The following is a 72,089-nucleotide window of genomic DNA, read 5'->3' on the forward strand; positions in this document are numbered from 1 at the left end:
GTCATTGGCATGTGGCCTGGTACGGTTCAGGAGGGGGGAGCGCTCTCTCGTCCCCCCTCTTTTCCTGCAGCCTGCCAGGTTGCGTGCTCGAATAAGGGTCTGGTGTGGATTTTTGGGGGAACTCCACGCCATTTAAAAAAAAAAAATTTGGCGTTAAGTTCCCCTTAAAATCCATACCAGACCTGAAGGGTTTGGTATGGATTTTTTGGGGGAACCCCATGCCATTTTTTTTATTTTGGCGCCGAGTTCCCCTTAATATCCATACCAGACCTGAAGGGCTTGGTAATGGAATTTTGGGGGACTCCCACACATTTTTTTTTCAATGACTTTCAATGATTTTTATGTGAATTGTCAGGACCGACAATTCATTAATAGTCGGCACTAAGCGCTAGTACTATAAATTACTTTTTTTCCTTTAGAAATGTAATTGTGTCTGTTATAAACATGGGAAACATGAGCCCCTTTACAGGCATACTATAGTCAACCCCCAGGTATGAAATTTAAAGGAATATTACACTTTTATTGTTTCACTTTATGCATTATTGAAATCACGGCTCCCGAAAAAACTTCAGTTTTTTAACTTTTTGTTGCGTTGATATATGTCCCCTGGGGCAGGACCCAAGCCCCAAACACATTTTATGACAATGACTTGCATATTAACCTTTAAAATTAGCACTTTAGATTTCTCCCACAGACTTTTAAAGGGTGTTCCGTGGCTTTTCGAATTTGCCGCGAACACCCCAAATTGTTCACTGTTCGGCGAACAGGCGAACAGCCAATGTTCGAGCCGAACTCATATTCGACTCAAACAGATAGCCCATCCCTAGTAAACAACATATTATTTGTGTTACATGATAATTATGTTGAATGCACATATAATCTTATGGGAAGTTTCTTTTTGAAAAGGTCTGGTGACGAGTCTCCCTAAATATGTTAAACTGAAAGTTTTTTAAGGAAACACCACATGTGCAAAAACAAGGAGAATGTGCAGAATCCTACAGCAACCAATCAGATGTCACCTTTATTCATTTAAAGTCCAGGCATTTCTGATTGGAATACTGCATATGTTCTTAAGTCATTCTTTGCTTTTCTTGATTGATATCAGTGATCATGTCTCAATGGGGTGCTACATCCAAACTATCTAAATAAAACAAGGATATCCCCTAAGTGTACTTTACCCACTTCCCCCGGAAGATTTTACCCCCTTCCTGACCAGAGCGCTTTTTACAATTTGGCACTGAATGAATGAATGAATGAAATACTTGTATAGCGCACAATGCGAACTGAATCGCCTCTAGGCGCTGTGGCGAGCTTTGATCATCAGCTAGAAGAGGAAGGTCTTGAGTTTTTTCCTAAAAGCCAGGTGATTTTCTTCCAGGCGGATGTTGATTGGTAGAGCATTCCATAGCCGAGGACCTTGGACAGCGAATCTCTGATCCCCCTTGGATTTATACCGGGCTTTGGGCACAAGGAGGAGGTTTTTGTTGGCTGATTGAAGGCTGCGGTTTGGTGTGTAATGATTTATTTTCTCCATTAGGTATTGCGGAGCTTCTCTATGCTTCTCTATGCACGGCAAAGGGTCTTGAACGTGATCCGATTTTTTACGGTTAGCCAATGTAAGCTACTTAGCGAAGGAGAGATGGATTCCCAGGGTTTTTTTTCCTGTTATCAGCCTTTCTGCCATGTTTTGGATCAGTTGTAATCGCGCAAGTTGTGGTAATCCTATGTAAAGCGAGTTTGCGTAGTCCAGTCGTGAATTAATGATTGTTCCAACTACCACTGCTTTGTCATTCTTTGGTATAAAAGGGATGAGTCTGCGAAGCATGCGCAGCAGACGGTGAGATCCACTGACTACTGCTCCTATTTGCGCATCCATATACATTTGTGCGTCTAAAATAACCCCGAGACTCTTGGCTTTGGTCTTTGGGGAGATAGTCTGCCTAAAGACGGTTGGTGGAGACCAGGAGGTTTTGGTTACGGGATTATGATTTGGGTGTAAGATAAGAACCTCTGTCTTTGATTCATTCAGTTGGAGTGGTCATCCAGTCCTCTATTGATTTGAGGCAGCTTTCAAGTTGTTGTTGGTGATCTTTTTTTCCATTGATCCGGAAATAAAGTTGCGTGTTGTCAGCGTAAGAGTGGAAGCAGAGGTTTGAGCATCTGATGATTTGGAGGAGTGGGCAGATGTAAATGTTGAAGAGAACGGGTGACAAAGGAGAGCCTTGAAGGACTCCGCAGGTGACTGCCCGAGATTCGGAGAGGAATTTTCTTAGTTTCACTGTCTGTGACCGATTTCCTAGGAAGGACGCAAATCATTGGAGATCTATGTCTTGGACTCCGGCTACTTCTGTGAGGCGGACGAGTAGAGTATTGTGGTCTACTGTATCAAACGCTGCGATTCGGTCTAAGCCCCTGTACACACGGTCGGAGATTTCCACAACCAAATCCGTCAGATTTTGACCGTCGGATTTTGTCCATCGGATCTTGTCCGAAACTGTTGCATACACACGGTCGGACTAAGTTGTCGAAAAATCCGATCTTTCAGAACGTGATAACGTAATTTCGTTACGATGGGACTACGTTCAGGCTAGTAGCCAATAGATTTGATGTAGGAATTTGATCTGAGCATGCGTGGCACTTGGTCCAATCAAAATTCTCTACACATGATCGGAGTATGTCCGATCGAACTAGTTGGTCGGGAAATATTTCCAACATGTTGGAAAATTGGGTCCGACGGATATTCCGACAGAATCAGTCCGATGCATACCACACACAGTCGGATTATCCGACAACACGGTCCGATAGGACACATTCCGATGGATTCTCCGACCGTGTGTACAAGGGTCCCAAATCTTAAGAAGTGCTGTTTCTGTTCCATGACTCGGGCAGAAGCCTGATTGCAGCGGGTCCAGGAGTTTGAGAGTATCCAGGTGGAGTTGTAGCTGATGTACTACTGCTTTCTCCATGATCTTAGAAATGGTGTTGAGGCTTGTAATTGGCCTACGGTTGTTTGGGTCCTGGGGGTCCAGGTTTGGTTTCTTGAGTAGAGGTTTGACGATGCCTTGTTTGAGGATGCTGGGAACAATCCCTTTGTGGAATGATCAGTTTATGAGGTGGGTTATGGTTGGAGCCACGATGTCGGAGCATTCTTTCAGTAGTTTTGTGGGGATGATGTCAATTGGTGAGGTACTGTCACGCAGTTTATTAATGATGTTTTTTGCAGTGTCTGCGGTGATTGGGGATAGTGAAAATTTCGGCGGTTGCGGAATGTTGGTGCAGACATCCTCTTTATGTATTTGCTGGCTGAGGTCGGATGTTTTCTTCTGACAAATTGTTTCCCTGCTGGTTTTGACTTTATCGACGAAAAAATCTGACAGTTTGTCACAGTAATCCTGGGATTCACTTTCGGGGGGTTCCAGGCACACCGGATTCATTGATTGATTAACCAGTTTAAACAGTTCCTGTGGTTGGTTTGCAGCCGCTGTGATTGTATATGAGTAGTGATCCTTTTTGGCTTTGAAGACTGTGTCGCTTTAACTGACAATTGCGTGGTCGTTCAATTATGTACCCAAATTAAATTTGTAATCCTTTTTTCCCCACAAATAGAGCTTTCTGTTGGTGGTATTTGATCAGCTCTGTGGTTTTTATTTTTTGCGCTATAGACAAGAAAAAAAACAACAATTTTGAAAAAAAAATTTTTTGACTTTTTGCTATAATAAATATCACCCAAATCTTTTTTTAAAAAATAAATTTCTTTATCAGTTTAGGCCAATATATATTTTTCTACATATTTTTGGTAAAAAAAATTGCAAGAAGTGTATATTGATTGGTTTTCGCAAAAGTTATAGCTTCTGTAAACTATGGGAAAGATTTATGGAATTTTTTTTTTTTTTACTAGTAATGGCAGTGATCTGCTATTTTTAGTGGTATTGCAACGGACAGATCTGAGACTTTTGACACTTTTTTGGGACCATTGCCATTTATACAGCGATCAGTTTTATAAAAAAGCACTGATTACTGTGTAAATGTCACTGGCAGGGAAGGGGTTAACACTAGGGGGCGATCAAGGGGTTAATTGTGTGTTCCAACTGTATGGGGATAGGATTGACTAGGAGAAGAGACATAGCGTTAGGAACAAGCTGCTCCTCTCCTCTGACGGCACAGGGATTTGTGTGTTTACACACACAAATCCCTGTGCTGGCACTTCTACAAAGAACATAGGCAGAACTGTGTCTCCAAACTTTCCCGGTTTAAAGTAACTGGTCTTGACAGCATACATTGATGTTGCACAAAAAATAATCTGATGTTGATGTTGCATTTATAAGAATTTAAATAATGCCACATGCCGATACAGCTGGTATATACTAGTAAAACAAGAGCAGCCGCATGGAGACACATCCTGGCATCCAAACCCTCACATCCTCCCGATGGGAGCCCGGCATTATTCAAATTCTTTTTTTGTGCAACATCAGTGTATGCTGTCAAGACCAGCTACATTAAACAGTCAAATTTCGGAGACACAGTTCCACCTATGTTATTCATTTTTAAATATGTCCATTGGAATGTTTTTTTGTGACAACACTACAATATACATTTATGATTGACCTCCTCATACCACACCTGAAGAAAGAGACACTAATACTCTGGAACGCATAATATGGATTAGGAGAATCTCATTTGCAATCTTTGTGGTGACTCTGTATTTTGTACATGGCAACTGTTAATCATTCCAATATATTAAATTTTTATCTCTTACTTTGTAAAATAAATTATACTTTTTCAAATGAATTATGCCAGTGCCTTTAAAGTCCACTTAGGGGATATCCTTGTTTTCTTTGCTTTTCTTAAACCAGCCCAAATTATTACATATGATAAGTTTGTGCCATGTTTGAAAACTGAAATATACAGTTTACATAAAACTCGGAGACATCGTATGGCTGTCCTTTCAGTTTGGGACAGAGATGAAATATAGTCCTGCGGTCCTAATCCACAGTCAATGAATTATGCATCACCTTTCCTTTAGTTCATTGAAATGTAGTAGATCTATGAGCCTTTACAAAATCTTTTTTGCTAGCTACTTGGAAAAATACAATGCATGCAGATAGTTGTTAAATTGAGCTTTATTTATTAAAGTGTCTGAGGTTGTCTTTATTTCCCCATAGCGATCAGGTTCAAACAATTATTCCCCATCTGTCATTTTCCACTGCAGGGTTGAATCTGATAGGCATTGTCAGTGATGAATTAACTTCCCAATTTTAATATTATGAATTTGCACACTATGGGTTAGGGAGAGAAAGAGAGAAAAGAGAGAAAGAGAGAGAGAGCATGTAAGAAAAGGGAGCAGTGGGTGCATTGGGCAATTCTTCCTTGAAAAATCTAAACTATTGCTCCCTTCAATGGAAGCTTGTCAATACCTACCCTTCCTGTGGGCAGCAACTCCCGTTATCTTCTATATCTACAGCCTCTGCCAAAGTCTTTAGCACTCAAAATTTCTGGAAGCTATGGTTCCACCCACCAGCTTGTGAATCCTTTCATCGGCAGGAGTCCCCTGCCACATGCTTTGAATTCTTCAACCAGCCCCTAGGTCACTGTTGAGTTCTGTAGAGATCAGGGGATTGAACCACAGCGTGTAGTGGGAGACACAGGTATTTTACACTCCCAGAAGTGTCAAATGCTGAAGACTAATACCGCGTACACACGACTGGACTTTCCGGCAGAAAAGGTCAGACGGAATCATTCCGTCAGATATTATGTGTGTGGGCTTTATCTGACTTTTTTCTTCAAAAATTCTGATGGACCTAGAAATAGAACATGTTTCAAATCTGTCAGACGGAATCAATTTCTATCAGGAAAACCATTAGTCTGTATACTGGTCCGATGCAAGGGCAGCTATTGGCTACTGGCTATTGAAATTCCTTTTCTAGTCCTGTTATATGTCATAACGTTCAAAAGAACGGACTTTGGTCCGTTCGTGTGTTGGCAAGTCCATTCGGGTTGGATGTCCATCGGAGCTCTGTTGGAACTCCGCCAGAACTCTGTCAGGAAGATCGTCTAACCTTTTCTGCCGGAAAGACCGGTAGTGTGTACGTGGCATAAAGATTTTGGACTCACAACCCACTGGAGAGGTGACTTTTCACAGTCTTCAATTCTATGGAGCATTTGGTAAGATTTTTTGAGGAAAGTGACAGATTCACTTTTAAAATACTCTTTAAAAAATTCATAGGAAAAAGAAAACATAACTCCTGTAGGTAAGAACATACCTGCAGCAGCCTCTAAAACTTTGTTATGTGCAATTCCCAGGCTGTTCTGAGAGGCAAAGCTCTGACACTTTTGGGTAGTGTTGGAGCTTGTCGCTACCTCCACCACTCAGTCCTATTGACCTATCACTGTGACTATGTGTGAATGATAATTTACAGATGACATGAAGAATCTTTGCCATGACGGCAAGACTTTGCAGGCTGTTATAGGCAGCCTCTCTTGCAGCTTCTAGGTGCCCACACTTTATACCCACAGCAGTTTTCTTATTTCCTCATGACAGAGTCTGGTTAACAGTTGAAGCAGTAATGGAGTAACACCAGCATCAGTGTGCAAGCAGGAAAGCAAACAATGAGGAGATATTTTGTTTTGTAAATGTGCACAGTCTTACACAAGTTTTGCTAACCCTTGATAAGTCAAAAAAGTTAACACAACCTTTGCAGGGAACAAACTTAAAATACACAAAATATCTGTCTTTTTTAATGTTCAATTGTCATTTATTTACGTCATGTTTTTATGGAAAAACATTAAATATATATCATGCTTGCAATATATATATATATATATATACACACTACGTAAAGTAAAATATATATACAGTACGTAAAATAAGTATTGAACACTTCACCATTTTTCTAGGTAAATATATTTCTAAAGGTGCTATTAAAATGAAATATTCACCTCACCACATGTTGCTAACAACCCATGCAATCCATACATCTAAAGAAACCAAAACAAGTTATGTGTAATACAATGGAATGACACAGGGAAAAAGTATTTAACATATGAAGAGAGGGAGGTGAAACAAGGCATGGAAAGCCAAGACACCAGCTGAAATCTATCAGTAATTAGAAAGCAATCCTGCACCCTTGTCAGTGCATATATATATATATATATATATATATATATATATATATATATATACATATAAAATTGTCTCATTACCAAGGTGTCACACAAGAAGCATCTCATGATGGCTAAAAACAAAGAGCTCTCTCAAGATCTTTGCAACCTTATTGTTGCAAACTATACTGATGGCATTGGTTACAGAAGGATTTCTAAACTTCTGAATGTTCCAGTGAATGAAGTAGAAAGAACATAGTTCACCATAAACCAGCCATGACCAGGTGCTCCTCGCAAAGATTTCTGACGGAAGAGGGAAAAGAATTTGCAGAAGAGTTGTCCAAGAGTCAAGGACCACTTGTTGAGAGCTGCAGAAATACCTGGAATTAGCAGGTACAATTGTTTCAAAGAAAACAATAAGTAATGCACTGTATGCACGGTCACCACACAAGATATTGAAGAAAAAGCACGTTGAAGCTTGTTTAAAGTTTGCTGCACAACATTTATAAAATCCTGTCAACTACTGTGAGAATACAGTCTGGTCAGATGAGACCAAAATTGAACTCTTTGAATGCCATAATATACACCATGTTTGGAGGTCAAATAGCACTGCACATCACCCCAAAAACACCCCCATACCAACAGTGAGGTTTGGAGGTGGGGACAGCATACGGTACTGGCAAACTTCATATCATTAAAGGAAGGATGAATGGAAAAATGTATCAAGACATTCTTGATAAAAATCTGCTGCCATTTACCAGGATGATGAAAATTAAACAAGGGAGGACATTTCAGCAAGATGATGATTCCAAACACAAAGCCAAGGAAATGCTCAATTGGGTTTAACCACCTCAATACAGGATACTTACACCCCCTTCCTTCCCAGGCCATTTTTCAGCTTTCATCGCTGTCACACTTTGAATGACAATTGTGCGGTCATGCTACACTGTAACCATGTAAAATTGTTGTCATTTTCTTCACACAAATAGAACCTTCTTTTGATGGTATTTAATCACTACTGGGGTTTTTATTTTTTCCTAAAAAAAAAGACCAAAAAAAATGTTTCTCTTAGTTTCTGTTAGTACATTTTGTAAATAAGTAATTTTTCTCCTTCACTGATAGGCGCTGATGAGTCAGCACTGATGAGGTGGCACTTATGGGCACTGATGAGGCGGCACTTATGGGCACTAATTAGGTGGCACTAATGAGGAGGCACAAATATGCCACACTTATGGGCACTGATATGTGGCACAGATAGGCGGCACAGGTGGGCACAGATAGGTGGCACTGGTGTGCACAGATAGGTGGCACTGGTGTGCACAGATTGTGGGCACTGGTTGGCACTGATTGCTGGTAGTGGTGGGCAATCATTTCTGGCACTGGTGAGTACTTAATTGTAATCTGGGCACTGATGATCAGTGCCCTGATTACATACCTAGCTGTCCCCTATGAGGAGATGCCACTGATCGGCTCTCCTCTGCTCACACTGTCAGTGTGAGATGAGGAGCGCCGGTAAATGGCATCTCCATGTTTACATGTGACTGGCTGTGATTGGACACAGTCGATCCCATGGGTAAAAAGCCACGACCGAGGCTCTTTACATAGATCGAGGTCGCGCCGTGTCCTAGCAACATGGTGCAGCCATGATTGTCACACTGCGCACACCCGGGGGCTTGCGAGAGCGGTCGTTCTGGGAAGCCGTCATATGATGTCCACCCAGAAGGAGAGCCCCACTGCCCCACCATCATTTGACGGTGGGAGCCAAGTGGTTAAATAGAGAAAATAAAGCTGCTAGTATGGCCCAGCCAATCAGCTGACTTGAATCCAATAGAAAATCTATGGAAAGAACTAAAGATCTGAGTTCATAGAAGAGGCACACGGAACCTTCAAGATTTGAATGATTTGCGTGGAAGAATAGCCCAAAATCCCATCTAAGCAATGCATGTGACTAGTTTCTCCATACAGGAGGTGTCTTGAAGCTATCATTACTAACAGAGGATTTTGTACGAAGTATTAAATAGATTTCAGTTAGCGTGTTAAATACTTTTTCCCTGTGTCATTCCATTTTATTGCACATCACTTAATTTCTGAACTTATTTGTTTGGGTTTCTTTGTATGTATGGATTGCATGGGTTGTTATTGACATGTGGTGAAAATTTCATGTCTATATATCATCCAGGCTTGCTGTGATGGAGCCACGTGGGTGCTTTCTTCCACCAAACAGTGCCTCCTGCTCTCCAAACCATTCCGAGCAGACCGAGAGCTAATACCAGCCTTTACCCCAAGAATCGTACACAGACAAGATGTTGAGCTAAACTCCAAAGGAATGATTGTTTTTTAAAATTCAGACACATACTTTATACCCCACAGGAGGATATTCCCCTCTTGATCCTATTATCCTAACAAAACAAACTGTAAAAAGAAATATAGTTAACGTAGCTAACAATGATTTTAATTAATCACTTGCCGACCGCCTTCTGCATATATACTGTGGTTTGGCTGTGCAAACCGATTTGGCCATCCGCCGGCCATCCGCATTTGGCGTGAAGAGGTGTAAAGACAGGGGAGGAGAGAGAGATCAGCTGTTCCTAGTGATCAGGAACAGCGATCTCTCTACTCCCAATCAGTCCACCCCCCTAACAGTTAGAAACACCTCACTAGGGAACACTTAACTCCTTGTTTGCTGCCTAGTGTTAACCCCTTCCCTGTCAGTGCCATTTATACAGTGATCAGTGCATTTTTATAGCACTGATCCCTGTATTGGTGTAACTGGTCACCAAAAAGTGTCACTTAGGGTCAGATTTGTCCACCGCAATGTCACAGTAAAAAATCACTGATCCCCGCCATTACTAGTTAAACAATTAAAAAAATAAAAAGTTCATAAATCTTTCTCCTATTTTGTAGACGCTATAACTTTTGCACAAACCTGTCAATATACGCTTATTGAGATTTTTTTTTACAAAAAATATGTAGCAGAATACATATTGGCTTAAACTGATGAATAGATTCGTTTATTTTTATAAATTTTTTTGGATATGTATTATAGCACAAAGTAAAAAAATATTGTTATTTTTTTTCAAAATTGGCAGTATTTTTTTGTTTATAGTGCAAAAAATAAAAACTGCAGAGGTGATCAAAAACCACCAAAAGAATGCTCTATTTGTGGGGAAAAAAAGGACATTAATTTTGTTTTAGTAACATGTCGCACGACCACGCAATTGTCAGTTAAAGTGACAGTGCCGTATTGCAAAAAATGGCCTGTTCATTAAGGGGGTAAATCCTTCTGGGTCTGAAGTAGTTAAACAGTAAGTTAATAAAACATAAAGTTAATCAACAAACATATAACATCCCACAATAATTTGGTAACAAGTTGAAGTCTGGAGATTAGATTAATCTAATCTTTAAGAGATGATCAGACAGACAAAAACAATAGGGCAATAGGAAAAGCCTACTTAACAATAAACACATAACAAACCCCTCCCCACCTCAGACTCAGATCTGGCAACAGTCTATGAGACAAACTTCTACAAAATTCCAGCAGTCTGAAAAGGTGGAATTATTTTTTCTTCATAGACTTCTTAAAGTGGAGTTCCACACAAAAATGGAACTTCCTCTTTAAGCACTCCTCGCTCCCCTACATGCCACATTTGGCATGTAATTTTTTTTGGGGAGGGGGAGTGGGGGCTTCATTAGGAGGGGGACTTCCTGTCCTACTTCCCCCTTCTGCCCAGGGACCACCAAGGCGACTTCTCCTTTTGCCTTAGGTGACCTCTCCCTCTATCCCTCTAGGTGATCTCCTGGGACACGTGACAGGTCTCAGGAGATCGCCTGTCCACCTTCCGGGAGCGCAGCGCGACTCACAAATGCGTTGTGCATGCCTGGCCATGAAGCCTAAAGCTGTCACAGCCAGGTGCCCAGAGTGGCAATGGAGGCGCCGGTGGAGAGGAGGGAAAGAGGAGAGATGCTCCATTCAGCCACATCGCTGGACCGTGGAACAGGTAAGTGTCTGTTTATTATAAGTCAGTAACTACACTTTTTCCTGGCTTTTTAAACATAAAAAGCCTGGAACTCCACTTTAAGGTAAATTGTTGATAAATATTTCTAGCCCGAGCGGAGGGGCTTCTCCAACCCAGTCTGCAGGAGGGCTACCATATTCCCTCTGACCAGTAACCTGTATAAGCTTAATATTACCTCTTTCATCCACTGCAGAAGGGAAGTTAAATTGTTCTTATTCAGAGAAGTAATCCAAACCATGGTCTCAGCTTCTCAGCGCTCGCTCCATGGGCCATAATCAGTGGGTAGGAGGCTTGCCCCCTATTCCTCTCCAAAAGCCCTGGTCTCTGTTGTGTCTGTCATCCTTGCAATTAGGGTTCGACTCGAACATTGGGTGTTCACCCATTCACCAAAAAACAAACATTATGGGGCGTTCGCAGTAAATTTGACCACCATGGATCGCAGTGCATTGCTGTATGATGATTGGCCAAAGCATACACCTGACCTGAATTCTTTGGCCAATCACAGCACCCTCTTCTAAGAGAGCCATAATTGGCCAAAGGCAGGGTGCCTTTGGCCAATCGTGGCTCAGGGGAACTAAGTCCACATCCCACACTACATAAGGTTGCTTGTAGGGCGGCAGTGCGTAGTGTTGTTGGTGTAGACAGAGAGATGGCTTGTATTAGATTAAGTAGGCAGGTTTTTCAGTTAGTGGCAGTATATCTAATATATATATATATATATATATATATATATATATATATATATATATATATATATATATATATATCCTCTGCATCCAGTGTAGGCTATATCTACAGTGCATTCTGTGGTGTATTGTTTCTAATACATTTCAGGAGGTGTACACATCTAATACAGTGTGTGCAGTGTCTACTACACTTTTGGTGGTGTACACAGTATAACATACAGTGCAGCCGTAGTACAGTTGCTAATACAGTGCAGGCGATGTACACAGTATCTAATAAAGTGTGTACAGTTTCTACTACACTTCTAGTGGTGTAAATAGTATCTAATACAGTGTAGTGTGATGTTGCAAAATAAAAATATACATCATGTCCAGAAGGTCACCAAGGAGAGGCAGACACTCACAGGCCACACTAAAAGAGGGAGAATGGCCTCTGTGTCTACAATCAACAGTGCTGGTCATGGACATGGTACATCCTCTGCAGGTGGCCATGGGGCTATTCCACCGGCTCCTTGTTCACAGTCACTCCTTCCGTAGCCTCATCATCATACATGGAGGAGTCCCCAGAATTTTTCAACCACAGCATCGGGTACATGCTGCTGGAGGATGTGCAGTGATTTGAAGGCTCCAATGTTGGCTCCCAGGTTGAGGAAGGGAGTAACGTGAGCCTAGAGAGAGGGAGCGCCCAAGAAGGACAAGAAACTGGCAGTCATGTTCCTCCAGCTGCATCATACTGCCAAGTTTGCACAAGTGATGAGGAGCGAGGGGATGATGAGGTCACTGACTGTACTTGAGTGCCTGAGAGAGGAGAGGAGGAGAAGGCCCAACTCCAATGAGACAGGATGTCCTCTAGGGGGCAGCTTAAGGGCAGCCACCCTATTGCATCACACTTTAGAGCTCCGCAGGTGCAGGACGCTGCTGACTCCCCACTGACTTTTAAAAGATCCTTGATGTGGGCCTTTTTCGACAAGTGTGCAGCAGATCGCACCATTGCTGTTTGCAACCTATGTCTGAAGCATATCAAGCATGGCCAGGACAGCAGCTGCTTGGGCACCACATGCTTGACCAGATATGTGATGGCCGGCCATGCAGTGCGTTGGCAAGGGCACTTGAAAGACCCACATCAAAAAAGAAGGCATACTTCTCCTTGCTCCTCATCTGTGATCTCCAACCCCACTATACTTTAGACATGTGCAGAGTAAAATATTTCGTTTCGGAATTTCGTTTTCGTCTGAAAACTTAATTTATTTAGTTACTCCCGAAATTCGTTTTTATTTATTTCGTTTTTCGTTCAAAAATTGCATTCGTCCGAAAATCCACATGAATCACGGTCGAATCTGTCTTTGAAGGCTTATGGTGTCTGTCGAATGTATAAAGAAGATTCGACGGAGCTAGTATATAGCATACTTTAGAACCCTATTAAAGTCTATGGGACTCCAACGTTCAAAATCTAAAGTGCTCATTTTAAAGGCTAATTTGCAAGTTACTGTCCTAAAAAGTGTTTGGGGACCTGGGTCCTGCCCCAGGGGACATGGATCAATGCAAAAAAAAGTTTTAAAAACGGCCGTTTTTTCGGGAGCAGTGATTTTAATAATGATTAAAGTGAAACAATAAAAGTGTAATATTTCTTTAAATTTTGTAGGGGGGGGTTGTCTATAGTATGCCTGTGAAGGGGCGCATGTTTCCCGTGCTTAGAACTGTCCCTGCACAAAGTGTCATTTATGCAGGAAAAAAAGTCCTTTAAAATCACTCGCAGCTATTATGAATTGTCGGCTCCCGTAATACAGAGAACACTCATTGAAAGTCATTGATAAAAAAATAAATAAATAAATAAAAAAAAAAAGCGTGGGGGTCCCCCAAATTCAATTACCAGGCCCTTCAGGTCTGGTATGGATATTAAGGGGAACCCTGCCTCAAATTTAAGAAAAAATTTGACGTGGGGTTCCCCCTAAATATCCATAACCAGACCCTTCAGGTCTGGTATGGATATTAAGGGGAACCCCGCGTCAAATTTAAAAAAAAATTGACGTGGGGTTCCCCCTAAAAATCCATACCAGACCCTTTATCCGAGCACGCAACCTGGCAGGCCGCAGGAAAAGAGGGGGGGGACGAGAGAGCGCCCCCCCCTCCCTCCTGAACCGTACCAGGCCACATGCCCTCAACATTGGGAGGATGCTTTGGGGGTCTGTGACCCCTCAAAGCACCTTGTCCCCATGTTGATGAGGACAAGGGCCTCATCCCCACAACCCTGGCCGGTGGTTGTGGAGGTCTGCGGGCGGGGGGCTTATCAGAATCTGGAAGCCCCCTTTAACAAGGGGACCCCCAGATCCCGGCCCCCCCCCTGTTTGAAATGGTAAGGGGGTACAAAAGTACCCCTACCATTTCACAAAGAAAGTGTAAAAAATGGTTAAATAAAACAAACACACTTTTGAAAAATTCCTTTATTAAAAATAAAAAAATAAAAAAAAGATTCCATCGGCGGTAATCCACTCTTGCTATCCAGCGACGGACGGTCATCTCTCCAGCGATGTCTCATCTCATCCAGCGCAGCGATCCATCCTTCTTCTGTCTCCGTGGAGGAGACACTGCAAGGATTCCGGCGGCTGACGTTTCTTATATACGGAGGGCGGGGCCACCCGTCACCTGACCCCGCCCCCCTCTGACGCAAGGGGAAACCCGGGGTTCCCCGTGACGTATAGGTGACCCCGCCCCCCTCTGATGTAACGGAAACCTGCCTGTGTTACATCAGAGGGGTGCGGGGTCACCCATACGTCACAGGGAACCCCGGGTTTCCCTTTGCGTCAGAGGGGGGCGGGGTCAGGTGACGGGTGGGGTGACGGGTGGGGTGGGGTGACGGGTGGGGTGGGCCCCGCCCCCGCCCCCGCCCTCCGTATATAAGAAACGTCAGCCGCCGGAATGCCTGCAGTGTCTCCTACACGGAGACAGAAGAAGGATGGATTCGCTGCGCTGGATGAGATGAGACATCGCTGGAGAGATGACCGTCCGTCGCTGGATAGCAAGAGTGGATTACCGCCGCTGGAATCTTTTTTTTATTTTTTTATTTTTAATAAAGGAATTTTTCAAAAGTGTGTTTGTTTTATTTAACCATTTTTTACACTTTCTTTGTGAAATGGTAGGGGTACTTTTGTACCCCCTTACCATTTCAAACAGGGGGGGGCCGGGATCTGGGGGTCCTCTTGTTAAAGGGGGCTTCCAGATTCTGATACGCCCCCCGCCCGCAGACCTCCACAACCACCGGCCAGGGTTGTGGGGATGAGGCCCTTGTCCTCATCAACATGGGGACAAGGTGCTTTGAGGGGTCACAGACCCCCAAAGCATCCTCCCAATGTTGAGGGCATGTGGCCTGGTACGGTTCAGGAGGGAGGGGGGGCCGCTCTCTCGTCCCCCCCTCTTTTCCTGCAGCCTGCCAGGTTGCGTGCTCGGATAAAGGGTCTGGTATGGATTTTTAGGGGGAACCCCACGTCAATTTTTTTTTAAATTTGACGCGGGGTTCCCCTTAATATCCATACCAGACCTGAAGGGTCTGGTTATGGATATTTAGGGGGAACCCCACGTCAAATTTTTTCTTAAATTTGAGGCAGGGTTCCCCTTAATATCCATACCAGACCTGAAGGGCCTGGTAATTGAATTTAGGGGACCCCCACGCTTTTTTTTTAAATTAATTTATTTATTTTTTTATCCATGACTTTCAATGAGTGTTCTCTGTATTACGGGAGCCGACAATTCATAATAGCTGCGAGTGATTTTAAAGGACTTTTTTTCCTGCATAAATGACACTTTGTGCAGGGACAATTCTAAGCACGGGAAACATGCGCCCCTTCACAGGCATACTATAGACAACCCCCCCCCTACGAAATTTAAAGGAATATTACACTTTTATTGTTTCACTTTAATCATTATTAAAATCACTGCTCCCGAAAAAACGGCCGTTTTTAAAACTTTTTTTTGCATTGATCCATGTCCCCTGGGGCAGGACCCGGGTCCCCAAACACTTTTTAGGACAGTAAATTGCAGAATCTTTTCTCTCTGTCAAATCTTTTTTCTCTGTCGAATATTTTCTCTATATAATCTTGGACTAATAGAGGTAAGGTTAGGCACATTCGAACACAGGTTCTATAGACACAGATTGTTGTCAGAGTCATGTCGAATCTCCTATTCTATATCGAACTGTTGTAACAATGAAAACGAAAATAAAGCATTTATTTATGTCGGATCTTTCGTTTTTCGGATTTTGTGCTTTCGTTATCGTTTGTCAAAATGAAAACGAAAATAGCTGAAATTCGGACGAAAATGCATTCGGACGAAAACGAATGCACATGTCTACTATCCTTCCAGTCCTTTCAAAAACCTGCACTGCACTGCACTGCACTGAGAGGAATGAAGGTGTAGTGCCGGCTCCTGATGAGCATGCGCTATGTGTTTTTTTCCAATTTAAAGTTCCTAAAATCACAGTTGGGTTTTATGGTTAATTATGCCAAATTGTGATTTCAGTGCCAGTCTACCTGGATTGGGCAGGGTTTTTCTTCGCCACGGGTGTCCCTGTCACCACTGGCAAGTGTGAGAAAGCAGTTTAGTTAGGCGTTTTGAGTGTCATCCTTTCTCGGAGCCAGCCTAGTGGGTGTGTCATCCTGCTGTATTCTGGGAAAGGGTATTTAAGGTACTGACATCATGTGCATCTGGGTTCCGGTCCAGAAGATCTGTCTGTTTGGTCCTGGTCCTCCTGACCAGCCCCCATGGCCCTCATGGCTTGGGGTGCAGATCCATCCAATTCCAAGTCTCGGGGCTGGCTAGCCTGAGGCAAAGTAACTCAGAAGAGGATTCAAAGGTGGTCCAGTGCCGTCTCATCTGTGGAGAGGCCCAGCAACTGGAAAAGCAACCAGGGGAGGACTCTTTGAGAGAAGGCCACGCATAAGGCTGGTTTCTCAGAAGGAGCCTGAAGGCTCAGTTGAAGGACACTAAGCGAATCTACACTCATACGGTATAGCTGGACCGGCTGCAAGATACTGGTACCGCATGATAGCTCTCTAAATTTATCTACGTCCCTCAGTTACATTCATGTCTGTGGCAGAGACTTTGTTCAAGTGTTCTGCATTCAAGTCTGTGGCAGAGAATTTGTTCTAATTAAGCACTCTATCGGCTGCTAGGCCTAGTGAGAGGAGCTCTATCCAGTAGCTGTGAGAATCCAGTTGTGAATTGTAATTCTCTGGATTTCTATAGTGAGAGACTTCCTATCTTTTGCAGTTCCAAAAGTACCTGAACTTTCTACCTTACCCTTTACCCTTCATGGAGAGACTACTTTATCTCAAATAAATATCCCAAAAGTGGATCCAGTATCAGTTTCTGCAATTGGTCCATCTATCTCGGGAAACCCCTAGACGCACATGAGGTCAAGAAGGTAAGCCCAACTATACCTTCAGTCCTCTCAAAAAACCTGCACTGAGTGGAATTAAGGTATAGCAATAGGTGTCCCAAGTACTTGCAGCCAATCTGCTAGCAGTACACCACTATCTGATTTTAGCAGGAATATTTCCCTACAGTTGCTGAACCATAAAAATAAATTTGGTCCCAGCCATCCACATGCTCAGCTTCTAAATTTTAGCTTAGTCAAATTGCTAGCACTGCAACTGCTGTATTTTCAGCTTGTAGACTCTGCCCCCTTTCATGAATTATGTGGAATGTTCTGTACCACTTTGGCATGTTCCAAAATGCCATTTCTTTTCACAGAAAGCCATTCCAGCTCTCTACCGGCATGTGGAAGGCAATGTTTTGCCCTCATTGAACAGGGCAGTCAGCAGTAAGGTGCATATTTCCGCTGACTCATGGTCCAGCAGGCATGGGCAGGGACATTATCTTTCCTACACAGAGCACTGGGTAACTTTGCTGGCAGCTGGGAAGGATGCAGGACAGGGTTCAGTGTTGTTGGAGCTTGTTCCGCCACCACGCCTCCAAAATGCTAGTGGTGATTCTGCCATAGCCCTCTCCTCCACCCCTTCCTCTTCTTCTTCCTCTATGGTCTCTTCTGCAGATTTATCCTCTGAACCAGCGTTGCTCTGTAAATGTTCAAAGGGCTCCTCAAGCAGTCAGGCTAAAAGATGCCATGCAGTGCTTGAATTGGTCTGCTTAGGGGACAGGACCAACACTGGGGCAGAGATTCTGTCAGCTCTGCAGGGGCAGGCTCAGAGGTGGTTGATGCCAGGAATGGCTGTATGCGACAATGGCAAAAACTTCTCTCTGCCCTCCAACAGGGACACTTGACCCATGTTCCATGTTTGACACACGTCCTGAATTTGGTGGTGCAGTGGTTCTTGAGCAGGTACCCAGGCTTACAGGATCTCCTGAGGTAGGCCAGAAAAGTCTGTGGTCATTTCCGCCAGTCATACAATGCCAGTGCTTGGCTGGCTGACATTCAAGGGGAATGCAACCTACCCACCAACCGCCAAATTAGTGACATTCACACCAGGTGGAACTCAACCTTGGCAATGCTGCGGCGGCTGCACACACAGCAGAGGGCCATCAATGAGTACCCGTGTGAGTATGGCACCAGGACAGGGTCAAAGGAGCTTGGCTTGTTTTCACCACACCAGTGGCTACTGATCAAGGATGCATGCACTAACCTGTCACCATTTGAGGAGGCCACAAGGATGGTGAGCAGCAACAATGCATGCATCAGTGACACTGTACCTCTAGTCTTCCTGTTGGAGCACATGCTTCGTGGAATCATGGACAGGGCACTTGAGGCAGAACAGTGGGAGGAAGAGGAGGACTTCCTTACCTCTCAAGGCCCCCTTTATCCAGATAGCATTCCTGTGGGCCTGCCAAACACACACGAAGAAGAGAAGGAGGAGGATTGTGTCAGCATGGATGTAAAGGATAACACTCAACAGCAGTCTTCAGGGGATGGTTTTCAGTCCTCAGAAACCCAAGGAGTTGTACGTGGCCGGGAGGAGGTAGGTACGGATCATGTGATCCTTACTGACCCAGAGGACTCAGAATCAAATGCCTCTGCAAACTTACACTGCACAGCCTTTCTGATTCTGCAAAGCCTGCTAAAGGACCCTAGGATCTGTGGTATCAAGGAGAGGGATCATTACTGGCTGACAACCCTTCTTGAGCCATGTTACAAGGATAAGGTTACATAACTCATCCTGCCTTCACAGAGAGAGCAGAACATAAAACATCTTCAGGAGGCTTTGAAGAAGGGTTTGTGCAATGCATTTCCAGACCCTGGGAGGTTACAATTTCCTGGTGCTGGGCAACATGTTGCTGAGGCTTTGTTCAGTCAGAGGAAGAGCGGTGGAGAAGGTGACCGGCTGACCGATGCCTTTAAACAATTTTTCAGTCCTCAGCGCCAAGGTTTGATCTGTTCAAGCAACCATCGTCAGCATCTGTATTACCTGGTGCAGGAATATTTAGGGCAAGAGCAGAGTTGGAGACCTTTCCAACAGAGCATACACTGGGTTACTGGATCTTGAGGATGGACCACTGGCAAGAACTTGCTCAATATGCAATTGAGCTACTGGCCTGTCCTGCATCCTGCATGCTTTCTGAACGCACATTCAGTGCTGCTGGAGGGTTTGTAATGGATCAAAGAGTGTACCTGTTCACAGAATCTGTTGATAGGCTCACATTCATAAAAATGAATCAGTCTTGGATCAGCAGCTACCAAGCACCTGGTGCTGATGTAACTGATTGAATTTGCTATGGATGTGGGATTCATTGAAGACTGCCTATGCTGATTATCTTATTCCTCCTCAATCTTGATGATGCTAGCTTCCAACAATATTTTTGGTTTAGGGCACCACCACCACCCAAGGCCCAATTGTTCTGCCCCTGTTCAACAATTTTTGATCTAATATTGCACAGCAGGGCCCATTCCTGCTCCCAACAAGAGTAACTGTGAGGGCTTACAGTGTTGTGGCATCACCACCACCAAAGGCCCAATTTTTCTGCTCCTGTTTAACAAGGGCATGTAATTACAAGCCCGTTTCTGCCCCCACCAAGAGTAACTGTGAGGGCTTACAGTGTTCTAGTACCACCAACACCTAAGGCCCAATTTTCTGCAGAGTATACAGGTCAGGCCATATAGTATAGGTTTCCCTTAATATCCATACCAGAGCCATTTTTTTCAATAAATTTCATCTATATTGCTGTGACCCAACAATACATTACTGGCCGCAAGTAGTTTTAAATGACAGTTTTTCCTTTAGAAATGTCATTTTGCTTTAGTAGTTCTACATATGGGAAAAATGCACTACTTTACAGGTATACTAAAGACCCCCCCCCCCCCCCCCGCGCATGATATTTAAGGGAATATTTTGTTTTTATTGTTTCACTTTAAGCAAACTGCCACGCATGCTCTGAATAAATTTGGGGACGAAAGCTATTGGCTACTGGCCTCCTCATAGCCACGTCGTACATTTTATATGTCACCTCGTTCGGAAACATCGGATTTTCTGAGAACTTTGTGCAACCATGTGTATGCAACAAAAGTTTCAGCCAAAATCCGTCGGAAAAAATCTGATGGATTTTGTGGTCGGAATGTCCGACCGTTTGTATGGGGCATAAGGCTTTACAACCACTTTAAGTAACAAAATATATTTTGACAACAGACTTAGATAAAACAGAATATTATTTGCTTTAAACAAGAGTTCTGCAATTTTCCTCCCAGCCATTTCATTTAAGATGACCAGCCCTGTGAAACCGATCTTCTGGCTGATCAGTCTAGCGGCTACTGCTAGTCCTGCATAGTACATAGTGCATGATGATATAGGAAAGCCTGCTCACACTCCAGTGCTAACGAGTAGAGGACAAGAGCACCTGTTGTAATACCCTATCTACCCTATCTTATCTTATACCCTATACTCTATCAGCTAATGTATTTATTTTTTGACTTCCCATTGTTCAGCTGTTAATATATAAATGGAATGAACTGTTTTTTCTTTTACATTTTTGGAGTTCTTTATTTTATACAAACCCCATAGAATGTAGAATTAAACAAAAGTGACTGTGCAACAAAAAGCTGTCACCATTGTTTCTGTGGCAATTTGTTATTTGTTATCAGCCTTTCAGTCTGGCTTAGTGTCAATGTATATGGCAATGTAAACATGTTGTTCCCTGGTGAAATGTATGTGTTACATGCAAGATTAAACTGATATACCATGAAGGACATCTATAAATGAATCCACCTTAAGGCATATTATATTAATAATAAGAACTCCCACCATGATGTAAGAGATCAAAAGCCAAAAATTCTGTAGTTTAGGGCATATTTTGCTCTTTTTTTATGATTGATTATCCTACTACTGTAGCTGGAAGACTTCTGAATTCCAAGCTCCTCATACATATAGGAATATGTATTAATAGTGTAAGGAGCTGTGATTTAGAATCAGACCTATAAAAGGATCATTTTAATACTTTAGTGCACAACAGAAATCAAGGCTCCTAAAGTTGGCAGCAGCTGAATGGTATAAAAAGTCCCCCAAACAAATCTCTCAGGGTATATGTAAAAAAAGACCAACCAAAAGTGCTTACCTACTGTATAGGTGTGCCTCAACAGGCCTGTATTACATATTTGCAGTCTTTATTCCAAAGTTAGTGTTTTCCCACCATTAGGCACTCTGCACCCTCCTTGCTGAGCTGGAAGGTAGCAAACGGTAATGGCCTTAATGCACCACCAGAGACCTGTCACAGCCATACCATGGGACTGAATATTTGGTACTGTGTGTTAAAGTGACACCAAATTCTGGTTTAAGAAAAGAAAATGCTGTTCAAGTATATATTCTTAACTCAAAAGTGTACCTTCTATCGCTCTCAGCCACCTCCAAATATCCAAACTCCTTTTTTTTCACTGCCGTGACCCAACTTCCTGCTAGAAGAAGGCTAAATTTGTTTTCCGTGGTCCCACTGTATATAGGAATGTAGCAACCCTCTCTTTCTCACTTCTGAGATGGACTAGGGACTATGGGATGCACAGATTAATGTGCATAGAGCAGTGCACATGACTGCAACCAAAGTACACTGCTCATTTCCGACAAATGGAAGTGGAAGGGAAAAGTAAAGTTTAGGCGCTCATGGAGGACATTACAGGGAGGCAGAAGAACAAAATAAGGAAGTATTTTATGAAAAATAATTTAAAGGGCAATTAAAGTGTAACTGAAGGCATTTTGTTTTTATTTTGGATAGAGTAAGAAAGGGTTATAACACTTATCAGTTTTTTTTTATTTTTTATTTTTTGTGCTATCTGTCTCATAGATGAGACTTCTCTTCACTTCATGTCCCATAGCCAAAATAGGAAGTGAGAGAGAAAATCCCTCCAAAGTGAAAGAATCTGGGGGTGTCACCAGGGTCAAAAAAACGTGTGTCCTCATTGGAAAATGTTGCCTTTTGTTACACTTAAAATATTATTATTATTATTATTATTATTATACAGGATTTATATAGCGTTAACAGTTTGCGGATGTGGATGTGTATGGACTGGGAGAATAAGGATGCTGTTTAGAGCATCAAATGCCCATGGGGACCAATAGGTGTGCTCAAATATGAGAAATGTTTGGGGTCATTGAGAAAAGAAGGAACCAATGTTTACTTAAAAAAAAATATATATATATATATATATATATATATATATATATTTTCTTTTGGATTAATAATTGATATATTGGATTTTGAAATTGTATTATTCCATTTTTGGTTCAGTGTGTATGATGTTTTGTTGTGTTTTTTTTTGTTTGTCTGTTAAGAAATTTAATAAAAAGATTTAATATAAAACATTTTTTTTTAAAAAGGATGCTGTTTAGTGTCACTTTTAAGCCCCGTACACACGAGCGGACTTTTCGACATCCAAACTCCGACGGACCGAGTTCATCAGACTATCCGATCGTGTGTGGGCTGCAACGGACTTTTGATTCGCCAAAGTCTGACGGACTTTAGAAATGAAACATGCTTCAAATTTTCCCGACGGAACTCCGCCGGACCCGGTCCCCTTCGAAAAATTTGCTCGTGTGTGTGCTACTCCGACGGACTAAAACCGACGCTAGGGCAGCTATTGGCTACTGTCTATGAACTTCCTACGTCGAATCCAGTCGTACGTCATCACGTTGGACTCCGTCGGAGTTTGGTGTGATGGTGTGTGGTCAAGTCCGTTCGGTCGAAAAGTCCGCCAGAACTCCGTCGGAACTCCGGCGGAACTCCTTTGGAGGTCTGTCAGACTTAATCCCTCTCGTGTGTACGGGGCATAAGGCATTTTTTTTTCTTTTATTTAAAATAGATTAGAAAAAGTTACCACTAGCGTCAAATAGCTTTCATAAAAGTTGTATCTTATTACAAAAGTCAAGAAAGACTGGACTAGCTTATTACAGGATAGAAGGGTTTAGCTGCATGTTTCCAACTGCACACAGGCAGGTAACGTGCAGTGTGGGCAGAACATTACTCATAAACAACTATTACAAGCTGTTGTGGGCCATATAATGTTGTTATGGTGATGTGTTCCATATAATTTGGAGCTGCCTGAAATTTCTTTAGTAAATTATCAGTAATAAGATACATTTTTAGTTGGCAACCTTGTATGGATTTGTTGAACACAATTATAAATTCATATGGATAAATAATATTTACTAGCTAAATGTCATTACATTTTTACAAATGGCTTTTAAATATTAATACAACTGTTATCACTATCTTACATTGTTTTCTTAATCTTTATTTCATTTTGTAGATTTTTTTTTATTGGTACAATGAAATTGTCAGATTAGATAAAGTCATCAAGGCTTTTCAAATTGTCAACCTCAACAAGGGCAGTCTGTGTAAACAAAGAAACCTGGATTTGTCCTTGACATCATTTAAAATCAATATTTCTCTACGTATACTTGGGAGAGAGTGATAGATCTAGTGTTGTATATCATGTTATTTATGAGCACATTGCTATTTTTATCAGGAGAATCACTATAACATCTATTGATGTTGGGACGTTCCTGCCACTTGTTTCAGCAGGCACCTTCTGAGGGACATTTAATAGGATAAGAGTCTTTACTTGATTTCAGCCTCACAGGATATTCTTATGCCCCATACACACGATCGGAAATTCAGACGGAAAAAGTCCGATCGGATTATGTTGTTGGAAAATCAGATCGTGTGTGGGCTCTATCGGACTTTTCTGTCAGAATTTCCAACGAAAAAAGGTTGAGAGCTGGATCTAAAATTTTCCAACAACAAAATCCCATCAGACCTTTTCTGATCGTGTGTAGAGAATTCCGACACACAAAGTGCCACGCATGCTCAGAAAAAATTTGGAGATAAAAGCTATTGGCTATTGGCCTGTATGTAGTCCCGCCGTATGTGTATAACGTCACCTCGTTCCGAACAATCAGATTTTACGTCAACTTTGTGCGACCGTGTGTATATAAGACAAGTCTCGGCCAAAATCTGTCTAAAAAATCTGATGGATTTTATGGTCGGAATGTCCGACCGTGTGTATGGGGCATTAGAATGCTGAAGCGGCATGGGGCAGTTCAAACCCATGTCACTTACCTGTCTGATGCTGTAAAATCAATTAGGGGTGGTACTTTGCAACATCAGGGGAAGAAAAGCAGAATACGAATGGTAGTAAACAGGGTAGGGCACACCTATATTGATGTGTATAGATGTTATGGGTCATTTTAAGCATACTCTTACTTCTAGGAGCACATTAATAACTAAATTCCATCAGTTCTGTGAATAGGCATGCCCTTTTAGTTCCTCCACATTTCCTCCACATTCAACCACAACAAGCACATTGGGTAAAAGTTCCAGATGTACCCAGTGGTGTCCATTACTGAAACATTGTTGACCAATGCAGATGTAGTACAGTGTGACCAGCACATATAACAGGAGTGAACTCCAAACTCTTTATATCATACAACATAACTTAAAAATTATCAATGAATGACCTTATGAAGATCAAAATTCCTGTTTAGTGTGATGATTATCCTTTACTACATCTGCAGTTTACTGGGCACTGATCACGCAGAATATTCATCATCTACTATTATTTATTTATTTTTTAATGACTCTGGACCCCTAATTCTTAACAATGATTAGTCTACTCTGCTTTCCAGTCAACACCACCACAATGCCCAGTAGTACAATAAATAATTTTTACATAAGCTTCCAGTGCTCTGGAATTCTTTGAATAATTAGCAATTGGCACAGAACACATTGGAGAAAGTTTGGCTATAATTTGCAGCTTTCAGTCCTAATGCCTCCATATACATGGAAGTTTTCTGGGTTACTTTCTATGTTGATTGGACCAGGAACCCTTTTCCATCTCCTAAGCTTCACTTTTGGTTCATTTTTGTGATGAACAGCCTTATTGACAAAGAGAAAAATTACATAGGCCAGGTTTTTAGTGGCTAAATGCACACATAAAGAAACATTTACTAGTGTTCAAATGTTTAAAAATTAAGACGACACCCCTCTGTAAGCCAATTCATAAGCAACTATTGGACCCTCTCTTGCTTTTGTTCACATTGCTTTGAAGGGGTTTAGTTTATTTGGTCTATTTCTTGATTTAGTCTATCATTTATTTATTCAATATATCTGTCTATTCTTTGCACTTTCTGCATTTTATACAGTATCCCTAATCTTAGTTTTAATGCTGAAAACTATGATGCGATGATAAAGCCTACCTAAAAATCTAGACTGGAACTATTTGATAGTGTTTAAAACACTGTTTACATTTCATTGCAAATATTTGATAGGATGAGATTCATGGATCTTCTCTACCATTTTTACAAACTAACTTTATGAATATATTCAGTTTTGTCTAGTGAATAAATCCACAATCCTTTGAAAAAAAATAATAATACAAACATTCCAAGGCCTTTAGAACATCAGGAAAGCAGTTCCTCAAAGTCACCTATCTGGAAAATATATTAAGTAAGGGAATAAAAGGTACATTACAAGGGACGGTACCAAATATATTATAATACACATTTATTTTTGGACAGTCGGACATTGGGATGACAAACAAAGCCTGGGAACTTTCAAGATTTTCTTTGGTGTCTCAGAGAATTTTTTTCTGGCACTTTTTTAAGCAGGGAAAAGAGGGCCTTTACCTGGACCTTATTGAAAAAAAGCACATACAAAAGATTATCAGATCTGTAACACATGTAGATTTTCAAAATTATTGATAGAATTATTCAGTAACATATTCACGTAGATAAAAGACATCATGTTTGGTACCATTAATAGACAAACTTTTCCATGTGATACTGTGTTATTCCACTTAGGGTCCCGGTTCACCCACTCCCTCTTCTCTCTCCAGAGCCATCTAGGAAATATAGAATGATCGATAAACAACCTGATTATACACAGGTTTCAGAGTTCTTAAGCCATCTGTCCCATAAGGTTCTAATTTTAGAGATTATATCCTTGGGAGACTTTGGTTACCACCTACAGTTTAGTACAGTGGTTCTTAACCTTTTTTGAGTCATGGACCCCTTTAAGAATCTGATGAAAGTCATGGACCCCCTCCCCAGAAATATTCACACAAACACAACTTAGCAATGAATGTATGTACATTGAAGGTTATAAATGATAAGGGGGCACTATACAAATAATAAACACAAATGGTTAAATTTGTGACAAATAATGTGCTCAAGTGCTCAATATATGTAACAGTTGTAATTCAATACATATTGCATATGTTAAAGTGCAAACAAAAAATACAATGAGGAAGCAACAATAATATGTTCAGATATAAAGTGCAAAAAATTATGACAGATGATCAAATATGTTCATATCACTGGAGTAAGTTGATTCTATACACCATCACCACCCAGGAAGAGTATTGGAAGGCAAAAAACGACACCTGGTGGATATATGGTAAGTAGCCTACTCACCAAATCACCATGACCCCTTTAGTTAAAAAGACAGGTCAGGTGAAGGTTTGGCAGATTAAGGAACTGCCGCCTATGTTGGCAAATCCAATGGGGCAAGCCTGGAAAGTCACCCTGATATCACAGGTGCTCAGAAAAAATATAGAGAGAGCAAGATTCTATTAAAAATACAAACATAAAACAAAACAGCCAAATAGCCTCTTACTTTAAAAGGTGCCTTGCCTCTGCACTAGAGGGAACTTGCATGTCAGACCGGGTCAATTGTGAACCATCCGTACCGCTTGCGTTGTCTGAGATCGGCGTGTGTTCCGCCACCTGGGACTATAAAAGTGCAAGCAACGTGACCGGGTGACCCGGTCACGCATTCCAGTCACATTGGAACTTCCACATCACTCTGCCCGACTGGCCATTTACTCCTACTACTCTTGGCCTGCCCTTCATGCCTCAGTGGCAGAAACAAGGTCGCAAGTGTCGATCCAGATCCTCCTCGCACAAGGACCCCATCAATTGACTCTCCTCTGGCTAGCCTGCCATTTGTCTCGCTTGCTGAAGTACATTTGTTCAAGGGATTATTTGAGGTTTATCATTTAGAGTTTATGACTTTATTTCCCATATCCCATGTTATTGGACTCATGCCTGTTCCCCTCCCTGACTGAAGTGCCTGGTTGCTCTACCTTTGAAGATGTTCCTATGTACTGTCCTATTGATATCGAATGATATCCAAGTTCCCCTATAATCCCTAATTTCATTTGTTTGCTTATATAATGAGTAAACGATTTCTCTTTTAACCGCTTCAACCCAAGAAGATTTTACCCCCTTCCTGACCAAAGCACTTTTTGCGATTCAGCACTGCCTCACTTTAACTGACAATTGCGCAGTCGTGTAACGTTGCACCCAAACAAAATTGATGTCCTTTTTTCTCCACAAATAGAGCTTTCTTTTGGTAGTATTTGATCGCCTCTGCGGTTTTTATTTTTGCACTATAACCAAAAAAAGATCGACAATTTTCAAAACAACGCAATACTTTTTACTTTTTGCTATAATAAATACCCCCCAAAAATATATAAAAAACATTTTTTCCCTCAGTTTAGGCCAATATGTATTCTTTTACATTTTTTTCCTAAAAAAAAATACAATAAGCGTATATTGATTGGTTTGAGCAAAAGTTATAGCGTCTACAAAATAGGGGATAGATTTATTTCATTTTTATTATTAATTTTTTTTACTAGTAATGACGGAAATCTGCGATTCTTATCAGGACTGTCAGACAATTTTGACACATTTTTGGGACCATTGGCATTTTTACAGCAATCAGTGCTATACAATTGCATTGATTACTGTAAAAATGTCACTGGCAGTGAAGTGGTTAACCACTAGCGGGCAGTAAAGGGGTTAAGTGTGTCCTAGTGTGTGTTCTAACTGAAGGAGGGAGGGGACTGTGCAAGGGAGATGACAGATCTCTGTTCATACTCTGTATGAACAGACGATCTGTCTGTTCTCCCCTCAGAGAACCGGAAACTGTGTGTTTACACACACAGATCCCGGTTCTCTGTGTGCCCTGAGCCATCGCGGGAGTCCAGTGGTGAACACAACTGCCAGGCATTCGCATCGGCTCCATGGGCGAGCAGGGGGCATGTTTGCGCACCTCCAGCAGCGTGCACCGCCCCCTAGTGGCCTTTTGTGTTACCAACGTAACATGATGGCAAGCGGTTAATTAATAATGTTTTCCACTTATCTTAATTGTTATCTTTATTTAGCTCCATGCCTTGTGGAGTTGGGGACCAAGGGGCCACTCTGTGTGTCCCTCGTACCCCCCTTAGGTCTATTCGGTGCCAGTATAGGCGCTGTATTTGGTCTATAAATGTCTTTTATAATACAATGTTTTGGTTTTTTGATACTGATCTTATGAAACCACTTAGTGGCTTTTTTCCTACGGTCTGAGGCAGAGAGGAAACGAGCAATGAAAACAGAGAACATTGCTTCTTTCCTCTCTGCCTCAGACCATCTCTTTTTATGATGTAAAGAACAGCGCGTATTTTCCTTGGCAATATACCCGGGCGGACTGTACCATACCCCGAGAAAAGTACAGAGAACCGGAGGAGATACCATCTCAACCTACATGCTACAAAAGAGTGATGTGGTGGAGAGACCATCTGGACCCAGAGTAAAGGCCTTGGCTGGGCTATAACCACAAGCGTTATTGATCCCTTGTAATGAAGGATCAATAGGAGCCAGTAAGCAGGCCCTACAGCTATTGGTGGAGGCACTGATTTTTATCACTTTGGTGGTGGTTGGTGAAGATTGCTTTCAGGATCCACTTTCACAACATTTATGCACTGTTTTTAAAAAAATGTCATTGATGCATTACATTTGCAAACATTAATTCACAAATTTTGTCAATGTATATGCTATTAGTGCAAGCTGTTTATTTTTGTATGTGATGTACTGTGTATATGTTCCACAGGAGGTTTGCTGCTTCACTATTAGGGTTATATAATAATTTGTTATAATTCATAATATGGTTTCTTTTTCTTGTTTAATAAGTAATAACCTAAGCTGAATAACGTTTGCAGGAAAGTAGGCAATTTTGTAACAGTCTAGATGTTTTAAGCGGACACAAAAATAACTAGAGACCCTATTGCCTAAAGTGTTACTAAACCTGGGAGCCTGCATTCACTATATTTGGGCTCCTGCAGTACACAGATCAAGGAAAAGCAATTATTTTAGTAAATATAAACCACTAAATACCTTTTCTCATCAGCAGTACACTATATAGCAGTCTTGTGATTGGTTAAATCTTGTAGGAGGAGTTTTCTGACTGTCCTATGAGACTGAAAGACTCCTGACCATCTGTTTGGACAGGGCCAATTGGCCCTGTGCTGATCACATGCATCCTCCCAAGAAAAAAAAACATCTCTAGCAATACACACCAAACTGAGCATGTGCAGCCTGACTCCATAGACTGTGTTATCAGGAAATTATTAGGGGACAGTGGAACGAAGGAAGGATCAGAGAAGCCAGGATCAAACTGCATTTTTACACAATGCAGATGAATAACCCCTTGGGCTCCACAGTGAGTATATCATGCTTTACTGCATATATAGGCTGATTTTACTGAGTAACTTTAGTAACACGTTAGGGCAGGTTATATACAACTGTAAATTATATGCTTTGGTAATACCACCAGTTACCTTTTATTTGCAAGTGTCTTATCGCAAATACATCACTTCTGAAACCGATGCTATTTACATTTATATTTGCTAAACCTCTAAGCGAAAAGGATTTTTATTATAATTAAAGTATAACTGTATTTTCACTAAATATTTTGCATTTGTAACTCTTCTTGTAGATTAGGAAACATTAATTCTGAAGATAACTCCTGTTTCCAGCAGCATGGCCTAACTCTGTGTTCCATTTTTGCTGTAAGGAAGCACCCTTGAATTACACTGTTTTCAGAAGGGAGACCTGCTACTCATTGAATTAAATTACTTATTCATCTCCCATGAACTGATTTCTCTGAGAACAGCAGGAAGTCCTCAGAGTCAGGAGGCTGTAGGCAGTACTGTTGAAAACAGGACTTCTTTTTTGAAAACCAATCATATTGCTGTTTTTATAGGCTTCTGGGGAAAATACAAATGTATAATTTTAGTGAAAGTGTAATAGTTTAAAGCACTTAAGACATACTGTATATAATGCTTGCAGTAAAAGCACATAAACCTATTTCTATGCAATCCTAATTTCAAAATGATTTTAATTTTAATTCAGCGTGTGTTCATTCTTTTCTTGAACACTGAAATACATTTTGGAATATCATTAAAAGATAACTATCTTGGTCTATATAACATAAAGAAATGAATGCAAAGAATTTCCATATCAGTCTGAAGAGCAGAGAACTCTGTAAACATGATATATTGTAATTATGTTAATTGATTAAATTACTTTCGAACAGTAGTAATTTTTTGCATTCTCAACGCTTGATTGGATCCTGTGCTATCAGACTGTCTTTTTCCATTAAGACTATACAGAAGGCCAAATTGCCACCATCAATTTATCTTAACATGCACTGCATATACAGTACATATATTGTGTATTCTAAACAAAATGGCTAAGATGCTCTGTTGAGCTGAAATGTTACATTCTGGACTGAATTACTGCATAGCGTAATCAAACTTAAAACTATTATCTAGTTTGGAAGCACTTTTATTTTAGATCATAGATATGGATGAGTGAAATTGAGAGTTGTTATTTCTCTAAAATGTCACAGAATATTGGAAAATTTTGGCAAAATTTTGCTATCAATGAAAAAGATGAAATTACCGTATATACTCGAGTATAGGCCGACCCGAATATAAGCCGAGGCCCCCAATTTACCCCCAAAAAAACTGGCAAACTTATTGACTCGTGTATAAGCCGAGGGTGAGACATGCCTGTCCATCCCTGTGTGTGTGTCCGTCCATCCCTGTGTGTCCGTCCATCCCTGTGTGTCCGTCCATCCCTGTGTGTCCGTCCATCCATCCCTGTGTGTGTGTGTGTCCATCCATCCATCCATCCCTGTGTGTGTGTGTCTCCATCCATCCATCCATCCATCCCTGTGTGTGTGTGTCTCCATCCATCCATCCATCCATCCCTGTGTGTGTGTGTCTCCATCCATCCATCCATCCCTGTGTGTGTGTGTATCCATCCATCCCTGTGTGTGTGTGTGTCTCCATCCATCCATCCATCCGTGTGTGTGTGTCTCCATCCGTGTGTGTGTGTGTGTGTGTGTGTGTGTGTGTGTGTGTGTGTGTGTGTGTGTGTGTATGTGTGTGTGTGTGTGTGTGTGTGTGTGTGTGTGTATGTGTGTGTGTGTGTGTGTGTGTGTGTGTGTCCAGCCTACCTGTGTCCCGAGCCTCCGTCCCGTGTCGTGCCTTGCCTTCGTCCCGTCCCGTCCCGTCCCGTCCCGTCCCGTCCCGTGCCGTGCCTTGCCTTGCCTCCGTCCCGTGCCCTCTTCGTCGGCGGCCATTGTAAAATTCAAAAGCCGCGCCTCCTCCTTCGCCTGTGATAGGCGGAACACTGAATTTCCCAGCAGCCTGTGTTCCGCCTATCACGGACGTCGTATCATCCTCGTCCGTAGTACGAGGATGAGACGATGCCCGTGATAGGCGGAACACAGGCTGCTGGGAAATTCAGTGTTCCGCCTATCACAGGCGAAGGCGGAGCCGGAGGCGCGGCTTTTGAATCATAGAATGGCCGCTGTCTGTCTGCTCGACACGCTGATCGAGCGGGCAGACAGCGATGACTCGAGTATAAGCCGAGGGGGGCACTTTCAGCCTCAAAAAAGAGGCTGAAAATCTCGGCTTATACTCGAGTATATACGGTAAGGTTTATTTTAGTATTTTTTAGTACAATGTTGTGGGTTTTTTTTTAGCGTTCAATGAGTCCTAAAGGGCTCCTGAGGAATACAGAAGCCCCTTTTAACTATCCTGTAACTGTTCTTGTGCAAACATTGTCCCTTCATTAGTCATTGCTTTACTTTTTTCACAGTCTTAAAAAAAAAGTCAAATAAAAAAAAAACAACAATACACAAATAATCAAATTTTGGCAACATTTTGCTATCAATGAAAAAGATGAAATTAGGGTTTCTTTTAGTATTTTTTAGTACAATGTTGTGTTTTTTTTTAGAATTCAATGAGCCCTAAAGGGCTCCTCAGGAATACAGGAGCCCCTTTTAACTATCCTGTAACTGTTCTTGTGCAAACATTGTCCCTTCATTAGTCATTGCTTTACTTTTTTCACAGTCTTAAAAAAAAAGTCAAATAAAAAAAAAAAACAACAATACACAAATAATCAAATTTTGGCAAAATTTTGCTATCAATGAAAAAGATGAAATTAGGGTTTCTTTTAGTATTTTTTAGTACAATGTTGTGTTTTTTTTTTAGAATTCAATGAGCCCTAAAGGGCTCCTCAGGAATACAGGAGCCCCTTTTAACTATCCTGTAACTGTTCTTGTGCAAACATTGTCCCTTCATTAGTCATTACTTTACTTTTTTCACAGTCTTAAAAAAAAAGGTCAAATAAAAAAAAAAAACAACAATACACAAATAATCAAATTTTGGCAAAATTTTGCTATCAATGAAAAAGATGAAATTAGGTTTTTTTTTAGTATTTTTTAGTATAATGTTGTTGTTTTTTTTAGAGTTCAATGAGCCCTAAAGGGCTCCTCAGGAATACAGGAGCCCCTTTTAACTATCCTGTAACTGTTCTTGTGCAAACATTTTTCACAGTCATTAAAAAAAAAGTCAAATAAAAAACAATACACAAATAATCGAATGCATTAAAAAAAAAAAAAATAATACTGTACAAAGGGCACTAAATTAAATAAATGAAACTACTATAAAAAATTAACAAAAACACATCTTTTTTTTCAAGCAAATTTTGCATAAGCAGTGAACTGGGATGGGCGGGTTTCGGCAGTAAAGTGCTGCTATTTTTAGTGGCGATTTACCGTAGTTTTGCAGCGCTCATCCGAAAAAGGGTTAAAAGTGCCCGCGAACCACCGCTGTGGCGGCGCTACTGCACCGCTGCATCGGAGCTTTGCAGTGGTCAAGAAAGTACTTGGTAAGTCATAGGATCAAATTCAGCTCAAAGATCTATCTTCTAGAGATTAGAAAGGGAGCAAGGTCTCTGTGTTTAAAAAATCAAAGGTTGTGTATCAATGAAACGCATGAAAAAGTGATGTGAATTAATCTATTGTTCAACTTTAAAAATTGAATAGCTTAAAAAAATACCCTTTTGGCTTTTCTAGGCTCCATAAACACCTTGAAAAATAAGGCTTAAATAAGCATACATCCTATTTGGTTATTTTATGTAATGTATTTTTTATTATGCTGACATTCACATTGAGTACTAGACATCTAAACAGAAAGTGTAATCACAACTACATGTGTTGCTTATTGCACGTTTCCCAGCCTTCTATCTCACAGAGCTGTCAAAATATATCACAAATGCTTCAAGAAATGTCAAGTCCCAATTCGGTTCTTTTTATTGCTATCCCCGGTTTGTGTTCTCCTATGCTTCTCTATCATTCAATATACAGAGTAATTCTTGTAGTTCAAGAATAAATTGAGGACAGGAAAATGTTCCAGGAAACATCTACTGAGAGAGACACTTTTCCAAATCGTATTCTTCTTTATTTACATGCTGCCAGTGTATTATAATAGTCATTACAATTTAACAATTATAGATCACATTTGCATGTGTCCCAGAGGAGCTTACAATTCAATTTGACAACTATAAGCACAAAAGCATACACAATGGTATGCACAAAAGTAGACACAATGACAAGTTTTGCCAGAAGATAATGAACTTACTAGTATATTTTCTGAATGTAAGAGACCCATGAGTACACAAGTAAAAGGCTTAAAAATTAATGTAGGTAACACTCTGGGGTAAATAAAGCCCAAATTATAATACTTCATAAAGCAATTCCTGGCAACGAGAAAAGTAGTAAATAAACTGCAAATTAAATTGAGCAAAAATTAAAAACAGAACTTAACTGTATCTGAGCACCACAAGCTGAAAACACTATATTATTTATTTTTAATATTCAAAGTAAACCCACTAATCTATCCATTTCTCCGTGTTTTTTTTTGAGAAATCATTTTGAAAAACAACCCCTAGCTTTTCTAGCCATCACCATCCTAAATAAGGGCAGAATATTCATTTAGCATTTACTTCCTGGAATCCATCTGCCCTTAGTTTAGGCATGGAGGCAGAAGAGTATGCTTAGCTGAGAAAGCCTCTCCTCCCCTCCTCGGGTTGATAGAAAAACTTTTGGCCTAGGCCAGAAACCAGGAAGCAACTGAAGCAATGTAATAAAAAAAAAAGTTTAAAACAAGTATATATATATTATATACCTTTCTATCTATTTACTAAATCTATCAGCATGGTAAAGTTGATTGAGAGAGTTTAGTTCTGCTTTAGGTTGAGGTTAATAATTTGTTAAATTTACCTTTAAAGCCCAACTTCAGGCTTCACACTTTCCTCCCTCCTCCAAAGGTCTTCAAGCATGCTTTAATGCTATTTTTTTTAACTAAACTTTTATAAAAACTTTACCGTGGCCATGTCATTTTTGCATAGTCCTCTTCCCAGGACTGGGTAGCCATTTTTTGATACAGAGTGAACATTTATATGATGCTCCAGTATGAGCAACAGTAAATTGTGACTGAAAGATTCTGTGATAAAGCCCCTCAGGGGGTGGGACCATGAAGTCTTACAGTACAGTAAAGTACTCAGTCTTCCAGGTTGAGTGACACTTGGGGAGTTATTTACTAAAGGAAAATCCACTTTGCACTGCAAGTGCACTTGGAAGTAAAGTCGTTGTAGATCCGAGGGGGACATGCCATGAAAATAAAAAACAGCATTTTATCTTGCACATGATTGGATGATAAAATCAGCAGAGCTTCCACTCATTTCAGATCTACCCCTCAGATTTAGAGCGACTGCACTTCCAAATGCACTTGTAGTGCAAAGTGGAGTTGCCTTTTGTAAATAACCCCCTTGGTGTCATTCAGCATGGAATTGCTGAGGTCATCTGGTGGAAAAGAAGAGATATTACAAGAAACAGCTGTGGATTAAAGTTGAATATTGCAGCTCAAACTATTTTCTTTCTTTTTTTTTTTGTAGGTGGGACTTAAGGGCGTACCACATGATTCTGTGCTCTAGAGCTTTCCCCTTAACAAATTGCAGAACTGCAGGGGGCAGTGTAACTTCCCTCTCTGATAATTGCTGAGGGCAGTGTAACCTCACTCTCTATGTACTACAGAGGACAGGGTAGCCTTCTGAGATCTGCAGAGGGAAGTGTAGCCTCACTCTCTAAGAACTGCAGAGGGCAGTGTAACCTTCCAGTCTACTTGCAGGGCCCCCTGAAGATTATCACAGTGCAGCACTTTTCTTGGTGTCAGAGACCTAAAGGCAAGATCTGCGGTGATGTGGAGACTCTCTGACAGTTGTCCAACCAGCCTGGAAAGCAGCTTCTCAACAGAAACCACGGGCTGGCACTGGAACTCAGTTACTGTCAGATTCCTAACCTGGCTATCGCTGATTATTGAGCCCTAAAATAGAATTAGCAAAATCCCAGACCACTGCACACGTACAGTAGCACAGGTCTGGCTATCTGGCACTGTGCAAATTACATATACACTATAGTACCAAAAGTATTGGGACACATGCCTTTACACACGCATGAACTTTAATGGCATCCCAGTCTCAGTCTGTGGGAAGGCTGTCTACAAGGTTTAGGAGAGTGAATATGGGAATGTTTCACCATTCTTCCAGAACTGCATTTGTGAGGTCAGACACTGATGTTGGACGAGAAGGCCTGGCTTGCAGTCTCTGCTCATCCCAAAGGTGTTCTATTGAGGTCAGGACTTTGTGCATGCCAGTCAGGTTTCTCCACCCAAACTCTTTCATCCATGTCTTTATGGATCTTGCTTTGTACACTGGTACAAATAATTTGGTGGAGTGGGGATTATGGTGTGGGATTGTTTTTCAGATATGGGCTTGGCCCTTTAGTTCCAGTAAAAGGAACTCTTAAGGCATCATCATACCAAGATATTTTGGACAATTTAATTCTCCCAAATTTGTAGGAACAGTTTGGGGTTGGCCCCTTCCTGTTCCAACATGACTAAGCACCAGCCCTTCTGGTCTGGTATGGATTTTAGTGGAACCCCATGCCAAAATGAAAAAAACAACGTAGGGTCCCCCCCAAGTTCCATACTAAACCCTTATCTGGGCATGCAGCCTGGCAGGCCAGGAAAAGAGAGGGGTTGAACCTTCAACATGGGGAGATGCTTAGGGGTAGGGGGCTCTAACCCCCACCCTAAAGCACCTTGTCCTCATGTTGATGAGGACAAGAGTCTCTACCAACAATTCTAGGCTGTGATAGTCGGGGTCTGTGGGCAGGGTGCTTATCAGAATCTTTTCAAATCAAGTTTTTGACAAATACTGTATTAAAAAATAAAAAAAACAGTGTCCCTTGATGTAAATCTGTCAATCACGCCGCCGACCTGAAAAAAAAAAGTCTTCTAGGATGGCCGCCCGCCAAATGCCTCCTCTGCACCTTCACAGTTCTTATATAGGTGAGGGCGGGACCACCTGGCAATGTCACCTGTTGGCTCTGCCCTCTTGTAATGTCACTGACCGGTGCATGCTGGGCTGGTGATGTCACCAGGGGAGTGGCCACTAGGTGATAATGTTAGGTAGCCCCACCCTTACCTCTAGAAGAACTGTCAAAGCGCGGAGGAGGCATTTGGCGGGCAGCCGTCCTAGAAGGCAGAGCTTCTTTTTTTTGGGGGGTCAGCGGTGCATGAGCGTGAATGACGATGGATTTAAATCAAGGGACACTGTTTTTTATTTTTTAATAAAGGATTTGTCAAAAACTTGTCTCCTGGTTTAATTTTTTTGTACACTTTTTTGTGAGTGTGTAGGGTTACTATGTATTTGATACTCATTCACACAGGGGAAACCAGGATCTGGGGCCCCCTTGTTGAAAGGGGATTCCAGATTCCGATAAGCCCCCCACCCTAAGACCCCCACAACCACTGGCCACAGTTGTGGAGATGAAGCCCTTGTCCCATCAACATAGGGACAAGGTGCTTTATGGTGGGGGGGCTCTGCAAAGCACCCCTCCATGTTGACATGTTTAGGGCATGTGTCCTGGTATAGTTCAGGAGGGGGGGCGCTTACTGGTCCCCCTCTTTCCTGACCTGCCAGGCTGCATGCCCAGATAAGGGTCTGGTATAGACTGGGGGGCACATGTTTTATTTTATTTTCAATATCTGGGTGCCGGCAATTGCAACTGTGAGCCTTTAGAAATATAAGTTGTGCTGCAACACGTTCTATACATCATACAGATGTGCCACTTTACAGGCAGATTAAGGGGACCCCCAGGCACTATATTTAAAGGCACTTTTCATTTTTATTGTTGTACTCTAAGTATCATTGAAATCACTGCTCCTGAAAAAAACAATAATTAAAAAAAAACTGCATTGATACAGGACATTACCTAGTCCACCATACCCCTTTTATAGCCAATTATTTGCATATAAGCCTTCAAAATGGGCACTTTTGATTTTTCCTGCTCGGCTCCCATAGACTTCAAAGAAGTTTGCCATTTGGGTTGGAATTTTTCCCCTGTTCAGCAGTTCTGAAATGAAAGAGAAAAATGTTTAATTTCAGTTATGGATTAATACCGCTTTATATTTCCACTATAGCTACTTTTCTAATTCTGCATTATCGTTAAATCAGAAAATCTAAGTTTATTAATATACTTATCTTAGAACGCTTCTAATGTGAAACAGCTGCTTAGGCCTGCTCAAGGGTCTCTATTCCCTCTATGCTTATGTCACTTCTGGTGACCTATCTCACACCTACCGCAAAATCTGTTGTTTCCTCATTAAATGGCATTATGTTAGTGAGTTACCCAGCAGATATAGCAGCTGATAATGGTGATGTAAACAACTGCAATGATAGTTATGAGATACCCTAGAGACCCATTCCCCCTGTGAGTAGGTGAAAAAGTAGTTTATCCAATTATCCAGAAAAACTTCATTATTTTTCTTAGACTAGCTTGGTGTGGTGGATTATTTATTAAAGCTGAACTTCAGGCAAACTCCTAAATACTAAGATGAAATACAAATAAGTGAGCTGTTTTTGCTGCCAAAGGAGTTATATTTGTGTTTATCCAGTTCTAAAATTTACATTACATCTGCCACAAGCATATCCCTGTCTGGCAGTACAAGAGACATGATTTCTCTGCTGTAGTTAACCATTTCTCGCTTGGCCTATTGCAGAATGATGGCCGAGGCTGTTGCGTTCTGAGTGTCCCTCGGACACACCGCATCTCCGATATCGGTAAAGAGCCTATGATATAGACTTTTTACCATGTGATCAGCTGAGTCCAATCACAGCTGATAGCAGTGTAAATAGGAAGAGGCGGTTTTTAACTTTCCTCTGCTCACTCTGACAGCATGTGAGCAGAGGAAAGCCGTGGACTTCCTTACAGGGGGTATCTGCACTGATAATCAGTGCAATGATTATCAGTGCAGCCTCATCAGCGATGCCTGCCAGTGCCCACCAGTGATGAGATTGGGCCCGCAGACCCCGACAACCAACGGCCAGGGTTGTTGGGAAGAGGCCATTGCCCTCATCAACATGGAGACAAGGTGTTTTGGGGTGGGGGCCCCCCTTTCCCAAAGCACCCCCCATGTTGAGGGCACACGGCCTGGTACGGCGGGGGGCGCTCACTCGTCCCCACCCCCTTTCCTGACAGGCCGGGCTGCGTGCTCGGATAAGGGTCTGATATTGACCTTGGGGGACCCGCACACCGTTTTTTTGGCATAGGGCTTCCCCTTTAAGTCCATACCAGGTGACGAGGCCAGCGAGGTGTCAATCTCACATTGACTACCTTCGCCAGTCCCGTCTACCTGGAGCCACGTTCAAAATGAACAAACTTTGCTCCGTGTGTGGGCAAGTCCGTTCATTTCAAAAGTCCGGCAGACTCCCGCCATAGTCCGGCGGTTTGTCCGCTGCACCTAGTCCACCGGAAAAGTCCAGTCGTGTGTGGGCAGGTCCGCTTGTTCGGAAAGTCCGGCGGTTTGTCCACTGGGCTAAGTCTGCTGGATAGTCCGATCGTGTGTACGCTGCATAATAGAAAGTGTCCACAGCATTGCATGTTCACAACTACTGTAATGATGTATTCATGCAAAACATAGCTTCATTCATTTATGTCTATTCATTTTCCCTGAAGTTCAGCTTAAGGCCGCGTACACACGGGCGGACTGTTCGCCCCAACTTTGTCCGCTGAACAGTGTTTCAGCGAACAGCCCGCTCGTGTGTAGGCTTGTTCGTCAAACAAAGTTGCGCGCATGCTCAGAAAGGATTTTCACGCCGAAAGCTATAATGCAGTGTATAGGACGTCGTATTTTTCGTCCCGTCGTACGTGCCGTTCACGTCATCGCGCACGGTTTCAGCAAACTGTTCGTTCGTCGTGTGTGGCCATGTCCGTCCATGCTAATTTTGAGCGGACTGTTTGCCGAAACTGTTGGACGGACAAAGTTGGGCGAACAGTCCGCCCGTGTGTACGCGGCCTTATAGACATGTGCACACTGAAATATTTTGTTTTGGAACTTCATTTTCATCCGAAAAATAATTCATTTTTATTTATTTTGTTTTGTTAAAAAATGCATTTGTCTGAAAATCTGAAATAATTAAGGTCGAATCTGTCATTGAAGGCTAATGGTGTCTGTCGAATGTTCTAAGAAGATTAGACGGAGCAGCTAAACCGTATGACGCCGCAATTGTACATATGCGGTCAAATGTTCTGCCTACAAGCTATAGTAGAATTCTAATGTTGTATGACACTAGTAATAATTATGTTTATTAATTATTATTACTAGTCAACCAACATTAGAATTCTTCTATAGCCTATGGGCGGAGAATTTGACCATAAATGTCCAATCGCTGAGACTGCTTCGTGGAATCTTCATGTCGAATCATTTCTATGTCGAGTAATCTTGAACTAATAGGAGTTAGGTTAGGCACATTCAACCTTTTTTGCTATTGTCTCTATAATGTTGAATCTTTTCTCTCTGTGTGAAATCTTTTCTCTCTATGTAGAATAATATTGGACTAATAGAGTTAGAGTCCACGGGTTCGATGGACACAGATTGCTATTGTCAGCGTCATGTCGAATCTCCTATCCATATCGAACTGTTGTCACAACGAAAATGAAAATAAAGCATTTGTTTATGTCGGATCTTTTGGTTTTCGGATTCTGCACGTTTGTTATCGTTTGTTAAAACAATAACGAAAATACCTGAAATTCGGATGACAATGCATTCGGACGAAAAAGAATGCACATGTCTACAGCTTTACAGTTTAGTTACATTCTGGTAATCTGCACAAAGGACAGTACTTACATTCTATGCAAAGTATTCCTTGTGCGGATGATAGATCTTTTAGTTGAAATCCAAAGTCCTCTGCTCCCATCTATACCCCAGCACCTGTAATCTTGCAGTGCTGTGGGGGTTATTGGTTATTACAATTGGCAGGATCTGTCACAGGCACTTGTCAAGAGTGATGACTATTCCTCCCGCCCTCCATTTTTAGAAGATGTACTATAGCTTCTATCAATAATTCAGGCAGCACAGTGGTGTAGTGGTTAGCACTCTCACCTAGCAGTAAGAAGGTCACTGGTTCAAATCCCAACCACGACACTACCTGCTTGGAGTTTGCATTTTCTCCCTGTGCCTGTGTGGGTTTCTTCCCACAATCCAAAGACAGGCAGGTAGGTTAATTGGCTTCTGTCCAAAATTGGCCCTCGTATATGAATGGGGACCTTGGATTGTGGGCTCCTTGAGGGTAGGGACTGACGTGAGTGTGTAATGTACAGGGATAGGGACAATTGTAGACACTCACTCAGGTTGAACTGGAAGGACTGGTGTCTTTATTCAACCTAACAAACTATAAATTAAAAAATGGAGAAGGTGCAACTTTTATTCCTCTGCCCATCTTTCATTCAAAGAGTGCTATATATTCATGGAAAGCATAAAAAAGCTTTAATGATTGGGGGGGTGAAAAGGGCTAGCAAAGTCAGCATTCTGGACAAATGCCTATGACAGGTCCAGGACCTGTATTATTCTTCACAACATCAGAAGATTTCCACTGGGGGGATATGGGCTAGCAGAGGACTGTGAAGTTTAACTAAGAGACCAGCCTGCAGCACAAGGGACACCACATATTAAATGTAAGTAGTCTTGTCTTCATTTTGTTAAATTTTAATTAAACTATAGCTTCAAAACAGAACAATATGTGCTGAATAAAAAAATAATGCTAGAGTACAACACTAAGGTTAGTGTACTTCGAAATGGAGCCTAAAGCTGCCCTCTGAGCAGATATAAAGTCATTAATTATTGACATTAGGTCAGTGATTCTTAACCATGAGTATTCATATCCCCTTGGGGTATAGAAACAAAATATTAGGAGTATGGGACTGGAATAAAATGGTAAATGGAGGAACAAGATTGGGAGTGAACTAAGAATGCCACATGCAAATGTTCAGACATGGAACATGTTGATAACAGAGGACAGGGTGATCAAAGGGCAACCTCATCAGTCTTTTACTGCTTCATCACTGTCCATCTAGAAGACTGCGGTGTAGACATACAGCACCTCACAAAAGTGAGTACACCCCTCACATTTTTGTAAATATATTATTATATCTTTTTATGTGACAACACTGAAGAAATGACACTTGAGTGTAGATCTTGTATAACAGTGTAAATTTGCTGTCCCCTCAAAATAACTCAACACATAGCCATTAATGTCTAAACTGTTGGCAACAAAAGTGAATACACAAATGTCCAAATTGGGCCCAAAGTGTCAATATTTTGTGTGGCCGCCATAATTTTTCAGCACTGCCTTAACCCTCTTGGGCATGGAGTTCACCAGAGCTTCACAGGTTGCCACCGGAGTCCTCTTCCACTCTTCCATGATGACATTATAGAGCTGGTGGATGTTAAAGATCTTGTGCTCCTCCTCCTTCCGTTTGAAGATGCCCCACAGATGCTCAATAGGATTTAGGTCTGGAGACATGCTTGGCCAGTCCTTTACCCTCAGCTTCTTTAGCAAGGCAGTGGTTGTCTTGGAGGTGTGTTTGGGGTTGTTATCATGTTTGAATACTGCCCTGCAGCCCAGTCTCCAAAGGAAGGGGATCATGCTCTGCTTCAGTATGTCACAGTACATGTTGGCATTCATGATTCCCGCAATGAACTGTAGCACCCCAGTGCTGGCAGCACTCATGCAGTAGGCAAGACACACTTGTCTTTGTACTCCTCATATGGTTACTGCCACACACTCTTGACACCATCTGAACCAAATAAGTTTATCTTAGTCTCTTCAGACCACAGGACATGGTTCCAGTAATCCATGTCCTTAGTTTGCTTGTCTTCAACAAACTGTTTGCAGGCTTTCTTTTGCATTGTCTATAGCAGAGGCTTCCTTCTTAAATAAGGACTTGTGTGTTGCAGTGCGTTTTTGGTGCATTTAGGTGCATTCCGGTGTGTTTTTGATGCGTTTAACAGCATTCCAGTACAGTTCAGTGCAGGAAAAATGCAGCATGTTCTACTTTTTTTTTCTGTAATGCACTGAACTGCATGTGGTGTGAACTGATCCTTAAGCTCACAATGAGATGTTGAAGCACAGTGCTAAAGCTAAAACAGTGATAAAGAATATCTCAATTGGAAGTGAAGTTCGATAATTGAAACCAGAAGTGATTTGGTGTGAAAAGTAAAATTGTCATATAAATGATTAAGCGTTCTGCATGAACATTTCAGATCTTTAATGGAAGGAAGCAGAGAGCCATACATTGCAACCTTCAAGAACAGTTCTAACACTGCAATGTTGAAGAGCTTAAATGTAATTGTTTTAAATTTATCTTCCCATTAGTTGAGATACTCACTGTAAAACTGGAAAATTGTTGCTTTATCTCAGACATGCTGCTACTTTATTATAGGTAACTGCAGTATGTGTAGGCCACAGGCCACCCGTAATGTACTGCTGTGCTGTGTACGACCCCTCGTATAAATGATCGCTGTGGGTGCTTCACAGAGGTACAATTTAATTACATGCTTTCCGCTGAAACTGTCATGTCCCCTGCCCTGACAGTGATGTTACTCAGAAGATTCTCTTGAGCAAGCTGTGCAATTTCTTGAGCTTTAGTGGTAACAATTGTCTCAGTTTCTTAAGCCTTGTACACATGGTTTGATTGTTGGCAGGGGAATTGTCTGTTGACAGACCGTTGTCCTAAAATCTTACCGTTAGTATGCTACTTTTGACAATTGTTGTCCAATTTTCTGCCAACAAATGTTGGATGACAGGCTAGTACATTTTTGGCGGACAATGGTTTGACGTCAGATTTTCGTATGGTCAGTACACAAATCCGTCATACAAAAGTCGAAAGTACAAACACGCATGCTCGGAATCAATGCTCACCAAACACTAAATTAGCAGAAGGGGCCCAAAGGGTGGTGCTCAAGAGCTGAAATTCCTCATAATACGTCACAACATTCATGTTTGTGGCATGACAATTGTGTACCGTTAGTATGCAAGACAAGATTCTGGCACACACCCCTTTGACAAAAATCAGGCGCTCGGTTGGCCAATAATCATACCGTGTGTACAAGGCATAAGGCTCTTGCCCTTGCATCAAGATAATGTATTTTTTAAGCCTTAACTGCTTTAGTACAGGGCACTTTCACCCCTTCCTGCCCAGGCCAATTCTCAGCTTTCAGCACTGTCACACTTTGAATGACAATTGCACGGTCATGCAATCAATTTTTTATAATTTTCTTACCACAAATAAAGTTTTCTTTTGGTGCCAGTTAATCACCGCTGGGTTTTGAATTTTTTTGATAAAAAAAATGTAAAACGACTGAAATAAAAAAAACAACAACCTTTCTATCAGTAAATTTTGTAATTAAGTAATTTTTCTCCTTCACTGATGTGGGCTGATGAGGCGGCACTGATGGGCACTGATGAGATGGCACTGAAGGGCACGAATTAGGTGGCACTAATATGCTTCACTGATAGACACTGATAGGTGGCACTGATAAGCACTGATAGGTGGCACTGGTGGGCACTTTAAGGTGGCACTTATGCGCAATGATAGGTGGCACAGGCTGCACTGATGGGCACTGATGAGGCGGCACTTATGGACACTGATGAGGCGGCACTGAATGGCACTAATTAGGTGGCACTGATGAGGAGACAGTAATATGCTGCACTGGTGGACACTGATAGGTGTCACTGATATGTGGCACTGATGAGCACTGATACGTGACACTGATGGGCACTGATAGGTGGCACTGGTGGGCACTGAAGGGCGACACTTATGCACAATGATAGGTAGCACAGGTATGTGGCACTGATGGGCACCATTGATGAGCAGGCACTGCTGGGCACTAAAAGGCAACACTGAATGGTGTCACTGATGGGCACTGATGGGGCTGCACTGATTATCAGGGCACCGATGATCAATGCCCTGATTACCTGTATAGCCTCCCATTCAAGGAGATGCTGCTGATCGTCGAGGAGAGCAGATAAACGGCACTGCCGTGTTTACATGTGATTGGCTGTGATTAGACACAGCCGATCAACTGGGTAAAGAGCTGTGTCATTGGCTCTTTCCCACGATCAGGGTCACACCATGTCCTAGGGAGAGCTAGAGTGGTGACACTGGGGCAATATGACATTGCCCCAGAATGAGAGGGGCTGTCATTTTACTATATGGCGGGTGGGACATAATTAATCTATTTATGCCCCATTTCAGGCAGCTTATAAAAATGTACTCTTACAGTTAAATGCTCATTAAATCTAGGGGTAGAAGAATAAGCTGTAATACTTACCTTTTTATGCACTTTAGCAGGTTTTGATGCTTATCGCAACCCATCCCCAAAACCTCTTCTCTTTGGTGCTTTACCTGATGGGCACACTCTGATGTCATTACATTCGATGTAAAACCAGCATTCCTACATTATATGTAAGGATGGCAAGGTCCCGCCCACAACCTTGTGCGTCAGAGAGAAAGATACAGTATTGATGGCCGGGTAGTGACAAACAGGAGAAGTATTAAGTATTACTGCTTATTCCTCTACCCTTTGACTTGGGGGTCAATTTAGAAAACATTTGTTGAACGATTGTCACAAGCATGTGTCCAGACTGCATGAATTTCCCCCCTTATTTTCTCTAATACTATGACTTCCTATGCTTGACGGCTCCATTTAGTGGCCAAAATGCAGTATGCTTTTCTAAAATACTTTAATAAGAAAATATACCACATTGAAGATCATAGGAAGTTATGGTGTTAGAGAAAATACAGAAAAAACACGTGTGCAGCCTAAATAAATGCTTGTGGCATTCATAAATTATTATTTTTTTTTTTATAAATACACCCCTCACAGCATAGCTAAACCCAAAAACAAAAATATAATATATTGTATATTTCTTGAATGTGGTAGCTGCATTGATTTTTTCAGCCTGTTATTCCTTTATTTACATCTGGTGATCAGCCAGTAACACACCACAACTCATTATATATATAATGTACTTAAGTGGTTAATGTTTAATGTTCTTATATTAGTGGTATCATATACAGTGATATACAGTATGTATATCTATCAATCGATCTATCTATACACTGTGTATTATAAATAATAATAGAAACATAGAGAATACTTAATTGATGTGTTGATTCATCAAGGTGATGTGTTGATTTTGGCAATATCTTGATAGCTCATATTCTATTAGAATGTCAGCATTCACAAATCTCCTGGGTTTGCAGACCCTGTTGAGTTAGGTAATCACTATCCAAAAGGAGTTAATCTTTGGTAGTGGCCCCGAAAGGGGTGCACCAGTGGTCTTTGGGCCATGTTTTACTTTTCTGTTTCAGGCATAGTGGTAATCTTACAGTAAGGGAGAGAGCATTTGGGAGGTTGTCAACCACTGGAGGTAGCTGTGTTCACAGATTGGCCAAAGGAGGAGGTGCAACGGATGGTGGCTTGGAGTGCAAGAGGACAATGCAGGCAGGCTGAGCAGAGATAGAAAAAAAAAACACAGGGGATAGTGATGCTGACACTTGGTATGAAATAATAAAGGAAGTCCATAAAACAAGTCCTTGTTATGAATATTTTAAACAGATCAAGAGAGATACAAACTAAGAATAACCAGGAAATGGTGAGGAGAGGGGAAGGATAACAGACCTGTGTATTATTAGCAACAAGTCCGTACACCAGGGCAAGTCTTCAGGTGGAAGTTGAGAGCAGACTCCAGAACATGCAAAAAGAGCAGAACAGAAGAGGCACCTCCAGGTTAGAGCCAATTGCTTTTAATGTATTATGAGTGCAATAATCCACTTACATAAAAGAAGAGGGACTTCCAGCAAATGTCCTCTTAGGTGTGGCGTCCATCCAGCGCTTTTTTGCCTGATTGCAGTTGGTCCAGTATGTGAGGAGTCCTGACCAGCAGGATTTCCAGATGATCTGATAGAGCTGGGACCGAGGCTTAACACTGGTCAGTGGTGGAACGCAGGCTTCAGGCGCGGTGATGTCACGTGCAGTTGCGACAACGCTTCGGAGCATGCGCTCTGTGAAGAAGTCCCTCTTCTTTTATGTAAGTGGATGAATGCACTTGTAATACATTAAAAGCAACTGGCTCTAACATGGAGGCACCTCTTCTGTTAATTTGAGCAGAGATAGAGAAATCCTTATCATGGATTAAGGAAACTATCAGATTGCCTCTGGACACAGTAACCAATTCTTCTCAGGTAGCAGTAAAGAGAAAAATCATGTGACTTGGGCACAAACTGATATACAGTAAAACCTTAAATTGCGAGCATAATTTGTTCCGGAAACATGCTTATAATCCAAAGAATTTGTTTATCACCATAAGAAATAATGGAAACTCAGATTATTCGTTCCACAACCATTTATTTATAGGTCTTTCAGTTTTTAGTCCATAAAAAATGATTCTAGCAATGTGGTTGTGTAACCATAAAATGTCCTAATAGCAGAACCCCCTACAAGGGGATTAGAAGCAAAATCCAGCAGGAACTACAGAGTATAAAAGAAAAGAGAGATACCTCTAGGTGTAGCAAGCAATATGGTTACATTTAATGAAGGAGGATGGTCTATGTGGTCTATGTTTATCCCGGATGCCTGCATACTTAGATGTGCCTGTTTTTATCATCAACCATGTGAGTTGCTAAATGGTGTACCTTCATTAAATGTAACCCTACTGCTACACTTAGAGGCGCTCCCTTCTCTTTTATACTCAGTTGTGACATGACGCTACTTGTATATCAAGACATCGCTTGTATATCAAGTCAAACTATTAAAAAGTTTTGCTTGTCTTGCAAAACTCTCTCAAACCAAGTTTTTTTTTGTACCTTATTAACAACTAAAGCTGGTGTGGTAGGTAGGGATGGGCTTTATGTTTGGCTCGAACATTGGCTATTTGCCTGTTCGCTGAGTAGTGAACAATTTGGGGTGTTTGCATCTTCCTCCGGCTTCTTCCCCACTTCGTACTCCAGAGTCCAGACGATCCGCCTCAATGGAAGGCTCGCACTGTGTGACGCTTCTGTTCTTCTGACACTTCTAATATAACTGAGGACGGGCCACCCAGGGACCCCGCTCCCCTCTGATGCACGGAACATCCCTATGGCTTTCCCCTTAGTGTCAGAGGGGGCGGGACACCCGGTTACGTAACGGAAAGCCATAGGGAATTCTTTGTGTGTCAGAGGGAGGCGGAGTCACTGGGTGGCCCCTCCCTCAGTTATATAAGAAGTGTCAGAAGAACAGAAGCGTCACACAGCTCGAGCCTCCCATTGAGGCAGATCGCCTGGAGTACGAAGTGGGGAAAAAGCTGGAGGAAGATGCAGACGAGAAGACCGAAGGAAGAAGAAGAGAACCGGAGAAAGAAGAAGAGGAAGAAGCGGGGAAAGAACAAGATGGAGGAAGAAAACGGAATAAAGACCAGAAGAAGAAGCGGAGAAAGAAGAAGAGATTTATAAAGGAATTGTCAAAAACCGTCAACTGTCTTTTTCAAAATTTTTGACACTTTTTTGTGAAATGGTAGGGTACCCCATTACCATTTCACACAGGGGGGGGGGCAGGATCTGGGAGTCCCCTTGTTAAAGGGGGTTTGCAGATTCCAATAAGCCCCCCCCTCCTGCAGACCCCCACAACCACCGGGCAAGGGTTGTGGGGATTAGGCTCTTGTCCCCATCAACATGGGGACATTCTCCCCATGTTGATGGCATGTGGCCTGGTACGGTTCAGGAGGGGGGCGCTCTCTCATCCCCCCTCTTTTCCTGCGGCCTTCCAGGCTCAGATAAGGGTCTGGTATGGATTCTGAGGGGGACCCCCATGCCATTTTTTTTAAATGTTGGCACAGGGTTAACCTTAATATCCATGCCAGATCTGAAGGGCCTGGTATGGAATTTAGGGGTACCCCCACGCATTTTTTTTTACATTTTGGTTTGGGGTCCCCCTTAATATTCATACCAGACCCAAAGGGCCTGGTAATGCACTGTGGGGGAACCCCCAGGCCGTTTTTTCAATGACTTATGTGTATTGCAGAGACTCGACAATTCATTATAGCCGGCACTATCGCTAGTACATTTAAATGGCTTTTTTTTTCATTTAGAAATGTCATTTTGCACTCGGACTGTTCTAAACATAGGAAACATGTGCCACTTTAAAGGCATACTATAGACACCCCCAGATATACAAAATTTAAAGGAATATTACACTTTTATTGTTTCACTTTAAGCATTATTAAAATCACTGCTCCTGAAAAAACTGCCATTTTTAAAACTTTTTCTTGCATTGATACATGTCCCCTGGGGCAGGACCCAGGCCCCCAAACACTTTTTATGATACTAACTTGCATATAAGCCTTTAAAATTAGCACTTTTGATTATTCATGATCGTGTCCCATAGACTTTAAAGGTGTTCGCATGTTCGAATGAATTTTTGGCCTGTTCGTATTTTCTGCTGCGATCCACACAAGGGGGTGTTTGGCTCATCCCTAGTGGTAGGTAAGGACAGTCACTCCTGGATATTTGTGAGCATTGGCATTCTGATGGATTAAGACATTGGAGATGCAAATAAGGTGATGTGAGGCCGCGTACACACGTGGGGACTGTTCGCTCAACTTTGTCCGCTGAACAGTGTTTCGGCGGACAGTCCGCTCGTGTGTGGGCTTTCAGCGGACAGTTTCAGCGGACAGTCTGCTGAACAAAGTTTTTCGGAAATTCCGAAAAACTGTCCGCTGAAACTTTGTTTCAGCGAACAGTCCCCTCGTGTGTAGGCTTGTTCGTCAAACTAAGTTCCGCGCATGCTCAGAAAGGATTTACACGCCGAAGTTTGCATTGCAGTGTATAGGACGTCGTTTTCTAGTCCCGTCGTACGTGCCGTTCACGTCATCGCGCACGGTTTCAGCGGACTGTTCGTTCGTCGTGTGTGGGCAAGTCCGTCCATGCTAATTTTGAGCGGACTGTCCGCTGAAACTGTTTGACGGACAAAGTTGAGCGAACAGTCCCCGCGTGTGTACGCGGCCTCACTGTGCTGGCAGCTACATATACAAATTAGCCCATTTTGACAATTTCTATTTGTTGAGGCTCATGCCTTCTTTTAGATCATGCTTTCTTATCTTCATGCTGATACATGTCTGAAAATAATGTACATCTTTGTCCTTGTCCTAGTTCAGTTTTAGGTTGTATAATCCCTTGTACACACGGTCGGAGAATCCGACGGAATGTGTCCTATCAGACCATTTTGGCAGATATTCCGACTGTGTGTGGTCTCCATCGGACTATTTCCATCGGAATATCCGACGGACCAACTTTTCCAACTTGCCGGTAAAATTCTCCAACAAAATGCTCCGATCGGACATACTCCAATCACGTGTAGTGCCATGCATGCTCAGATCAAATTCCTAGACCAAAGCTATTGGCTACTAGCCTGAACGTAGTCCCGTCGTAATGAAATAACGTCATCACGTTATGTACAATCGGATTTGCCGACAACTTAGTCTGACCGTGTGTATGCAACATCACTTCTGGACCTCTTCCGGAATTAATCCGTCGGAATTACTCCGACAGATTTGGTTGTCGGAATCTCCGACCGTGTGTAAAAGGGCTAAGAGTAGCGTATACAGGAAGATTTCGCAAAAAATTGCAGCGCTAATGACAAACTTTGCTGAAGTGTTTAAATCACCATCAGTTCAGTCAAGTATTTTCAAAGAAAAAATGAATGAAGTTTACATTAGTTTGGCATTAGTATCTCATCAGTTTGGTGGTACATCAACTACCAATACAAAAACGGATGCATAAATGGACCGTTTGTCCATTTACATACTTTTTCGTCAATTCCATTTTATTTATCGGAACAAAAAGACGGCTTTGATCCATTGCAACAAACAGATGCTGACAAATGTGGATTTAAACTGATGTAAATGGATGATCATTTGTTTATATCCGTTTTTCTATTGAGATACATTGATGTCTGTTTTTCATCTGTCAAAGGATAGATGAAAAACTGACAAATGGTCCTCATGTGTGAAAGGGTCCTTAAGCTCCAGTTTGGGGAAGATCTTATGCTGACTGTCATTTTAAACAAGTGGCTAACAGTTTTCAGTCAGCTTCAGAACTAGTTAAATATTGCTAAAAATCTGCTTATGCCTTCTAGTCTGCTATGCCTTCTAGCAGCTTAATTAGAGTGAGCACGACCATTAAGGTCTGTGTTTGGCCTCCCCAAACAGTGACTGAAGCCTTCTTTAACGTCTTCAACAGTGCTGCTCAAAGCCTGCAAAAGGATTTCCACATGTCTGCCGAAAGCTTTGCAAAAACAAGCTGTACACACTGCATTTATACAAGTTGAAGTCCATGAATAAGGCCTAATAGTTGTTATTTTCTTTCTTTCTTTATCTGCTCATCATTTGTTTGTCTTTCTAATTAGATGTTAAAATACTCCCTTTAAATTTAAAATAATCTGCACAAAGATCCTGATTCTTTTATATTTTTTCTGACTTAAGATAATAATGATCCTTTTGGAGAGTTCTCTCACATGGTCAGACTTTCCAACCACAAAATCCGTTGAATTTTTTCAGACGGATTTTGGCTGAAATTTGTCTTGCATACACATGGTCACACGTAGTTGTTGGAAAGTCCGATCGTTCAGAACGAGTTGACGTAAACCACGTATGACGGGACTATAAAGAGGTCAGTAGCCAATAGCTTTCGTCTCCAAATTTTATTTGTGCATCGGAATTCACTACACAAGATCGGAAAAAGTCTGATCGGATTTTGTTGTCGGAAAATTTTAGATCCAGCGCTAAAACTTTTTCCGTCGGAAATTCCGACAGAAAAGGTCCGATAGAGCCCACACACGATCGGATTTTCCGGCAACATAATTCGATCTGACTTTTTACGACCCTGTGTATAGGGCATTGATTTGAATAATCAATTCTTGCTTCTCTCTTATTATTGACCTCCCTGATCTCTCCATAGATCTATGTTTTTCTGTTTGAAAAAGGTTAATTTGTCCTCTTTTCACATAGGGATGTCGACAACATGGTGAATACAGTGTATATATATATATATGTATATATATATATATATATATATATATATATATGTATATATATATATATATATATATATATATATATATATGTATATATATATATATATATATATATATATATATATATATATATATATATATATATATATATATATATATATATACATTCCCTTGGTCCTTAGTCTACTTAACATACACGATTAGTATAACATACAACTTTTTCTGGAATACCCAAAAGATGGAGAGATTAATTATTGGTAAGGAAAATGCAGATACTTTGCCATGGCCAGTTAAAATTAATTTGAATCCTTTATGACGTTTTCTCACAGAAGACAGGATCCAGCATGGGACTAATGAAAACTGATGACCTTGTGTAACAATTTAATACGTTGATGATTGAGTAAGGAGGATTTTTCTTTATTCATGTTAAAGATTTTCTTTATCTGGGGATTGATTATGCTTTCTCACAGAACAGAGGATGAAGCATAGCACTAATGAAAACCCAAGACCCCATGTAACTTGGTGATTGAGGTAGGATGATTTTACCTTTATTTATAATAACATTTTCCTAATAAAGTGCCTTTTTTAAACCTTTATTTTCTGTGTATGGACATTTTTAACAACTGACTGGTACGATAGCCAGATACCTGCCTACACAGCCTTTAAAATTCATGCTTCAAAATGCCATAGGATATCAAATAAGGTTCTTTTTGCTTCACATAGCCAGAAAGGCCTTGCATTTCCAAATTTGCCTAAATACTATCAAGCTACCCATCTACAAGCTTTGACTTCCTGGTCCACTTTACATGTATATAACTGATGGACTGAAGTTGAGAGATTAGGGATCACCCAAGTGCATCCTAACCAGGGATGGGTGAACAGTTCAGCCCGAGCATAAGTTCTCCGGACGTGACATCACCCGTCACCGGCGCCGCCAATCACAATAATCGGCGTGGCTTGCACTGGTGATGAGTGCTTCACGCTGCTGGGGGTATGAGACAGCTGCCCATGCACCTACCTGCTCCGCACTCGGAGATGAACAGGAGCCCCCCCAACCTCTATCTGCACTCAGTGATGCGGAGGCGGCATAACAGGTCAGTCTTCGTTTTTGCCCAAGCAGCATCTGCTGCCTTTCAGGACATCTGCCTGAGCCTCCTGACTCTCCTAGGCTTGGTTTTCTTGGTGTCTTCCGTCTGGAGGAAACACAAATAGCTGAGGAGCAGCAGGGGAAGAGGAAATTTATAGAAGGCTGGCGCAGGCGTTTCCTACAGAGGGGAGGAGCCAAGGTCTCTCAGGTGGCTGTCCTGAAAGACGATTAGGGGAAAAGTTTATTTTGTATTTCAACCCTACAGATGTGCCTCTAAAGTCCATGTTTCCTTCTTTTGAATACACTTTGCTAATATGTCTATTCCAGGTGTAGAGCTACATAAGCGCTAAGGGTTTCTAAGATTATAGTTTATTTGTATGCCTACACCTTCCATGGTCTATTGGTTTACTTCTTTGGGGAATGCCCCCTGTGTCCATGTGGCAAATGACATGGTGTCCCAAGGGGAAATATTCATTGTGTATATTGAAATATTACAATATCTATTGTATATTGGAAAAGATTCTTGTTTGTTCTTTTCTATGCTCACTTTTGTATTGCCTAAATTCTTAAAAAAAAGACAATTAAATAAAAAATAAAAAACTACTTCAAAGATACTCCAAGCCTATACAGTAAGAATTAGTAAAAGTGTCTAATTTAGCTTTCCCTTTTGTTTAAAACATCATGTTTACTAGAAAAGAATAGGTGCATTTAAAAAGTAGCAGTACTATCAATTCTCCTTTACCCTCCGAGATCTATAAATACACTATAATGCCAAAAGTTGAGGGATGCCTGACTTTATACAAGCATGAACTGTAATGGCATCCCAGTCTTAGTCTGTAGGATTCAATATTGAGTTGGCCCACCCTTTGCAGCTATAACAACTTTAACTCTTCTGGGAAGGCTGTCAATATTTAGGAGTGTGTCTATGAGAATAAGCCAAGCCCAACCCCTGAAAAACAACCCCACACCATAATCCCCCCTCCACCAAATGATTTGGACCAGTGCACAAAGCAAGGACCTTAAGACATGGATGAGCGAGTGGAGGACCTTGACTATCCTGACCTCAACCTGATAGAACACCTTTGGGATGAATAAGAGCGGAGACTGCGAGCCAGGCCTTCTCGTCCAACATCAGTGTCTCACAAATGTGCTGGAAGAATGGTCAAACATCCCTATGGACACATTCCTAAACCTTATGGACAGCCTTCCAAGAAGAGTTGAAGCTGTTATAGCTGAAAAGGGTGGGCCAACTCAATATTGAACCCTACAAACTAAGACTGAGATGCCATTAAAGTTCGTGTGTGTGTAAAGGCTGGTGCCCCAATACTTTTGGCAATATAGTGTACATACCTGCCCCAGTTACCACCATCACATTCAAAATGGTGGAATGTACTTTTGTTGTAAAGCCAAACATATAAAGATTAATGGAAGGTTTGTCTACATGGTTGTATGGGCTGGATAGTTCTTCAGTGATGTGGCCAGTATATGTACATACTCTTGATGGGAGTAAAATTATCTTATAGAGTTTCTGCACTCACTTTCTTCTGCTTTTTTACACACAAACAGTGAAATGGTACATTGTGTTTACCAATTTAGCACTGATTGGTCAATGAAGCCTCTGACTTTCCAAATGTCAAATGATCTGTTTTTTTTTTTCTGAATTAACGTAAAGCAGTTCACACAATGTTATTTTTACAAACTGTAAAATTCCAATGGCTGATCACCGCCATATGCTATTTTCTTGGTGCTATGAGCTTTCATATAGCACTGGTATCTGCAGTTTCTGAAGCCATTTCTATTCCATAACATTACAGTATTTGTTGTGCTGTCGATTTCCACTTTACACTGTAGTTCTGCTATTGGATAATCTGACATTGAATCCCTCAATATTAATATTTAAATCAATCTTGAAAAATAAGAACTCTAGTAAGAGCAACTATTTTTCAAGTACAAAACGCTTACGGTACCTTATATTTGTTGTCTGTGTCTGTAACAATTTGCTTCTTCTTCTGTGGGTATAGTTGCTTCTCCTGAAGTTTGGAGAGGAAAAATGGCTTTTATAATGCTTAGAAGCTGCACGACTAGCCAATAACAGCCAACAATAGCTACAAGAGACATAATTAATCCCCTGTTACTGTTAGCCTCTCTACTCAACTGTGTAAGGCTGATTTATTGGCCAATATGAAATGGTGAGTCATGTATCAGTATCTCAGCTGTGGCCTACTGTCAATCAGAGTTCTCTCAATCTGGAAAGTAAGGACATCTTTCGACTTTCTACTGTATGCAAACAAGCAAATACAAAATGTAAAACCATGTACTATATCTACCGCTAACTCCAGAGGAGGTGCTAGATTGTTTGGGTCCCCCTGTTTTGCTCCAGTGATGACCTGTTCTGTACCTGGACCCAAGTAACACTGACACACCTGGAAACTGTTTAAACAGGATTTATTACAGGAATGCCCTAAAAGAAAAGGGTGGATAAGACATTTTTATTATAGCAGCACAAATGTAGTTCACCATGTTTCACAAATTACCACAATAACACCTGTTAGTTCTCCACAGCCATCTGTGAAAAAAAAGAGTCCAGAATGTACTAGGTTGGTATGATGGAACGACACTGACCCATTAACCAATACAAGTCAGATATGTCAATGCAAATAATTGCACCATCATCAAAATCACAGCAATACAGCCTCCCTACCCATTAGTAGGTAAATACAACACAACTCCCTTTATCCAGAACTCATTGGCAGACAGTGACAGTGGAAATAATAGCAAAGCAAACATTTTAAGGTGCTCTTACCAGTTACAAAGATCATGACGCTTCCCCAGTAGCATAGCAACTTAGTCCCAAACAGCAACTTGGCACGTCAGTCCTATACAGCCACACAATCTCCAGTGAGCACAGTAGCCAGCAACACTCTGCAGCAGAAAAACACTTCAGCAACACTTGATAATCTCTGGCACACTTACCCCAGACACAATCACTTGCTCAATATGTGGTTCAGATACAGTAGCTTTTTCCTGGGCTCCCAGCATCTCCTAGCCTGAGCCTCCTCTCCAGACTCCTGGTAGCACAGCACTGCAGCAACACAAGAGCCTTTGTCCTCATTTACCTAAAACCTTGACCCTTGGGACCCAGCAGCTAAAAGTCTCCTATCATGCACAGTAAGGCTCTTCCTGCAACTCTCCAGGCTCAGACTATTCTGTCTGTCAGATATTGGTTGTGTCTTAGCAACCTGTCATTGAGTCAGATTCTGTCTTGCCTTGGTGGCCATTAGATTACTTCCTTGTACCATTGCTATTGGCGGGCACTCTTATTCACCTACAACAGAAGCCATTCACAGCCCTGGGCTGCATCAGCAGCCATTGACATTCCTCCAAAGTCATGCTCCATTCTTGTCATGCTGGAAATCATGTGCAAGGATTTGCGGTAGAAACAATCCATTGGGCAGTTTATAGGAGCCTCGCCCACCACTACATACATGGTAGTAGATTTTTCTCTAGGATGTTTTTGAAACGTTTTTGCATAAATTATGCTGTCAAGAACATTTGCAGTTTAAACTGTTTGTAAAGTGCTAAAATTACATATACAGAGATTAACCTCAGTGAAAACCAACAGTATATTCAAAAATGTAGTACGCTTGTAGGCAGGTTGAATCATATATAGTATAGTGAGCTAGCAGCTGACCCAGGCTGGGGGTAAGGGTTAAATGCTTAAATATTTCTAGTTAAGTTCCCGTGCTTTTAGTCCTAATTAGCTCACCTTTGCTATTAAAAGGGGAGTGGCTGAGGTCCAGAAGTTCCAAGTTTCGGTGGGTCCAATGAGCTCCAGCATCACTTGTGAGTGCCATCATTGGCACTGCTGAAGGAACTGGGATTTTCGGAAGACATGCAAATCATGGACAATGCCATTATGGACTCACACCTCAAGGGGGTATGCCTGGGCCACTACATTATTCTAGATAGGATTAGTGGAAGGACTTTGTTCATATTGAACTGTTAATGCCGCATTTCTTCAGTAAAGTTACATTAACCATTACGAGCCTGGTCTGATGTTATCCAAAAGGGTGCATGCATGTTGGTTTTGGATCTGTAAAGCACTATGGGGTAAAACTGCTACAAAAAGTTTAACTCTGCAAGACAAGGAGAGGAGAGTAGTTGCTATTGGTTAACAAGCGAAGGAACAAGCTACAAGCAACAAGTTGTTATGCAAGGTACCTGGTAAGGTGACAGGTCCTCCAGGAGTGAGGGGGTCATTATTAGGCTCCCTCCCTAGAGGTCAGTATCCAATAGCAACCAGTTCCAAACCTACCTCACGGAGAGCTATGGCCAGGTCAAGAGGTACAAGAAGGAATAAGCAGTACTTAGCGTCAATACAGCTGTCCTGCATTCACATGTGCTGCTGACAAGAAACAGGTTGAGAGAGGGGGAAAGCACAGTGATGACCTTATCGGTCTTCTGCTGCTCTTTCACTGTTGCTTGTTGAAAGCATGGAGGTGACCTTGCTGTTTTGATTAACTGCAGCAGACGCAAGTCAGGTCAGCTATGCGGCCTGGCCTGTTTCTGTATATCTCAGATATTGATAGTTAAAAATTAAAATCCCTTGACAGGTAAGACACCTCCCATGTATACATTTCAACTGTGTACTGAGCCAGGAGTTCACCCTCATAAATACAAATAGTACCTAGAGTGCAACATGTGTTCAATATTTTACATACATTTATGCTTTTAAAATTGTTTAGACCATGAACATTTTCCAGCAAATGTTTTGAAATGAATGGGAAATCATTTAAAAAATATGAGTAAATCTCATTGAAAGCCAGAAGGAATGACATGCTTGGCTCTGCGTTGATAACTACAAGCCTTGCTGGGACCGCTAGCCATAACCCATCTGTCAGTTTACATTGCCTTCTTTCTTCAATGCAACAACCTCTTATTTTCAGTGCCACTCTGTGGGTTTACTGTTTGGAAAAATCAGACTACAAACATCTAAATTCAGGCATGTTCTCCTCTCTAACCATGTGTTTCCTTGAATTCTCCCACGCAAAACACGAGGATCGTACATTAAAGAGCAATTACTCTGGTTCCACTGCAAACCATTCTCAGTACAGATCTACTTTTTTATGGAGAATTATCCTAGAGTAGGGGTTAAAAACAAATGAATGCAGCTCTTAAAATGCATCTTTCATAGTGTGTTTAACCTCCTTTTTTTTAAATTTAGCATTTTAAAGCCTAGTTGGAGCAAGTGACGTCTCTAAGGAGCTTATGACAATGTCCTTTCTATTGTTGCACTGGCACACTGTAGTGCCAATCTGAATACCATATAAAGGATAGGTTGGTTAAGCACCATTTACATCTAAACTGTCCATAGCGAATAGCCCCAATGTACTTTTGACATTACCAACGACAGCCCTGTCTGTGGGAAATAAAAAAGCTGTTTTAACCATAATACTTCCTATGCTTGTTGTAATTGTCAGTGGTAAAGATGGGACATGGCATGGTTCATAGTGACCTCTAAAAGCCTTAAAGGAAAACTATACTTTATTAAAAAGTTAATGTAATACATACACTATACAGTCCAGCCAAAAAATTTCAGTCACCTATTACACCTGTATAAGCGTGTTGGATATCCCATTCCAAAAAAATGGGAATTAGTGTCCCATAGACTTTAACAGTGTTACGGCAGATTTCGAATTTGCCATGAACACCACATATTGTTTGCTGTTCAGCAAACATGCGAACACCAGATGTTCGAGTCGAACTTACGTTCGACTCGAACATCGGGCTCATCCTTAGTGACAACCTTTCTTTCAATCAGCATTTCAATTCACACCAAAGGTCAAGTCAGGGCTTTGTGCACACCATTAAAGTGGTTGTAAAGCCTTACAAACCACTTTGACCTACAGGTAAGCCTAGATTAAGGCTTACCTGTAGGTCCAAGCAATATCTCCTAAACCTATATGGTTTAGGAGATATTTGCCCGAAAACGGGCACCGCTGTCTACGGCGCATGCGCCGTAGACAGCGGCGTGCAGGCGCACTGAGCGCGGCATTCTCAGCGACGGAGCTGCCGTGCGTGTTGGCTCCCGTGCACATGCGCGGGAGTGACGTCATCGCGGCTTCGCTGAATGACAGCGGCGGAGCTGCGAGACCCCACCAACAAGATGGATGCGGCGGACTACAGGGGACATCGGCGACTTCGCTGGCTCCTGTGTCAGGTAAGTGACACATAATGGGCTACTATGCGATGCATAGTAGTCCATTATGCTTTGCCTTTGCAGGGAATGAAAGAGGAAGTAAACTCATCAGGGTTTACTTCCTCTTTAAAGTTCCTCCACACTGAACTACTTATACTATGTCTTTACAGACATAGGAAAAGATGGTCACAGTCCAATGACATCATCTTTATAAAAAGCTTTATTGGAAGCTGGACATAAAAAAAAAAAAAAAACAGAAAGCACAGCAGTCATGTTAATAGACTGCCTTCCCTCTGATGCATTGGAGTGAGACCCATGAGGGGAAATGCTAAAGATGATGAAATTGGAGTGCGACCATTCTTTCCTATGAACATAGCCTTGGCATGGTGGAGTCCATTGCAGCCTGCAGACACAAATCTCCTTCTAATATTGGTCTCACAAATAGCAAACCAGCCACCATCTTGTATATTGGTACTCCTTCATACAGCGCTGTTTGTTATTATATTTCATGTGAGTCTATCATTTATTTTAATATTGTGAATTTAAAGGATCTTATACTATTGAGATTGTCCCCTTTTCTTTATCTTTTTGCCTCTCAAATATAGGCTATTTGAAGGACAAATACCAGGAGGAGATTGGTGGGAAATAAGGCTGTGCCTGTGTTTTCACCTAAGGCTTGGAGATCAGATAGCTTACTTTAATTTGGTTGGATACCACCTGGTGGTGCCTTACTTAGGATGACCACTCTGCCAGAGGGGGTCATTGCTCTCTGATATTCACAGTGGTGTGATGGCAAGATTTTACTACACGAATATTTGGAGCAGAATAATCTGTTTTTGAAGCACCCTATTTATGATTTTTGGACTTGCTTGATGTTACATGTGGCTTTGTGGACTGTTTTAGCACTTCACTATCTTAATCCTTTAAAGTCCACATTTTTCAATGAGTTAGCATGATTCAAAATGTGTTCTACCAAATGGCGGAGCAGAACGTCCAGGGGGTTAATGCATGCACAGTATTTTATTTGAACTTGTATGGAGATATTTTTCAAGCATTTGCACATTAACCATTTATGTAAAAAAAAAAATGTAGTCACATCATTATTATTATTTGTTGTTAGCTTTTAGAGCCAGACTGTTTAATATTTTATATAGAATATTTTGTATCAGAATATTGTGTTGGCAGCTTACTTCCAGAGAAAAATGTGTGACCTAAGTAAATTATCTTTTGAACTTATTTCATACAATGGCAATTAAAGTTGAAGGTAGCAGGAAAGGTGAGCATTAAATATCTTCTTTGGAGGGGGAACATTATTAAGCATTTTTATTTTATTGATAGAACCCCTTTAAAGCACTCTTGTGCATGGAGAAATTGTATGCAATAGCTATTTGTCAGCCCTGAAATTATTCTCCTGCCTTTATAAATTAATAAAGAAATCACCAAGCCAATCTCTCACACCAATGGGCGAATCTCTGTGGGCATTGCCATTTTGGTTGTTATTATGTTCGGGCAACAGAAGGCCAGGTTGTCAATCAGATTAGGCTCCCCTCCAAAGTCGCACATATGTGCAGTAATGTGACAAACAAAGCACTTTGGCAAGTTTTCTGGCAGGTGGGGAGAGTTTAAAGGAGATCCAAATCATAGGCAGGCTGAGGCTAATGAGTTGGGATAAGCTGTCACCTTTCACAGACAATAGACATTTACATACGAGGAGCAGCATGGATTTCTGAAAAAACACAAAAGGCCTCAAGAATAAGCTGGAGGCATCTCTGGAGAGCAATCTGCATACAATACACACACACACATATATATATATATATATATATATATATATATATATATATATATATATATATATATATATATATATATATATTGATATATATATATATATATATATATATATTGATATATCTCTCTCTCTATAGATATAGATATATATATCTTTATATATCTCTCTCTCTCTATCTATCTATATATATATATATATATATATATATATATATATATATATATATATATATATAATATACATTTTTTTCAAAGGACAAATTGGCTACAGCATTAAGGCAATAGTGCACTCTGAAAGCAGCCCTATTAACACTCACACATAAATTAGGAAGCATCCTATGAACAGAAAATCTAGATGCTGTACATTTGGCATTAAATCTTCATATAAGACAAAATCAATGGCAAAGGTAAAAAGAGTTATTGATTAATTCCTAAAATTACAGATTCATGTTGGAGTAATTATTTTAACCCTCTGCCGTCCAAAGCCAAACTAAATCTTGGTTCTGTTTCATTCAGCTGCCCCATCACTTTTGCTGCAGTTTGATCTTGTCTTCTTTGTTCCTCCCATTCTTCCACAGTCCTCAATCCATCTTCTGATAAGACAGAGCCTTAAGAGTTTAATGTGTATTGCTAGAGAGTTTTTCTATTTCTTGGGAGGGTGCATGTGATCAGCACAGGGCCCATCAGCATTGTCCAAACAGAGGGTCAAGGATCCTGCAGCCTCATAGGACAGTCATGGTGGAATGAAAACTCCTCCTACAAGCTTTAACCACACACTGACAGAAGTCACATGTCTGCTATATACAGATGATGATAAACAGTATTTAGCTAGCGGTTTATATTTACTAAAATAATTGCATTCCCATGTTCTATGTACTGTGGAAGATCAAATATTGTGAATGCAGGGTCCTGGGTTTAACTATAAATTAATTACCTGCAAATGCTTTTAAAGCATCACCTATAAAAAAAAATTTGGTACTGTAGTGTTTCACCATTTTAAGGCTTGGCGTGTTTGGTATCTATTTATGCTAGAAAAAAATGGCATTATATTTTGTTGGGTGCATTAAAATAGTTTAGTGTATTTTCCCCTGAAAATATACATTTGATAAAATATTTGCCAAATATTGTGCAGCATATCAACTTTTAACTGCAACCATTTTATTCACCAGTGCCTCTGTATTCAGAATATATAATTGTTTGGAGGTTTTTAGTAATTTTGCTAGCAAAAAATAAAAAGGTTAAGGTGTGTGAGATATTAAGAATTCCTCCATAAGCAAAGCAGGTAAAAAAGTTTTTTAGGGTGAAATAAAGAACAATTCTAGGCCACATTTGGAATCATGCTTTAAAGTTATTGCAACCATGCTATATAATCCAAATCCACTGCTTATAAGTATTCAAGGAGCACCAGGTCTCTAGGAGTGTACTTCCTGAGGCCAAGGTGACTTTTAGTTTCTGTGTCTTGCATCATTATTAATCACATCAAACATCGAAGGGGGGCTTGGAACCCATTTGGTGGCTGTAAAAAGCATCTTAGTTCCAAAAAGTTGTATTTTTTCATTAGACTTTCTGTATTCCAGCACTATCAAAGAGTATGTGTTTGGGAATACCTCTCATGCATCCCAATCAGTGAGTGTCATTTAATTTAATTTAGATAGCTTAAGCAGACACTTGATTCAGTTAGCTCCAGTATATTTAGTATATATATATATATATATATATATATATATATATATATATATATACAGTTGTATACAGTTTAGCTAGATCTCACTGCAGAGCATTCCTGGAATGGTGTACTGTTCCTAATATACTACAGGCAGGCAGTTCATTCAGTTAGCTGAAGTATATTCAGTACTAGAGATTTAACCCAAACACCCCCTGTTTCGGTTTGCACCAGAACTTTCGAACGGACCTAAAATTCGTAAGAACTTTAGAACCCATTAAAGTCTATGGGACTTGAACGTTCAAAATCAAAAGTGCTAATTTTAAAGGCTAATATGCAATATATTGTCCTATAAAGGGTTTGGGGACCAGGCTCCTGCCCCAGGGGACATGAATCAATGCAATTTTTTTTTAAATGGCCGTTTTTTCGGGAGCACTGATTTTAATGACGATTAAAGTGAAAAAAAAAAAAGGTGAAATATTCCTTTAAATATCATGCCTGGGGGGTGTCTATAGTATGCCTGTATTACAGAAACAGAACAACACCAGCAATAAGGGGTATCTTCAGGTGTATACTGTGCTGGAGGCACACAACACCCTCCCTAACTGCTGCAGATGCCTGTATTACAGAAACAGAACAACACCAGCAATAAGGGTTGGCTTTAGGTGTATACTGTGCAGGAGGCACACAACACCCACTTTAACATCGCTAGCTTCCCAAGCAAAAATACACTGTCCCTGCCTATCTTGCTCTTTCCCTGCACGCCAACACACTACACAAGGCCACAGCGCTGGCGGCCTTATATAGTGTGGGGCATGTACTAAACCCCCCTGAGCTATAATTGGCCACAGGTATCCTGCCTGTGGCCAATTATGGCTCTCCTCACTGCTGGCGCTGTGATTGGCCAAGCATGCAGGGTCACAGTGCTTGGCCAATCATGAGCGAGCAATGCCCTGTGATAGCGTAGTTGTTGTGCATTGTGGGCCGTTCGTGCCACATGAATATGGTGCGAATGGTCCACAAAGTTCTGAATTCGCCGAACGGGCGAACGGCCTGTGTTCGAGTCGAATATGCATTCGAGACGAACACCGAGCTCATCCCTATTTAGTACTATATCCTGTACAACTAGATCTCGCTGAAGACTGTTCCTGTTGTTCTGTTCCTAATATACTACAAGCAGGCAGTTCATTCAGTTAGCTGCAGTATATTCTGTACTGTATCCTATGCAGCTAGATCTCACTGCAGACTGTTCCTGTTGTTCTGTTCCTAATATCCTACAGGCAGGCAGTTCATTCAGTTAGCTGCAGTATATTCAGTATTGTATCCAGTTTAGCTAGATCTCGCTGCAGACTGTTCCTGTTGTTCCATTCCTAATATACTACAGGCAGGCAGTTAATTCAGTTAGCTGCAGTATATTCAGTACTGTATCCTATGCAGCTAGATCTCACTGCAGACCATTCCTGTTGTTCTCTTCCTAATATACTACAGGCAGGCAGTTGATTCAGTTAGCTGCAGTTAGGGATGAGCTTCATGTTAGAGTCGAACATACGTTCGACTCGAACATCGCCTGTTCGCCCGTTCGGCGAATACCGAACGTTATGGGCTGTTCGCGCCAAATTCGTGTGGTGCTCACGGCCCACATTGCACTGCGCCATCGCAGTGCATTGCTGGTTCATGATTGGCCAAGCATGCACTGTGACCCCGCATGCTTGGCCAATCACATAGCCGGCAGTGAGGAGAGCCATGATTGGCCACAGGCAGGATGCCTGTGGCCAATCATAGCTCAGGCTGTGTAGCACACGCCCCACACTATATAAGGCCGCCAGCGCGGCGGCCTTGTGTAGTGTTTTGGCGTCTGTAGGAGTTAGTGGGTGTTCTGTGTACCTTCAACACAGTATACACCGTTCATTATCGGCCGATTTTGCATTATTTCTCTTCTGTAGTGGTTGTTGTCTGCGTGCCCTGACCGCAGAATACACCGTTATATCCACCTATATAGCTAGCTATCTTGCTCTTTTTAAATAGAGCTTGCAGTCAGTTGTAGGAGATTGTGCGTGCTGTCTGCGTGCCCTGACCGCAGAATACACCGTTATATCCACCTATATAGCTAGCTATCTTGCTCTTTTTAAATAGAGCTTGCAGTCAGTTGTAGGAGATTGTGCGTGCTGTCTGCATGCCCTGACCGCAGAATACACCGTTATATCCACCTATATAGCTATATAGCACCCACATTTCTTCATAAGGAGGACCTGTCACACACTATTCCTATTACAAGGGATGTTTAAATTCCTTGTCATAGGAATAAAAGTGATCAAAACATTTTTTTTAAAGAGAAAGTGTAAAAAATAAATAAATAAAAGTAAAATAAAGAATATAAAAATTTTTTTTAGAGTGCCTCCGTCCCTGCGTGCTCACGCACAGAAGCAAACACATATCTAAGTCACACCCACATTTGTAAACAGAGTTCAAACCACACATGTGAGATATTGCCACATGCGTTACAGCAAAAGCAACAATTCTAGTCCAAGACCTTCTCTAACTCTAAATATGTAACCTGTAAAAAAATTGAAAGCGTCGCCAATGGAGATTTTTAAGTACCAAAGTTTGGCGCCATATCCACAAGTTTGCTCAATTTTAAAGCGTAACATTTTAGGTATCTGTTTACTTGGGTGAATATCATCTTTCACATTATACAAAAAATTGGGCAAACTTTACTGTTTTTTTGTTTTGTTTTTTAATTCATGAAACTGTTTTTTTTTTCAAAAAAAAAGTTTGAAAAATTGCTTTGCAAAATACAGTGTGACATAAAAAGTTGCAATGACTGGCATTTTAATCCCAAGGGTCTCTGTAAAAAAAACATATATAATGTTTGGTGGTTCTGAGTAATTTTCTAGAAAAAACAAATGATGATTTTTATACATAGGAGAGAAATGCCAAAATTGGCCTGGAGGGGAAGTGGTTTATACATTATTTAATAGATTTTTAATTCAAGCACCTTAGGTTAGGTTAGAATTTTACTTTGTATCAACCTCTGACAATTCCCTATGTAGCTGGGAAAGGAACATGCAGAATAACCAATCAGAGAAATAATATGGGGGTAGAACTTGGTTTAAATCAGTCTGCCAACATCCTATATATCAAAGAAACAAAAGTAAAATAAAAAACAATGAAACTCTGCACATGGTGCACCAATACCCTTCCTTGGCTATGGAGGCAGAACCACATATCCAACTAAAATGTGTTTTATTGTAGAAACGTGTATTATCGTACTCATGATACCCAACAGACATCAGAAGCACTCAAAGGGCTGCCAATTCAGAGTCCAAGGTCAGCCCAAGTGAATTGATTTGATGAAACCCAACATGTTTTGGTCCTGTAGTCCTTCCTCAGGGTAGACAGTGGGTATTTGTACTTCTAAAACATGGATGCCTAGCAGTCATTAATTACATAGTAATATTAACTTCATTGTACATTTGTGTCATTACAGTATATCATAATTCATTACATATTACATATATTATCAACCATATAAATGCAACAATTCTGATTGCCTTTTATTTTGTTTCACAAAGATAACACCAAAGACACCAAACTGTGGTCATGTAGATGCGTTTCACACATACATCTTGTGTTTAATCATTGCCAATTGCGATCGGAAGTTCTGGATGTGCAGCCATTTCTTTCTTCTTTCCAAGTTTCCCACGGAGGCAGGCCAGGGCTAGCACTCTGCAAGATACTCCAATCAGCCTTATCTTTATATACCTGGAGCAGCAGTTCTTTTTCTTGATAGGGCAGCTGCATGGCAAGACTTCATAAGGTTCAGGGAAGTGCAGCATGTGGCCCAACATGCACTCACAAGGATACTGCTCCTAGTGATGGGGCCAGGCTGCATGTCTCCATGTCAGGGGACCCTCCCTGAGCGCCACTCCTAGCCACCGCCATCCAGGGTGTCTTCCTGGTGCCGGTACCCAGCTGCATTCACTTGTGTAGATGTCCTCCCCCCTGGTTGGGTAATATAAGTACCCAATTCCTGCAGACCAGCCTCTGTTTGAGCATGCTGACTGTGGGCATATTGAACACATTTCACCATAAGGTAACACAGCTATATGTTTTCTCTGCAAAATGTGTGGAGGAAGGGGGGTTAGTTCTTAGAAATTCCCATAATTTATACAATTTTAATTTTGGGTGCCCTATTTTCAGCCAATTCTTTATGCATGTATGATAACCCCTCATCGCCCTTTCAGAACTCCAACCCCCCCCCCTCCCCCAGCCATGTTAAGTGTCTGTTAGACCATCATTACATCCCCACTATTACTTCTCATCTCACAGGTACTCATTGCTCGCTGGGCTGATGCCACCAGGGGCTTTTTGTCCCATCAGCATCTATGTGAATGCACGTTGCGCTGCATGCTACACCTCCCTGAACCTTATGAGGTCTTGACATGCAGCTACCCTATCAAGCAGGATTTAATGTAGCTCTACTCATATCTTGGTTGACTCCTGTGAGTATCAATAGCGGCCTATAATATGTAATGAATTATGATATACAGACAGATTTACAATGAAGTTTTTATTCCTATGTAATTAACTATTGCTTAATGCTGTATCTATGTTTTAGAATCACAAATACCCACTATCACCCCTGGGGAAGGACTACAGGTCCAAAACATGCCGGGTTTCATCAAACCAATTCAGTTTAGGCTGCAGTGCTCATTTACTAACAAGAAACATGCCAATAGGAGAAGAGAGCAAAGTGACATTGGTCTGCTGCTTCTCTTTTCACTGTCCAGTCATAGACTAAAGGAAAAGCAAGGCCTGTAAGTGTTACTTAACTGCGGCAGAGCTGTGTAAATCTAATGCCACATACACACGATCAAAATTTCGGCCAGCAAAAGACCGATGAGAGCTTTTCATCAGAAAATGCGACCGTGTGTATGCTTCATCAGAATTTAGCTGGTCCAATTCCCACCAGAAAAAAATTGAGAGCATGTTCTAAATTTTTCCGATGGAAAACCTTTCGGGAAATTCCAATCGTGTGTATGCAATTCCGACACGCAAAAACTCACGCATGCTCAGATTCAACTACAAGATGGATTCAATTGACTATTGGGAATTGAACTTCCTTTTTCTAGTCCCGTCGTACGTGTTGAACGTCACCGCGTTCTTGACGGTCGGAATTTGGTGTGACCGTGTGTATGCAAGACAGCTTGAGTGAAATCCCATTGGAATTCCATCGTGAAAACCATCAGAGCTTTTTCTGACCGTGTGTATGTGGCATTAGACGGTAAAACTGGTCTGCTGGTATCTGACAATATAGGATGTAATGGATACCTACCTGCCCCTATATCACTACAGTTACAATAGAAGGTAACATTCCACATTTTTGGCTTCAAACTATTTTACTTGGACCTTCTTGTAAAAAAAAGATGCTGGGCATCCTTAAAACTTTCAATATGTCTAGATTGTTAAATAAAATAGCTTGAAGGGAACAGTTGCCTTTTTTGCAATTGGATTGTATTGGTGCCACTGCTGACATTGCACCCACAGTTTGCCTTTGATTTATATGTGCAAGAAGTCTATCTAGAACTATTGGACTATGTAATAAAATAAAACAGTTGAGACATAGCAGATAACGGAAAGAACAACAAATTTCAGCGGGTGGTCGGGTATCTGATACACCCAGAAATGTTCTATATATGTGAGAGTGAGAATTTGGCTCATCATCCACCATAAGAGGAAGTATGAATCTTCTTTTATGGGCTGCACACTGTTTTATTATTTTACTCCTGTATAAGAATCGCTGTAAGGGAGTAATCTCCAAATTTCAGCCCGGGGGCCACGTGCAGCACTTTTGCTTGTTTTTACCTGGCCCTTGGAGCACTATTGCATTCACTGATACCGACGATGGGGAAAAATTCCTCCCATTGACACCAACAATGGGTACAATGACATCAATGTTGGGGCACAATTCCTCCCACTTACTCCCATTGATTTTTTCCCATGGATGTCAGGGCCTTTTCTTTTCCCCCTGGTCACAGTCCAGCCTTCCTAAAGTCTGAAAGACAGTAAACTGGCCTTTTGTTCAGAAAGTTTGGAGACCCCTGCTCTATGGAGCAGAATTGCCTTGTGCCTTATAGCTATGCATAGGCCAAAAACAAAAGCACTGGGCAGGTAGACTGTGAGTTCTTGAGACATTTTAATGCTCAGTATTTCTTTTCAGATTAAGTATGCTTTTAGAGATCTGCAACCAGTTCCCATGCCAGCTGGCAAATAAATCAGTTTTCTCTTCACAGCACTGTCTTATTCCTCACAAGCGCAACATCATTACTTATTCATTCCTCACAAGGCTTATATGTATGTAACATAAATAAAACATATGTGTATATTAAAAAAATCTAATGATTCTAAAGAGCCGTCCTCAAATTCATATAAAACTCAAATTACTCCAAAAGTCCCATTAATCAAAATAAAGTGCAGTATGACCTAATGCCTTTCAGCAAAAGAATCAAGCACACTTGTGGATTTCACCCTCCCGGTCAGGTATTGCCAATGGTAGGCCTCCTTTCTACTCTCCTGCCTTTATCCTTGAATTCTCCAAATCAAAACAATAGTGCAAAACAGTTTCAGAGGAACTCCATCGGAAAAACCTTCGGAGTTTATTCAGACGGGACAACCGGTCATGTATACGCGTCATAACTAAACCCACAATAGTAAAATAAGTCTATTTATGCAGTAAAGCATGCTTGTTATACTCACTGTGGTACCTAAGGGGTTAATCCTCTACATTGTGTAAAAGGGCTGCTTGATCCTGTTTTCTCTGATCCTCCCCTGCTTCCGCTGTCCCCAATCCATCTCCTGATAGTACAGGGCCCTTGGAATCACTCTGCACGTGCTCAGTTTTGTGTTTATTGCTAGAGAGGTTTTTTTTTCTTGGGAGGGTGCATGTGATCGTCGCAGGGCTAGCACCACTGTCCAGACAGAGGGTCAGGGGTCATGCAATCTCATAGGACAGTTAGAGGAGAACGAAAACTCCTTCTACAAGCTTTAACAAGTGATAGAAGTCACAAGACAGCTATACAGTATACTGCTGATGAGAAAAGGTAGTTAGCAGTTTATATTTCCTGAAAAAAACTGCATTTCCATGTTCTGTGTACTGTGGGAGACCAGATATAGCGAATGCAGGGTCCTGGGTTAAGTAACACTTTAACTAACCAAATTAGAGCAAATAAGGGAAGGTTACTGTTATGCCCCATACACACGAGCGGATTTTCCGTCTGAAAAAACTTGGATGGTTTTTCCGATGGAATTCCGCTCAAGCTTGGTTTACATACACACGGTCACATAAAAGTTCTCTGAACGTTCAACCGTCAAGAACGCGGTGACGTACAACACTACGATGAACCAAGAAAATTAAGTTCAATGCTTCTGAGCATGCGTCGAATTGTTTCCGAGTATGAGTAAGAATTTTGTGCGTCGGAATTTGTACAGATGATCAAAATGTCTGATCGGAACTTTTCCGACCAAAAAATAGAGAACCTGCTCTCAAACTTTTGTTGGCTGGAATTCTGCCAGCAAAAGTCAGATGGAGCATACACACGGTTGGAATTTCTGACCAAAAGCTCACATCCGACTTTTGCTGGCAGAATTTCTGATCGTGTGTATGGGGCTTTTGGGCTCATTTTAAGGCCCTTGAAGTGGCAACTTGCTCCTTTTTTTATTGTTCTTGGAAAGGCAACATTTGAATCTCAACCTCCTGATGGTTTCCATAACCCCTGTATGCTAACATACGTAAATAAGACCACATACATCAATAATTGCAGACTTTGAAAACCTGCCGAAAGTAACTATAAAGCACAAGAAATAATGACGGAACAAAAGACTTTCACAGAGAAAGAAAATATTGTAAAGTTAAGCGTGAAAGGAGCTTTTTTTTAAAACTGAAATTGCAAAATGTATTCTTAGAAATATTTGTATAACAGGAGTTTAACAAATTGCTCTGAAAAGACACAGTAATGTTAGAGCATCGTAACAACTCCATCAAACAAATCAGCGGGAGATATTGAGTTGCTTCCATCACATTATACTTTCCATATTTTGATGTTTCTTCTTATTTGCCCTTATGGGAGGTCTCCTCCTATCGCTGTATGACTATTGATCTTTAAACAGAATATCTAAAATTCCAGAAGGGAATGATCAATAGTGTAAAGAAATGACTGATATACATGCCAATCTGGAAATTCCTCTGAAGAACTGCTGCTTAATAATACCTCTACCTAAAAGAAAATATCAATATTTCAGCGCAATGCAGTAGAACAAAAAAGTAATAATAAATACTGTCTCGTTTTTGAAATACCAGTAACCTGTGTTCGTAATCACAAAAATATATTGCTCTATATTTGTGTACTGCTATCAAATGCAAATCATAACATTTTATCTAAGCTGCAATTATGTGTTTTGATTAGGATATTCTGCAAACAATGTTATTAGAGGTACATTCTGGAAACATGAATAGCAGTACAAAGAACTGTGTTTCTTAGTTTTTCGTTTTTTTTTTTTGTTATAATAAAGATGGCAATTTTGTTATGTGCTCCTGTGCAGAACCTGACTGTGATCTCAGGCAATCCTTGATGTTTTTCTTTGCAATTTATCACTTTCCTGAGCATTATTAGAAGTACAATAGCTTCACAAAGGCAGTTTTCCTGCATGGAATTATGGACCCATATTAGAGAACTTCTTTAGGAGACAATGTGTAATAAAATACTTTCATATAGCCTATACCTGTTAAAAATAATTGAATACATATGTCTCCTGTCATCAATGTTGCTGAATTCTGTTCTATTGCAGTGAACTTGTTCCCTGAAGTCCACTGGGAAATCAACACTTCCAGGAGTGCCGATCTTTGTGGTCTTCTGCAGCTATTGTTGGTTCCTCTCTCGGATCTCATGTTGTACAATGGTATTGCACAGAGCAGCCTCCATCCCTGTAACAACAAACAAACACTCTTAGCCCTTGTACACACGGTCGGACATTCCGACAACAAAATCCGTCGGATTTTGTCAGATGGATTTCGTCCGAAACTGGTGTTGCATACACACGGTCGGACAAAGTTATCGGAAAATTCCGATCGTTTGTAACGTGATGACGTAATTTCGTTATGACGGGAATACGTTCAGGCTAGTAGCCAATAGATTTGGTCTAGGAATTTGATCTGAGCATGCGTGGCACAAAGTCCAATCGGATCATGTTGTCGGAAAATTTTATAGCCCAGCTCTAAAACTTGGTCCGTCGGATATTCTGACAGAAACAGTCCGATGGAGCCCACACACTGTCGGATTATCCGACAACACGTCATTTTTCATTGGAATATCCGACCGTGTGTACAAGGGCTTATACATAAGTGTGATGTCTGGGTGGTCTATTACTCAAGGGATGGTTTCTCTGGCCTTGCTGCCCTCCAGGATAGGGAGTATCCTAATA

Source organism: Lithobates pipiens, unplaced genomic scaffold (genome assembly GCF_037356315.1).
Source record: "Lithobates pipiens isolate NorthernLeopardFrog02 unplaced genomic scaffold, aLitPip1_a1.2 Scaffold_10, whole genome shotgun sequence".
NCBI classification, from domain to species: domain Eukaryota; kingdom Metazoa; phylum Chordata; class Amphibia; order Anura; family Ranidae; genus Lithobates; species Lithobates pipiens.